Below are 72,089 nucleotides of genomic sequence, written 5' to 3'. Positions count from 1 at the left end.
TCCCTTTAAGTGAAGAAACATCTGTGAGTTTCTATACCTATGAATTAAAGGGGCAGGAAACCCCAACATTTTATTTCATGATTTGGATAGAACATACAATTTTAAACACCTTTCCAATTTACTTCTATTATCAAATGTGCTCCATTATCTTGTTATCATTTGCTGAAGGAACAACATTACACTACTGGCAGCTACTTGAACACATACAGTTAGCCAATCACAAGAGACAAATGTGTGCAGACACCAATCAGCAGCTAACTCCCACTAGTGTAGGATATGTGCGTATTTATTTTCAACAAGGGATATCAAGAGAACAAAGCACATTTTTAAATAGAAGTGAATTTAAAAGTGTCTTAAAATTGCATGCTCTAACTGAATCATGCAAGTTTAATTTTGACTTTCCTATCACTTTAAATTAAAAATGATAAAGGAGAAAAACCTTGCATTACCTCAAATTGTAGTGAGAGGCCATATTGTTCATTACAGCAAGAACTTAAACCCAAGGTTCAAATTTTTTGTTTTCAGAATACAAAATAATATAAGTGTATGGCATCAAAGCATTACAGGCTGTTAAACACTGCCATGGAGAACATTACACCTTATTTTTGTGCACTGGCGTACATCACTTGCTCACCACTTCAAAGGGATTTTTAGTCTTAAAGGTGGAGTAAGGCTTATCTAAAATGGTCTGAAGGCATTGAGATTAAAACCCTTTCAAAAATCTATGGACAACTTTACTTTTTCACCACTTGATGTGTACCCCTGTCAAACACTTATGTTTAAGTGTTTGTGCAGGCAGAACTTGAAGTTGCACAGTCTATATTAAGCTTTGATGTTCACAAAAAGTAAAGAAAATTTTATTTTTCAAATTCTCTCACATAAATCTTGCATGGAATGGTAAATAAAAGGTAAAAGAGAAATCCTAAACATTCAGTCTGTTTATTGAAATCTTCTATAAAGAATGTAAGGATGCACTTTTTATAAATTGAAGATCCCTTTTATATAAACTATGTATATTATTAATAATAAATTAGTGCTGGATAATATATTTATAGACAAAACAAATGTATGTGTGTGTATAGTGTATGTGTATGTGTATATATATATATTTATGCCTTGATTGATACAATTGTTTTTCAATAGCCAAACTCTAAATACCACTTGCCTTATTTGGAGGTACCAATGTTACTTGTGTAGATATAGTTTGCCACTGTCATTTCGTTTTGATAGCAAAATCTCCATTGCTTTATAGTTCAATGTTACATCAACCCTGTTAAAACCAATTAAAGGGACACTGAACCCAATTTTTTTTTCTTTCATGATTCAGATAGAGAATGACATTTTAAGCAACTTACTAATTTACACCTATGATCAATTTTTCTTCATTCTCTTGCTATATTTATTTAAAAAGCAGGAATGTAATGCATATGAGCCGGCCCATTTTTGGTTGAGAACCTGGGTTATGCTTGCTTATTGGTGGGTAAATGTAAGCCTCCAATAATCAAGCACTATCCATGGTTCTGAACCTAAAATGGACTGGCTGTTAAGATTTACATTCCTGCTTTTAAAATAAAGAGAGCAAGAGAATGAAGAAAAATTGATCATTGGGTTCAGAGTCCCTTTAAGGACAGATATGTGTCAGGGTTATGCTTCTGAACCTGCCATGGGCACTTTAAAATTACACAGCTGAAAAACTCAAGGCTTTTAGACTTAAAGGGACAGTCAACTCCAAAATCTTTATTGTTTAAAAAAATTGATTATACCTTTATTACCCATTCCCCAGTTTTGCACAACCAACACATTTTACCTCTGTGATTACCTTGTATCTAAGAATCTGCAGACTGCCTCCTTATCTCAGTTCTATTTACAGACCGTCATTTTAGCTAATTATTGCTGACTCTTGAATAACTCCATAGGAGTGAGCACAATGTTATTTATATGGCACACATGAATGAGCATTGTCTTGCTGTGAAAAGCTATATAAATGCCCTGAGATAAAGGCAATCTGCATGGGCTTAAAAATGTAGATGTTTAAAGGTTATAAAATATATTAATATAACAATGTTGCTTGTGCAAATCTGGGGAATTGGTAGTAAAGGTTTTACCTATCTTAAAAAAAAAAAAAATAGTAGACTGTCCCTTTAAAATACAGGAAATGGTGCAAAATAAATAATTCAACTTTATTGCAGTTTTTTTTCTTTATATGATTAAACATTTTATAACAGAATATCAAAATGTTTACTAGTTCTTTAAAGGGACAGTCAACTAAAAAATGTTTATTGTTTAAAAAGATAGATAATCCCTTTATTACCGATTCTCCAGTTCTGCACAGAAAACATGGTTATATTAATACACTTTTGACCTCTGTGATTACCTTGAATCTAAGCATCTTCTAACAGCCCCCTGATCACATGACTTTTTGTATTTATTATCTATTGACTTGCTTTTAAGCCAATTAGTGCTGTGTTGTGCACAACCCACGGACATGAGCACAATGTTATCTGAACTAGCACTCCAGTGTTGTGAAAAGCTTATAAAAAAGCATTTGATCAGGGGTCTGTCTTTAGTGGCTTAGAAATAGACAGAAATTTAGATGTGGTAAGGTTATAAAGTATATTAATATAACAATGTTGGTTGTTCAAAGCTGGGAAATGGGTAGTGAAGGCATTATCTATCTTTTTAAACATTAAAAAAAATGTTTTGACTGTCCCTGTAAGTGTAAGTGAATTTTGAGACATAAATCTTTTTAAAAACCTTTTCTAAAGGTTTTAAATATATTTCTTAGTTACTCAGAAAATTTGCACTCTTAGAGAAAAAATAATAATATTGTAAAAATAAATTAAGAGATCTGTTTAAAAAAAAGGGCAAGCATTAGCTTACAAACTTATAACGATATAAATAAATGTACTCAACTGAAAACACATAATTATACACATATGCCTACCTATACATAAAACAAACATGTAAAAAAAAATATGCACACAATTATGTATATACTGCAATACATACAAACATAAAATTAAAATAATTCCATTATGACTGATACTTTGGGTTCCGTCTCCTTTCTTTTGTCTCATTTAATATGTTCTTCCTAGAGCAGCAAGTACATATGTATTATAAAGAAAGTGATAGCCAAACTGGGGAAAATGATCCCAAACCCAGTTTTTAGAAATTACCTACTATGGGTCAGATAACGAGTGGAGCGCTTACGGGAGATCAATAAGGCGTATATTAATTAGGGTGTTTGCATGCATTGGGTTTTCTACTCGTATTACAAGTTGAAAATAAACACAATCACTTGAGCTCAATTGAAGTTGACGTTCATCAGGTAAGCGCATCCTCAGAGTTAACTGTTTTGTGAAACAAAAAAGTGTCACAAAACACATCAATAATACATTACAAAGTACAGTTACATTCATAATAACACCATCTAATAAATATTATTAAAAAAAACAAAAACATAATGCACAAAAAGTTATAAGGGCTCAAAGATATGAGGTTTCAGGTGTTTGACAAAAGGCAGGCAAAAGGCTTTAACATAGAGATAAATACATACAGTATACTTGTATAAACATGTACAGCGTATGTACTGTATGTATGTGTGTGTGTGTGTGTATATATATATATATATATATATATATATATATATATACCTGTATATATGTTTATATCTAGTTATGTTTATATATGTTTATACATGTGTACATATGTATTTATGTATTTATATGTATGCATGCATGTATTTATAGACATATATATATACATATAAACAAATAAATGCATATGTACACACACACACACACACATATATATACCTGTATATATGTTTATATCTAGTTATGTTTATATATGTTTATACATGTGTACATATGTATTTATGTATTTATATGTGTGCATGCATCTATTTATAGACATATATATATACATATAAACAAATAAATGCATATTTACACACACACACACACACATATATATACCTGTATATATGTTTATATCTAGTTATGTTTATATATGTTTATACATGTGTACATATGTATTTATGTATTTATATGTCTGTATGCATGTATTTATAGACATATATATATATATATATATATACATACACATATAAACAAATAAATGCATATGTACACACACATATATATATATATATATATATATATAAAACACATAATAATCTTGTTTTAAAAAGAGGGAATATTCAAAATGAATGCAGCACGAAATTTAAAGAAAACGAAGGAATAATACTGAATTTGACATTATTTGTTTTCTTTTAAATGTTAAAAATACGTAGGTAAGCGTACTGCAGAGCAGAGCTAACCCATTCCTCTTCTTTACAGAGCATGGCAGCGCTAACAGGAGGCTTAGGGTGGCAACTTCCAGGGCCTGCACAAAAAGGACCATCTCCTTTAGTGCAGGCCCTGGAAGCTGCCACATTAAGGGGTCGATTTTTCAAAGCCTTTCGACTCCCTACGACTGCAGGGGTGGTGAAATTTAATCTCCCCGGTCTCGTCTGACCAGGGAGATTGACAGCTCCTGCCTGCACGTGATTGGCTGTGTGCAGGCAGGGTGCGGGATTGCATGTGAGCATAAAATAGCGCTCGTGTGCAATGCTGAATTCCGCCAGGGGAATTCAGCCCACCAGAGACGAATTGCAGCGACAGAAGCACTTATATGTGCCCCTGTCCACCTCAGCTTGATAAATCTCCCCCTAAGCCTCCTTTTAGCACTGCCGGGCTCTGTGAAGAAGAGGAGTGGGTTTGTGCGGCTCTCCAGTGCACTTAGGTAAGTATTTTAGTCGCTACAGGTGAACTATTTCACCTTTAGCAGTGGAACATATAGATTTGTTTAACGAAAACAACTATAAATGTGTCCACAAACGGTTAGTATTTGTTTTGTTGAAGACCAAATATTTAAAATACAAAGGAGTTTGAATATAAGGATTGAAAAATTTGGCCGTAAGGAAAATTTTGCCCATGCACATGTTTAATAAAGACAATAATGAAAGTAGGTGTTTGACATGGATCCCAATTTTTTTTATAAACTGTATTGTTGATATCAGAACTAAAAAGTAATTCTTTAGGATTGCTAAAATAATGATAAAATATGAGTGACAAACATCCAAACAATGTGAAGGATAAGACAAGGTGCTGCAATATATTCTTTGCTTGGCGTTTTTAAAAATAATATATTAATAGTATTACTAGGGGGCATCCAAAGTAACTGTATTTAAGAATGTAATGAAAACATTGGAGTAAGGTTTAAACATTACTGAGGTAAAGCTAAAAAAATAACAAAAAACAATGGACAGCTGTTTAAAGTTTAACAGTTCAAAGGCCAGAATTAAGCATTTAAAATCAAAACGTGGAGATTAAATATTACCAATGGCAACAGTAGAATGAACTTTGCAGTTACTGTTTCAATTTTAAAGTGGAGAAATATTTTGCCATAGCAACAGAAAACAAACATGAATAGAATGTTTTGTTTTATAGGGAACAGTAGGAGAAAAAGAGAGACTCTAATTCAGATTAGACTTCAAATTTATATTGACCACAGCTTGCAGAAGAGTAGGAAAGTTAAAAACCAATTCTATTCAAGATAAAAGGAATTTACAGATATATAAAAATGTTAGAATAAAAGTTACCAAACTGAAATTAAATATATCTTGATAGCAGTGAGGAGATGCTTCGTTTGATTCTGTTCAATAAGTGGCCTCGTGTAAAAAAATATTTGCCATAGTATACATGCCATTTTTTCCATTTTATATTATCAATTCGGTGGGTTAAACATTTTTCATTTTAAATCATAAAGTTTAGACGATCCTGTGATCTGTCATTTGTGGGGGTTTTTAAATTTAGGCAGATATGACTTTAGGATTTTAACCCCCTCCCCCATTTAGGGCTTGTTTCCATTGAGCCGTAATTAGGTTTGGGCACACTCGCAAACCGATAAATATGCTGTCGGAAGCAATATCGTTCACCGACTGCTTCCAATGGCCCATTATACTTTAATTTTGACAACCGGACTCCGGCTGCCGAAAACATTTTCGTGTCCCATAGAAAGTATCAGAAGTCACTAATTTATAAATAATACCAGGTTTCCGATGACCGTGCAAACCGTTAATACACTGTCGGAGGCTGCCGATACATTAACAAAAATTACAACCAGTTCAACTAGGTGTAAAAGAGAAAAAAGGAGCTTATTGAAACCTATTTCCCATTGAAATCTAACCTGCCTCCCAAAAATAAATCCCGACAAGTCAAAAACCCCTCTATCCGCCATCCCCCACATCACAACTAATAATAAATGTATTAACCACTAAACCGCCATCCCCTCACATCGCAAATTACATATTTAAACTAGTAACCCCTAATCCGCCATACCCCTACAATGCAATCTACCTATTTAAACTATTAACACCTAAACCGCCATCCCCCTACAATGCAAAGTACCTATTTAATCTATTAACTCCTAAACCACCATTCTCCCCACAATCCAAAGTATTAATCTAATCACTAAGCCCCCTAACCTAACACCCCCCTAAATTAATCCCATTACATAAAATAAAAAAGACTATTAAACTAATAAATTAATACCAAAATTAAAAATCCTAATCAAAAATTAAAGTCAACAATCCTAACATTACATAAAAAAACCTAAGATTTTATTTACATAGAAAATCTAAGATTACATAAAATAAAAAAAAATCTAAAATCACAAAATAAAAAAATCTAAGATTACATAAAAAATAAACTAAATTATCCAAAATAATAATATGTCATATTTTATCTAATACTAAACTACCAATAGCCCTTAAAAGGGCATTTTGTATGGCATTGCCCTGAAGCAATCAGCTCTCTTACCTAAAAAGAAATACAAATTAACCGCTAACAGTAAACCCCCCACCCACACAACCCCCCAAAATAAAAAAAAAACACTAAGTCTAAAAAAACCTACCCAAGCTACCTAAGCTGATTTGAACAGCCAATAGGATTTAAGCAGCTCTCATCCTATTGGTCTGATATGAATATTTATAGGAATGCAAGGTACCCAAAATATAAAATGGGTACCTTGCATTCAAGCTTCAGTGTGCAATGGACGATCGCATGAAGAGGAGCTTCCACATCCAATGACTGCGCCTCCGCTGAAGACCGCTTCAAGCATTGTAAGACTGCTCCGCACCTCCAGGTAGAAGATAGAAGATGCCCCCACGATGGATGAAGATGTCTCGGCCTGGATGAAGAATTGTCGCCGCCTGGATGAAGATAGATGTCCGGACTTCAGGAACGGTGAGTACATTTTTTGGGCTTAGTGTTAGGTTTTTTATTTTATTTTTTGGGGTGTTTTTTTTAGACTTAGGTTTTTTATTTTGTGGGCGGGGGGTTTTACCGTTAGGCATTAATTTGTATTTTTTTTAAATAATAGAGCTGATTGCTTCAGGGCAATGCCCTACAAAAGGCCCTTTTAAGGGCTATTGGTAGTTTAGTGCTAGATTAGGGGGGTATTTTGGGGTGGCTTTTTTGTTTTTATACGGGTATTAGATTAGGTTTAAATTTTATTATTTTGCATAATTTCGTTTAGTTTTTATGTAATCTTAGATTTTTTTTATTTTTTTTTTTTAGATTTTTTTTATTTTATGTAAACTTAGGCCTAGATTTGGAGTTTTGTCGGTAAGGACCCGCGTAGCTAACGCCGGCTTTTTTCTGGCCGCACCATAAAAATAACTCTGGTATTGAGAGTCCACATAAAGGCTGCGTTAGGCTCCAAAAAAGGAGCGTAGAGCATTTTTAACGCAACTTCAACTCTCGATACCAGAGTTGCTTACGGACGTGGCCAGCCTCAAAAACGTGCTCGTGCACGATTCCCCCATAGGAAACAATGGGGCTGTTTGAGCTGAAAAAAAACCTAACACCTGCAAAAAAGCTGCGTTCAGCTCCTAACGCAGCCCCATTGTTTGCTATGCGTAAACACTTCCTACGTCTGCATCTAACACTCTAACATGTACCCCGAGTCTAAACACCCCTAACCTTACACTTATTAACCCCTATTCTGCCACTCCCGCTATCGCTGACCCCTGCATATTTTTTTTAACCCCTAATCTGCCGCTCCGTAAACCGCTGCTACTTACATTATCCCTATGTACCCCTAATCTGCTGCCCCTAACACCGCCGACCCCTATATTATATTTATTAACCCCTAATCTGCTCCCCACAACGTCACCTCCACCTGCCTACACTTATTAACCCCTAATCTGCCGACCGACTCACCGCTATTCTAATAAATGTATTAACCCCTAAAGCTAAGTCTAACCCTAACACTAACACCCCCCTAAATTAAATATAATTTTAATCTAACGAAATTAATTAACTCTTATTAAATAAATTATTCCTATTTAAAGCTAAATACTTACCTGTAAAATAAATCCTAATATAGCTACAAAATAAATTATAATTATATTGTAGCTATTTTAGGATTAATATTTATTTTACAGGTAACTTTGTATTTATTTTAACCAGGTACAATAGCTATTAAATAGTTAAGAACTATTTAATAGTTACCTAGTTAAAATAATTACAACATTACCTGTAAAATAAATCCTAACCTAAGTTACAATTAAACCTAACACTATACTATCATTAAATTAATTAAATAAAATACCTACAATTACCTACAATTAAACCTAACACTACACTATCAATAAATTAATTAAATACAATATCTACAAATAACTACAATGAAATAAACTAACTAAAGTACAAAAAATAAAAAATAACTAAGTTACAAAAAATAAAAAAATATCTACAAACATAAGAAAAATATTACAACAATTTTAAACTAATTACACCTACTCTAAGCCCCCTAATAAAATAACAAAGACCCCCAAAATAAAAAATGCCCTACCCTATTCTAAATTAATAAAGTTCAAAGCTCTTTTACCTTACCAGCCCTGAACAGGGCCCTTTGCGGGGCATGCCCCAAGAAGTTCAGCTCTTTTGCCTGTAAAAAAAAACATACAATACCCCCCCAACATTAACACCCACCACCCACATACCCCTAATCTAACCCAAACCCCCCTTAAATAAACCGGATCGGACCAGCCAATAGAATGCGAGCTCAATCTGATTGGCTGATTGGATCAGCCAATCGGATTGAACTTGATTCTGATTGGCTGATTCCATCAGCCAATCAGAATATTCCTACCTTAATTCCGATTGGCTGATAGAATCCTATCAGCCAATCAGAATTCGAGGGACGCCATCTTGGATGACGTCCCTTAAAGGAACCGTCATTCTTCAGTTGGACGTCGCCGGATGAAGATGGGTCCACGGTGGAGGTCTTCAGGATGGAGCCGGTCGTCATCGGATGAAGATAGAAGATGCCGCTTGGATCAAGATGGTTGCCGGTCCGGATCGCCTCTTCTTCCCGGATAGGATGAAGACTTTGCAGCCTCTTCTGGACCTCTTCAGCCACCGGATGATGGATCGCCAGCCCCCGCTTGGGTTGGATGAAGATTTTGGAGCCAGGACGGATCGGTGATACCTGGTGAGGTGAAGACAAGGTAGGATGATCTTCATGGGCTTAGTGTTAGGTTTATTTAAGGGGGGTTTGGGTTAGATTAGGGGTATGTGGGTGGTGGGTTGTAATGTTGGGGGGGGGTATTGTATGTTTTTTTTTTACAGGCAAAAGAGCTGAACTTCTTGGGTCATGCCCCGCAAAGGGCCCTGTTCAGGGCTGGTAAGGTAAAAGAGCTTTGAACTTTATTAATTTAGAATAGGGTAGGGCATTTTTTATTTTGGGGGTCTTTGTTATTTTATTAGGGGGCTTAGAGTAGGTGTAATTAGTTTAAAATTGTTGTAATATTTTTCTTATGTTTGTAAATATTTTTTTATTTTTTGTAACTTAGTTCTTTTTTATTTTTTGTACTTTAGTTAGTTTATTTCATTGTAGTTATTTGTAGATATTGTATTTAATTAATGTATTGATAGTTTAGTGTTAGGTTTAATTGTAGGTAATTATAGGTATTTTATTTAATTAATTTAATGATAGTATAGTGTTAGGTTTAATTGTAACTTAGGTTACGATTTATTTTACAGGTAATTTTGTAATTATTTTAACTAGGTAGCTATTAAATAGTTCTTAACTATTTAATAGCTATTGTACATGGTTAAAATAATTACAAAGTTGCCTGTAAAATAAATATTAATCCTAAAATAGCTACAATGTAATTATAATTTATATTGTAGCTATATTAGGATTTATTTTACAGGTAAGTATTTAGCTTTAAATAGGAATAATTTATTTAATAAGAGTTAATTAATTTCGTTAGATTAAAATTATATTTAATTTAGGGGGGGTGTTAGTGTTAGGGTTAGATTTAACTTTAGGGGTTAATACATTTATTAGAATAGCGGTGAGCTCCAGTCGGCAGATTAGGGGTTAATAATTGAAGTTAGGTGTCGGCGATGTTAGGGAGGGCAGATTAGGGGTTAATACTATTTATTATAGTGTTAGTGAGGCGGATTAGGAGTTAATAACTTTATTATAGTAGCGGTGCGGTCCGCTCGGCAGATTAGGGGTTAATAAGTGTAGGTAGCTGGCGGCGACGTTGTGGGGGACAGATTAGGGGTTAATAAATATAATATAGGGGTCGGCGGTGTTAGGGGCAGCAGATTAGGGGTACATAGCTATAATGTAGGTGGCGGCGCTTTGCGGTCGGCAGATTAGGGGTTAATTATTGTAGGTAGCTGGCGGTGATGTTGTGGGGGGCAGATTAGGGGTTAATAAATATAATAAAGGGGTCGGCAGTGTTAGGGGCAGCAGATTAGGGGTACATAAGTATAACGTAGGTGGCGGTCGGCAGATTAGGTAAAAAATTTTTATCGAGTGGCGGCGATGTGGGGGGACCTCAGTTTAGGGGTACATAGGTAGTTTATGGCTGTTAGTGTACTTTAGAGTACAGTAGTTAAGAGCTTTATGAACCGGCGTTAGCCCAGAAAGCTCTTAACTACTGACTTTTTTCCTGCGGCTGGAGTTTTGTCGTTAGATTTCTAACGCTCACTTCAGCCACGACTCTAAATACCGGAGTTAGAAAAATCCCATTGAAAAGATAGGATACGCAATTTACGTAAGGGGATCTGCGGTATGGAAAAGTCGCGGCTGAAAAGTGAGCGTTAGACCCTATTTTGAGTGACTCCAAATACCGGAGTTAGCCTAAAACCAGCGTTAGGAGCCTCTAACGCTGGTTTTCATGGCTACCTCCAAACTCCAAATCTAGGCCTTAGATTTTATATTTAAATTAAATCTTAGGTTTTATTTTTTATGTAATGTTAGGATTTTGATTTTAATTTTAGGTTAGGATTTTTAATTTTGATATTAATTAATTTATTAGTTTAATAATCTTTTTTATTTTATGTAATGGGGTTAACTTAGGGGGTGTTAGGTCAGGGGGCTTAGTGATTAGATTAATTCTTTGTGTTGTGGGGGGATGGCGGTTTAGGAGTTAATAGGTTAAATAGGTACATTGCTTTGTTGGGGATGGCGGTTTAGGGGTTAATAGTTTAAATAGGTGATTTGCATTGTGGGGAGATGGTGGATTAGGGGTTAATAGGTTAAATATGTACTTTGCGATGTTGGGGGATGGCGGTTTAATGGTTAATACATTTATTAGTTATTGCGGTGGGGGGATGGTGGTTGAGAGGTAGATATTGCTCATGTGTTTGGTGTTTGTTTTTATCATAACAGTGAGCGACAGGTCAAATATACACGCCGCACTTTTATGCAGCGCCATATATGTGTTCGAGTGTAAGTGTAGAGTAAGGTCGGGTTACCATAGTAACCAATTTATTTTCAAGAAATCCGGCATCAGGTGGAAGATTTAACACAACACTAACTTACACCTACACGAAAAGGGCGACTGCATACAATGCGCTAAATATTTTAATGAAAACCTGGTACTAAAATGGAGCTGTAAATTACTTTTAACTGCCGGCAACTTCGGTAGCTTACGGCTCCATTTTTAACGGCTCAATGGAAACGAGCCCTTTATTCGTTTACACTATCAATTGTATCTGGTATTTCCAGTAATTTACATTTTTACATTCATCTGTTTATATTTAAAACATTTTACAACTATTTATTTAAGACTTAAAAACATTTTTTTCCAAAGAGAAGGAGTTTCTGTTGGGTGGATTAAATTAAGTTATTTATTTTATTATTATTATTAGTATTATTTTCCGAACTCAGGCATTTGTTACATTTGTCCACTCCTTCAGACCTTGCTGCAGACATTTAGTTGAATGAGGGATTACCCTCTTTACTTTATCTAGGAATTTTAATGTTTAGAGAAATATTAAACAGCAATCCTTCAGTAAAAACAAATATATTAAAGTAAACATAAAAAACAGATTATGCTAAAAGCATCTTGTTTTTGTCTTGTTAAATGAGCACTTAGAAATTATCAGTGAAACCACTGCCTACAGCTAGAACGACCATTACAGAACTTAAGTTCTACTGTTATACGATTTTGACAGCAAAAGTCTTCTATGGAGCATGGACAATAAACTGACTATAGCAAAAGCAAATGTCTCCTATACTTCAAAGGAAAAGTTGCTCCTTTACATTCCAATAGAGACCACAGTCTCCTTGTGAGGTTGTGAAAGGAAGTAATGGACCATTCACAAAATAAGTTAAAAAATATCAGGTAAAATGATTAATAATACATATTGCAATGATTTCTATTAATTATAACCCACTGCATGTTTAGTGCATTGTTTATTACAACAATGAAACAGATAAATTGCTGTATTTGTTGATATGGTGCAAAATTAAGTAGGAACCAAAAGGATCAAAATTGGTACCACATTCTCTATAATTACCTAAATGATGTTGGAATTAGAGCCAACAATCTCACAGTCTGATTAAAATAGAAATGTAGCGGCAGGGTTGCCCTTTGTCCCCACTCATCTTCGCGTGCTTTATAGAGACATTGGCCATAACTATAAGAAATAATGAAGACATCTCCGGGATCCAAATACATAATACCACACATAAATTACTTTTGTATGCGGACGACGTTCTGTTTTTCTTATCAGACCCTATCTCTTCGGTTCCCCGACTTATGAGTGAATTCGACACATTTTTTCACGCTTCAAACGTTCTCATTAACAACACTAAGGCCTAGATTTGGAGTTTTGTCGGTAACGACCCGCGTAGCTAACGCCGGCTTTTTTCTGGCCGCACCATAAAAATAACTCTGGTATTGAGAGTCCACATAAAGGCTGCGTTAGGCTCCAAAAAAGGAGCGTAGAGCATTTTTAACGCAGCTTCAACTCTCGATACCAGAACTGCTTACGCAAGCGGCCAGCCTCAAAAACGTGCTCGTGCACGATTCCCCCATAGAAAACAATGGGGCTGTTTGAGCTGAAAAAAAACCTAACACCTGCAAAAAAGCCGCGTTCAGCTCTTAACGCAGCCCCATTGTTTGCTATGCGGAAACACCTCCTAAGTCTGCACCTAACACCCTAACATGTACCCCGAGTCTAAACTCCCCTAACCTTATACTTATTAACCCCTAATCTGCCGCCCCCGCTATCGCTGACACCTGCATTTTATTTTTAACCCCTAATCTGCCGCTCCGTAAACCGCCGCTACTTACATTATCCTTATGTACCCCTAATCTGCTGCCCCTAACACCGCCGACCCCTATATTATATTTATTAACCCCTAATCTGCCCCCCACAACGTCGCCTCCACCTGCCTACACTTATTAACCCCTAATCTGCCAAGCGGACCGCACCGCTACTATTATAAAGTTATTAACCCCTAATCCGCCTCACTAACCCTATAATAAATAGTATTAACCCCTAATCTGCCCTCCCTAACATCGCCGACACCTAACTTCAATTATTAACCCCTAATCTGCCGACCGGAGCTCACCGCTATTCTAATAAATGGATTAACCCCTAAAGCTAAGTCTAACCCTAACACTAACACCCCCCTAAATTAAATATAATTTTAATCTAACTAAATTAATTAACTCTTATTAAATAAATTATTCCTATTTAAAGCTAAATACTTACCTGTAAAATAAACCCTAATATAGCTACAATATAAATTATAATTACATTGTAGCTATTTTAGGATTAATATTTATTTTACAGGCAACTTTGTAATTATTTTAACCAGGTACAATAGCTATTAAATAGTTAAGAACTATTTAATAGTTACCTAGTTAAAATAATTACAAAATTACCTGTAAAATAAATCCTAACCTAAGTTACAATTAAACCTAACACTATACTATCATTAAATTAATTAAATAAAATACCTACAATTACCTACAATTAAACCTAACACTACACTATCAATGCATTAATTAAATACAATATCTACAAATAACTACAATGAAATAAACTAACTAAAGTACAAAAAATAAAAAATAACTAAGTTACAAAAAATAAAAAAAAATCTACAAACATAAGAAAAATATTACAACAATTTTAAACTAATTACACCTACTCTAAGCCCCCTAATAAAACAACAAAGCCCCCCAAAATAAAAAATGCCCTACCCTATTCTAAATTACTAAAGTTAAAAGCTCTTTTACCTTACCAGCCCTGAACAGGGCCCTTTGCGGGGCATGCCCAAGAAGTTCAGCTCTTTTGCCTGTAAAAAAAAACATACAATACCCCCCCCAACATTACAACCCACCACCCACATACCCCTAATCTAACCCAAACCCCCCTTAAATAAACCTAACACTAAGCCCATGAAGATCATCCTACCTTGTCTTCACCTCACCAGGTAATAGTATAGTGTTAGGTTTAATTGTAACCTAAGTTACAATTAAACCTAACACTATACTATCATTAAATTAATTAAATAAAATACCTACAATTACCTACAATTAAACCTAACACTACACTATCAATGCATTAATTAAATACAATATCTACAAATAACTACAATGAAATAAACTAACTAAAGTACAAAAAATAAAAAAGAACTAAGTTACAAAAAATAAAAAAAAATCTACAAACATAAGAAAAATATTACAACAATTTTAAACTAATTACACCTACTCTAAGCCCCCTAATAAAACAACAAAGCCCCCCAAAATAAAAAATGCCCTACCCTATTCTAAATTACTAAAGTTAAAAGCTCTTTTACCTTACCAGCCCTGAACAGGGCCCTTTGCGGGGCATGCCCAAGAAGTTCAGCTCTTTTGCCTGTAAAAAAAAACATACAATACCCCCCCCCAACATTACAACCCACCACCCACATACCCCTAATCTAACCCAAACCCCCCTTAAATAAACCTAACACTAAGCCCATGAAGATCATCCTACCTTGTCTTCACCTCACCAGGTAATAGTATAGTGTTAGGTTTAATTGTAACCTAAGTTACAATTAAACCTAACACTATACTATCATTAAATTAATTAAATAAAATACCTACAATTACCTACAATTAAACCTAACACTACACTATCAATGCATTAATTAAATACAATATCTACAAATAACTACAATGAAATAAACTAACTAAAGTACAAAAAATAAAAAAGAACTAAGTTACAAAAAATAAAAAAAAATCTACAAACATAAGAAAAATATTACAACAATTTTAAACTAATTACACCTACTCTAAGCCCCCTAATAAAACAACAAAGCCCCCCAAAATAAAAAATGCCCTACCCTATTCTAAATTACTAAAGTTAAAAGCTCTTTTACCTTACCAGCCCTGAACAGGGCCCTTTGCGGGGCATGCCCAAGAAGTTCAGCTCTTTTGCCTGTAAAAAAAAAACATACAATACCCCCCCCCCCAACATTACAACCCACCACCCACATACCCCTAATCTAACCCAAACCCCCCTTAAATAAACCTAACACTAAGCCCATGAAGATCATCCTACCTTGTCTTCACCTCACCAGGTATCACCGATCCGTCCTGGCTCCAAAATCTTCATCCAACCCAAGCGGGGGTTGGCGATCCATCATCCAGTGGCTGAAGAGGTCCAGAAGAGGCTCCAAAGTCTTCATCCTATCCGGGAAGAAGAGGCGATCCGGACCGGCAACCATCTTGATCCAAGCGGCATCTTCTATTTTCATCCGATGACGACCGGCTCCATCCTGAAGACCTCCACCGCGGACCCATCTTCTTCCGGCGACGTCCAACTGAAGAATGACAGTTCCTTTAAGGGACGTCATCCAAGATGGCGTCCCTCGAATTCCGATTGGCTGATAGGATTCTATCAGCCAATCAGAATTAAGGTAGGAATATTCTGATTGGCTGATGGAATCAGCCAATGAGAATCAAGTTCAATCCGATTGGCTGATCCAATCAGCCAATCAGATTGAGCTTGCATTCTATTGGCTGATCAGAACAGCCAATAGAATACGAGCTCAATCTGATTGGCTGATTGGATCAGCCAATCGGATTGAACTTGATTCTGATTGGCTGATTCCATCAGCCAATCAGAATATTCCTACCTTAATTCCGATTGGCTGATAGAATCCTATCAGCCAATCGGAATTCGAGGGACGCCATCTTGGATGACGTCCCTTAAAGGAATCGTCATTCTTCAGTTGGACGTCGCTGGAAGAAGATGGGTCCGCGGTGGAGGTCTTCAGGATGGAGCCGGTCGTCATCGGATGAAGATAGAAGATGCCGCTTGGATCAAGATGGTTGCCGGTCTGGATCGCCTCTTCTTCCCGGATAGGATGAAGACTTTGGAGCCTCTTCAGGACCTCTTCAGCCACCGGATGATGGATCGCCAACCCTCGCTTGGGTTGGATGAAGATTTTGGAGCCAGGACGGATCGGTGATACCTGGTGAGGTGAAGACAAGGTAGGATGATCTTCAGGGGCTTAGTGTTAGGTTTATTTAAGGGGGGTTTGGGTTAGATTAGGGGTATGTGGGTGGTGGGTTGTAATGTTGGGGGGGGTATTGTATGTTTTTTTTTACAGGCAAAAGAGCTGAACTTCTTGGGGCATGCCCCGCAAAGGGCCCTGTTCAGGGCTGGTAAGGTAAAAGAGCTTTTAACTTTAGTAATTTAGAATAGGGTAGGGCATTTTTTATTTTGGGGGGCTTTGTTGTTTTATTAGGGGGCTTAGAGTAGGTGTAATTAGTTTAAAATTGTTGTAATATTTTTCTTATGTTTGTAGATTTTTTTTTATTTTTTGTAACTTAGTTCTTTTTTATTTTTTGTACTTTAGTTAGTTTATTTCATTGTAGTTATTTGTAGATATTGTATTTAATTAATGTATTGATAGTTTAGTGTTAGGTTTAATTGTAGGTAATTATAGGTATTTTATTTAATTAATTTAATGATAGTATAGTGTTAGGTTTAATTGTAACTTAGGTTAGGATTTATTTTACAGGTAATTTTTTAATTATTTTAACTAGGTAACTATTAAATAGTTCTTAACTATTTAATAGCTATTGTACCTGGTTAAAATAATTACAAAGTTGCCTGTAAAATAAATATTAATCCTAAAATAGCTACAATGTAATTATAATTTATATTGTAGCTATATTAGGGTTTATTTTACAGGTAAGTATTTAGCTTTAAATAGGAATAATTTATTTAATAAGAGTTAATTAATTTCGTTAGATTAAAATTATATTTAATTTAGGGGGGTGTTAGTGTTAGGGTTAGACTTAGCTTTAGGGGTTAATCCATTTATTAGAATAGCGGTGAGCTTCGGTCAGCAGATTAGGGGTTAATAATTGAAGTTAGGTGTCGGCGATGTTAGGGAGGGCAGATTAGGGGTTAATACTATTTATTATAGGGTTAGTGAGGCGGATTAGGGGTTAATAACTTTATAATAGTAGCGGTGCGGTCTGCTCGGCAGATTAGGGGTTAATAAGTGTAGGCAGGTGGAGGCGACGTTGAGGGGGGCAGATTAGGGGTTAATAAATATAATATAGGGGTCGGCGGTGTTAGGGGCAGCAGATTAGGGGTAAATAGCTATAATGTAGGTGGCGGCGCTTTGCGGTCGGCAGATTAGGGGTTAATTATTGTAGGTAGCTGGTGGCGACGTTGTGAGGGGCAGATTAGGGGTTAATAAATATAATACAGGGGTCGGCGGTGTTAGGGGCAGCAGATTAGGGGTACATAAGTATAACGTAGGTGGCGGTCGGCAGATTAGGGGTTAAAAATATGTAATCGAGTGGCGGCAATGTGGGGGGGCCTCGGTTTAGGGGTACATAGGTAGTTTATGGGTGTTAGTGTACTTTAGAGTACGGTAGTTAAGAGCTTTATGAACCGGCGTTAGCCCAAAAAGCTCTTAACTACTGACTTTTTTCCTGTGGCTGGAGTTTTGTCGTTAGATGTCTAACGCTCACTTCAGACATGACTCTAAATACCGGAGTTAGAAAGATCCCATTGAAAAGATAGGATACGCAATTGACGTAAGGGGATCTGCGGTATGGAAAAGTCGCGGCTGAAAAGTGAGCGTTAGACCCTATTTTGAGTGACTCCAAATACCGGAGTTAGCCTAAAACCAGCGTTAGGAGCCTCTAACGCTGGTTTTCACGGCTAACGCCAAACTCCAAATCTAGGCCTAAGTCTGAGATGCTCACTGTCCACTGTGACGCTGACTACCTTTGTCGCTTATCACAGTAGTACCCCTTCCGCATACAAACAAAAAATCTAAAATACTTAGGTATCTTTATAGCAACATCCAATCAGGAGCTGTTTAAAGCTAACTATGATGCTCTGCAGAGGACTATCAAGGCTGACCTCTCCTCCTGGAGATCTAAGGGTATTTCCTGGTTGGGCCAGATAAACTCGATCAAAATGAATATACTTCCCAGGATATTATACCTGTTGCAAACACTTCCCATCCCCCTACCTAAGGGCTTTATACCGTCCTTACAGAATAATTTTTTTATTTTATATGGGACAAAAAGAAAGCGAGAATTAATAAAACCTTAATGTGTTTACGTGTAGTTGAGGGTGGACTGTGGGTCCCTAAGTTAAAAAAGTATAGACAGGCTGTTTTTTTACAGAGAATTGTGGACTGGTTTAAGAACTATGGGACTAAGAGGTGGGTGGCATTGGAACATGACATAGCAGGAAAATCCCATCAAGGAACGATATGCTGGCAATTAACACCACATTTATCTACAGACTTTAAACAGAACACTATATTAACGGAAACCCTATCAGTATGGAAGGAGGTATTAAGGGAATACCTAAATATCACGTCGCAATTCTCCCTGCTCACACCCCTCACAGAAAATACTGAACTCCCCATAGGCCTTCTACAAAAAATTCAACACATAGAAAATCCTCTTAGAGCGTTATTGTTGTTACACTTAGGCAACGAGACAAGACTTTTTAACCTAGATGAGTTGTTGGAGAGGGCCTGACCTTCTTTAATAACTGGTTTTCTCTCCATCAATGACATTCCTACATATTTAAACATCCCGAGAGACGTAATCTGCTTAGACCCCTTACACCCTTTGAGACCCTGTGTCAGTCTAGTTCCCCCACTAGAAAGACTTTATCCTTAATGTATACATTGTTACAAAAAAACCCTATGGGTTACACTCCATACTATATAGATAGGTGGAACGAGGAGCTAGATAATGATTTGACTATAATTGACATTTCAAAAATGTTCACTAATGTTACTAAGGTTTCTATATCGAGTAGTCTCATAGAATTAAACTTGAAGCTAATATAAAGATGGTATCTTACCCCAGCTAGGATTAATAAATTTTTTCCTTAGGCCTCTCGCAAGTGTTGGAGATGCGGAGGGGAACTGGGCTCCATGACTCACATATGGTGGACATGTCCACTGATAGTTCCGATTTGGTCTTCTGTAGTTAAAGCGACAAATACAATGACGGAACTGAACTTACCCTCAGATCCTCGTATCTGGTTACTTAATGTTTTACCTAACAAACTACCAACACATAAGAAAAAGTTGATTTTTATTGCTAGCAATAGTTTAAAAAATTGATCGCAAAAAATTGGAAGTCTCAATATATCCCGAGCATGGCCATCTGGTACTCTCAATTTCAATTCATCATGTCTCTTGAAGAGTATGCCTACATGAAAAATAATAGGAGGGACACATTTTTGCTGATGAAGGTCATGTGGGAATCACTTATTGACAGTATTTAATTGATGTGATGCTTGATAAAGGTGGGTTGGGTCTGGTTATGAACATATTGGACTTACTGGTGGTTGAACTACTGTTACAATGGGTGGGAACTAAGCCATACAGGTATGGTACTAGACATTTGCAGGGATAATTTGTGGAACACTGTTACACTAAGTTATGTTGTATTGTTCATTGTTGGTTTAATCAAAATCTGTGCAAGTTTCCGCTTTGTATAAATGGATACATTTCTGCATTTTGTATTGTGAAACGGAAGCTTCAATAAAAATTGTTTACAAAAAAAAAAAAAAAAAAAGAAATGTAGCTGCTACAAATATTTCCATGTAGCTGCTACAAAGTAGCACCATGGGAACATATTGACTAGTGCCATTTAATAGTAGTAACATTTTCCCAGAACCTCTACTGTATTATTATAGAATCTAAAATCAAGATTTTAGTGTAGTGTTTTCCCATTATCCCTGGTGACTCAATTGAGCAGTCGTAGAAACATTTTACCCGTGAATACTGTGAGCTCACATTTTTACAGAAAATAAGAGTATAAACAATGAAAAATGACTCCATTTTGATAATCATTTTAGCTTAAAATTTGAATTAATATTGTTAAGAGTTACAAGAGTGACCAGGGTTTTATAGATTTTGCTGCCAATTATTTTTGCCCTTTAAAATGACTAACATTATTCCAAACTAAGATGGCCCTGCAAGATATATATAAAATATCAATATGATCGAAGCATTCATGCATTGTTTTTGAACTCAGGGAAATACTTACTTATACTACATTTTAAACAAGTTCACCTGAATCATGATACAGTAGTTCAACTCATTATTCTTTGATGTATTTTGAATGTGGAATGATTTAAAGGACTACTAAATACAGTAGGATTGCATAATTAGCATGTGCATAATAAAAAGACAATGCAATAATACTCTGAATTTCAGCTAAGCAGTAGATTTTTTATTTTCAAATATATTTATTTCCCCATTTGCTGGCCCCCTGTATCATGTGACAGCCATCAGCCAATCAAAGACTAGTATACGTATTCCCTATGAACTTGTACACATGCTCAGTAGGAGCTGGGGCCTCAAAAATAGTATATATAAAAAGATTGTGCGAAATTTGATAATAAAAGTTTAATTTTGAATTTAGTGTCCCTTTAATTAAAAGCTGTATGCTGCATCCATAAGTATAATAAGTTTTACCCATGCTACCTCCAGTGCAGTCTCTGTCACCTCTCCATTATGAATATTGTATGTGTCTGTACCGGTAAAGAAGTTTTAAATATTTTAATACTCTGTTCACTTTATATTCAGTAGTATTTGCCATGAGAAAATTATGGGGTCGATTTAGTTTGCCTGCTATGACTGCAGGTTCTCTCAAGAGATTGACAGCTCCTGCCTGCATGTAATTGGCTGTGTACGGGCAGGGGGCGGAGTTGCATACAAGCGCAAAATAGTGCTTGTGTGCAATTCTGAATTCCGGCAGCAGAATTCAGCCCGCCAGAGGCAAGCTATAGTGGACAGGGGCATTTATGTGCGCCCCTGTCCGCCTCAGCTTGATAAATCAACACCATAGTATTCAACTTGCTTTTTTTTTTATATTTGTATAATTTCTTTCTCAGCCATTAAAAGCAAACCATTCCCATCCATTAAAAACATACACTTTGAAACATGTTAAGCAACCTTTTATTAGCACTATGCCAGAGTAATACTATGATGTGACTATGGGGTATATGTATCAAGCTCCGATTGGAGCTTGATGTCCCGTGTTTCTGGAGAGCCTGCAGGCTTGCCAGAAACAGCAGTTATGAAGCAGCGGTCACAAAGACCGCTGCTCCATAACCTGTCTGCCTGCTCTGAGCAGGTGGACAGACATCGCCACAATATAACCTGATCAAGTACGATCGGGTTGATTGGCACCCACCTGCTGGCGGCCTATTGGCACATAGCAAGAGAAGGAAGCAAATTAGATAATAGAAGTAAATTGGAAAGTTGTTAAAATTGTATTCTTTATCTAAATACTAATAGACAAAAATTGGGTTTCACATCCCTTTTAGTTTGAAAATAAATTACAAGTCCTCCAAGTGCCGTTAAAAATTACTCCATGAGCCCTGTAATAGACCCTTTTAATAAGAATATTCCTCTTTAAGCCTAAAATGTTTCTTGATCTATATGTATAAAGAAATAGTTAAGTCTAGCACTGTGAAAAATAATATGGTAGGAAAAAGGGATATGGTATTCCCTGGTGCTAACCCTTGATATAATTACTTAAATAAGGATAGGGGGAAGAGACTGGACAAGAAGGGGTTAAATAGCACTCATTCCTATAATTATTAGTAAATATGTTGATGTATTCAACTATTCCAAAGTATAAAGTTAAGTTAAAACTTAATATTTATTTAACCACGATTAAAAAGAGTGTAAAAGAACAAGACACTCTCACCAATTGCTAAATTCCCACAATTACCTCTACACTCACACCAGTAATTATCACCCTGCAATATACCCAGACAGTGAACACAGATTCCACCACCCCCCTGTATTCCTGGCCAGTAACAGGATACGCTGGCTTCAGGTGACAGGGATGGCTTCTATTCTGTGTACACACGTCCCTTGCAGAGGATTTGGTGTGAGTAATAAAATTAAAAACACTTATGCTTGAATAAGCATACTGTTATGTTAGGCACAAATGCGTTTCGGCCCAGTAGCGGCCTTTCTCAATGTGCTATCTGAATTTGACAAGACGAGTGACTCGTTCACAGCACCTTATAAACCAAACCCCTCTTCATTCCACCCAATCGTAGCGTGCGTTTACATCACGCCCACCTATCAGCGAATCACAAATGATTCAGAGTAGCGTGCTATGGGGTTGGAAGTCAGTGACCGATTGGTTGTTATTAGCTTACTACAGGTCCAATCAGAGATAGCCTTAAGTTATCTACGGTCATAACAGAATGGGATATAACTTTTACTGTTGCTGTGATCACTCTGAAAATGCAGATTCTATGTGCACCCAAAATGATTCCATGAGCTTATGGTTACTTAGGTACAATAGTTATTGCAGTAAGTAATTATCCTATACCTAGTATAACAATGAGTCCGGATTATGAACTGTGGCTCAATTGTTTATTATGACTGAGGGCATTGACGGTTCGTGTGTAGAAGACATATGCTGTTTAATAAGTTATAATGAATTGGATATATTAGGTCCAAATATAAACCAACTTAGACATTTATATAATCATTTGAGAATTCCAAACTTATAAAGTAGCATATCCATTATATCATTATATTACCGTAAGCAAGATAGTACAGTGATCCGTTAAGCACATAAAAAAGTTTCCTCTACGGAAATTATTCTGGGTGCACATCAGAATTCGGTTTACTAATGATCATCAAATATAGCTGATATATTTGCAAGAGATAAATATGAAATGTTCAGTTAAAATTTAGAGGAATGCCCAAAAATTATTATTCTCATTCATGCCATTAGGCATGACAGCATTTAAGTTATAAATCCATTTCGCCTCTTTTTTCAAAAGGGCTTGTTCCATATCCCTTCCACGTATTCCTGGGCGTATTGTTTCCAGTCCCCAGAACTTAAATGTGTTGGTTTTTCCTTCATGACAGTGTAGAAAATGCCTGGCAACACTGGTGATTTGCTGCATTCCTAATGTTGCTTAGGTGCTCAGTGATTCTAACCCCCATTGATCTAGTGGTCATACCTACGTAAAAACAATTGCAGCTGCACAATAAATAACATTAGATGTTTTACATGTGATATGATTTTGAATCATCCATTTTTTGTTAAATCTATCTAACATATATTTCTTTTTAACCATATATGTGCAGTTTTTACAATTACCACATGCTATAGATCCTTTGTAGATCGGAGATTTTTTGGCATTTCTGTCAAAATGGCTGGAGGTTAGTTGATCACTTAGGTTGTTTGCACGTCTATAGGTGCACAAAGGATTCTGTGGGATAATGGAGTTAAGCTGTTCATCTAATTGTAAGATATGCCAGTGTTTGGATAGTAGATTGGATACCTGTTGGCTTTGGTTACAATATGTAGATATGAATCTTAACGGATTGGAATTGGATTGTATCCTTTTGGGTCTTAAAAGTTCCTCCCTGTTTTTATGTAGTGCTGCAATTGTTTTTACGTAGGTATGACCACTAGGTCAATGGGGGTTAGAATCACTGAGCACCTAAGCAACATTAGGAATGCAGCAAAGGATGTAGAGAAGGGCAAACAAATCACCAGTGTTGCCAGGCATTTTCTACACTGTCATGAAGGAAAAACCAACACATTTAAGTTCTGGGGACTGGAAACAATACGCCCAGGAATACGTGGAAGGGATATGGAACAAGCCCTTTTGAAAAAAGAGGCGAAATGGATTTATAACTTAAATGCTGTCATGCCTAATGGCATGAATGAGAATAATAATTTGTGGGCATTCCTCTAAATTTTAACTGAACATTTCATATTTATCTCTTGCAAATATATCAGCTATATTTGATGATCATTAGTAAACCGAATTCTGATGTGCACCCAGAATAATTTCCGTAGAGGAAACTTTTTTATGTGCTTAACGGATCACTGTACTATCTTGCTTACGGTAATATAATGATATAATGGATATGCTACTTTATAAGTTTGGAATTCTCGAATGATTATATAAATGTCTAAGTTGGTTTATATTTGGACCTAATATATCCAATTCATTATAACTTATTAAACAGCATATGTCTTCTACACACAAACCATCAATGCCCTCAGTCATAATAAACAATTGAGCCACAGTTCATAATCCGGACTCATTGTTATACTAGGTATAGGATAATTACTTACTGCAATAACTATTGTACCTAAGTAACCCTAAGCTCATGGAATCATTTTGGGTGCACATAGAATCGGCATTTTCAGAGTGATCACAGCAACAGTAAAAGTTATAGCCCATTCTGTTATGACCGTAGATAACTTAAGGCTATCTCTGATTGGACCTGTAGTAAGCTAATAACAACCAATCGGTCACTGACTTCCAACCCCATAGCACGCTACTCTGAATCATTTGTGATTCGCTGATAGGTGGGCGTGATGTAAACGCACGCTACGATTGGGTGGAATGAAGAGGGGTTTGGTTTATAAGGTGCTGTGAACGAGTCACTCGTCTTGTCAAATTCAGATAGCACATTGAGAAAGGCCGCTAGTCGGCCGAAACGCGTTTGTGCCTAACATAACAGTATGCTTATTCAAGCATAAGTGTTTTTAACTTTATTACTCACACCAAATCCTCTGCAAGGGACGTGTGTACACAGAATAGAAGCCATCCCTGTCACCTGAAGCCAGCGTATCCTGTTACTGGCCAGGAATACAGGGGGGTGGTGGAATCTGTGTTCACTGTCTGGGTATATTGCAGGGTGATAATTACTGGTGTGAGTGTAGAGGTAATTGTGGGAATTTAGCAATTGGTGAGAGTGTCTTGTTCTTTTACACTCTTTTTAATCGTGGTTAAATAAATATTAAGTATTAAGTTTTAACTTAACTTTATACTTTGGAATAGTTGAATACATCAACATATTTACTAATAATTATAGGAATGAGTGCTATTTAACCCCTTCTTGTCCAGTCTCTTCCCCCTATCCTTGATCTATATGTAAACAGCAGACAAGAAATTTAAAATGAATGTCAATTTTGATGCTAAAGTGCCCGGCTTTTAAAATTTGATTAAAAACAGGGGCACTTTAATTCATCAAAATTTGCATTTTACTTCTGTTGTGAAAAAAACTTACCTTTTAAACTTGACAGCAGCTCCAGCTTCCTCCGGTCGTCGCAAGCCATTTCTGACATCAGAAATGATGGATAGGTCATCCTTCAATCACGGCTTCCCCCCAGGGGTAATCAGTGTCTGATTCAACGCCGTGATTGGAGGAAGCCGGATTCCTCATTTTAGACCCAGGAAGAGGCTTTGCGATGGATGGAGGAATCAGGAGCGGCTGTCAAGTTTAATAGGTAAGTTTTTTTTTCACAACGTGAAATGTAAATTTTGATTAATTAAAGTGCCCCTGTTTTTAATCAAATTTTTAAAAACCGGGCACTTTAGCGCCAAAATTGACATTCACTTTAAGAAAAGGGTTGAATGTGTATTTGTCTTAATTTGTACAATGGCACAGTTACATCTCTGTATCACTTGTATCCCTAACCAGTCAATAATAAAAGCCTACACACAATGTAATACCCCTCAAAGCATTAGATCTATAAGTATACAGCTTCTACATATATAAATAATTAATCAAGCTTTGAGAAGTAAAAGAGACATCTAGGTAACCATTGCTCCTTTCAAGTTTATGCATAAATATTTTTGTCTTGATAAGAATTTTTAAAATTGCTCACTGGCTCTCCCGGTGGAGGAAAAATGTTGTGCAGTAGAGAATGTAAAAAACATAATTTATGTAAGAATTTACCTGATAAATTAATTTCTTTCAAATTGGCAAGAGTCCATGAGCTAGTGACATATGGGATATACAATCCTACCAGGAGGGGCAAAGTTTTCCAAACCTCAAAATGCCTATAAAAACACCCCTCACCACACCCACAATTCAATTTACCGAATAGCCAAGTAGTGGGGTGATAAAGAAAGGAGTAAAAAGCATCAACAAAGGAATTTGAATAAGTGTGCTTTATACAAAAAAAATTATAACCACCATAAAAAGGGTGGGCCTCATGGACTCTTGCCAATATGAAAGAAATGAATTTATCAGGTAAATTCTTACATAAATTATGCTTTCTTTCATGTAATTGGCAAGAGTCCATGAGCTAGTGACGTATGGGATAGCAAATACCCAAGATGTGGAACTCCACTCAAGAGTCACTAGAGAGGGAGGGACAAAAATAAAGACAGCCTATTCCGCTGAAAAAAATTAATCCACAACCCAAATCATAAATTTTAATCTTACAAAGAAAAAGAAAAAAACTGAAATTATAAGCAGAAGAATCAAACTGAAACAGCTGCCTGGAGAACTTTTCTACCAAAAACTGCTTCTGAAGAAGAAAAAACATCAAAATGGTAGAATTTAGTAAATGTATGCAAAGAAGACCAAGTTGCTGCTTTGCAAATCTGATCAACTGAAGCTTCATTCTTAAAAGCCCAGGAAGTTGAAACAGACCTAGTAGAATGAGCTGTAATCCTCTGAGGCGACGAGTTACCCGACTCCAAATAAGCGTGATGAATCAAAAGCTTTAACCATGAAGCCAAGGAAACAGCAGAAGCCTTCTGACCTTTCCTAGAACCAGAAAAGATAACAAATAGACTAGAAGCCTTCCTGAAATCTTTAGTAGCTTTAACATAATATTTCAAAGCTCTCACCACATCCAAAGAATGTAAGGATCTTTCCAAAGTATTCCTAGGATTAAGACACAAGGAAGGGACAACAATTTCTCTACTAATATTGTTGGAATTCACAACCTTAGGTAAGAATTTAAATGAAGTCCGCAAAACCGCCTTATCCTGATGAAAAATCAGAAAAGGAGACTCACAAGAAAGAGCAGATAATTCAGAAACTCTTCTAGCAGAAGAGATGGCTAAAAGAAGCAACACTTTCTAAGAAAGCAATTTAATGTCAAAAGAATGCATAGGCTCAAACGGAGGAGCCTGTAAAGCCTTTAAAACCAAATTAAGACTCCAGGGAGGAGAGATTGATTTAATGACAGGCTTGATACGGACCAACGCCTGTACAAAACAATGAGTATCAGGAAGTTTAGCAATTTTTTTGTGGAATAAAACAGAAAGAGAAGATATTTGTCCTTTCAAAGAACTTGCAGACAAACCCTTATCCAAACCATCCTGAAGAAACTGTAAAATTCTAGGAATTCTAAAAGAATGCCAAGTGGATTTATGAAAAGAACACCATGAAATGTAGGTCTTCCAAACTCAATAATAAATCTTTCTAGAAACAGATTTACAAGCCTGCAACATAGTTTTAATTACTGAGTCAGAGAAACCTCGATGACTAAGCACTAAGTGTTCATTTTCTATACCTTCAAATTTAATGATTTGAGATCCTGATGGAAAAACGGACCTTGAGATAGAAGGTCTGGTCTTAACAGAAGTGGCCAAGGTTGGCAACTAGACATCTGAACAAGATCTGCATACCAAAACCTGTGTGACCATGCTGGAGCCACCAACAGCACAAATGATTGCTCCATGATGATTTTGGAAATCACTCTTGGGAGAAGAACTAGAGGCGGAAAAATATAGGCAAGTTGATAACTCCAAGGAAGTGTCAATGCATCCTCTGCCTCTGCCTGAGGATCCCTGGACCTGGACAGGTACCTGGGAAGTTTCTTGTTTAGACGAGATGCCATCAGATCTATTTCTGGAAGCCCCCACATCTGAAAAACTTGAGAAAACACATCTGGGTGGAGAGACAACTCTCCTGGATGTAAAGTCTGATGACTGAGATAATCTGCTTCCCAATTGTCTATACCTGGGATATGGACTGCAGAAATTAGACAGAAGCTGGATTCCGCCCAGGTTAGTATCAGAGATACTTCTCTCATAGCTTGGGGACTGTGAGTCCCACCCTGATGATTGACATATGCCACAGTTGTGATATTGTCTGTCTGAAAACAAATGAATGGTTCTCTCTTCAAGAGAGGCCAAATCTGAAGAGCCCTGAAAATCACATGGAGATCCAAAATATTGATTGGTAATCTTGTCTCCTGAGATTTCCAAACCCCTTGTGCTGTCAGAGATCCCCAGACAGCTCCGCAACCTGAAAGACTCACATCTGTTGTGATCATGGTCCAGGTTGGATGAACAAAAGAGGCCCCTTGAACTATACGATGGTGATCTAACCACCAAGTCAGAGATAGTCGAACTTTGGGATTTAAGGATATTAATTGTGATATCCTTGTATAATCCCTGCACCATTGGTTCAGCATACAAAGCTGAAGAGGTCTCATGTGAAAACGAGCCAAAGGGGATCGCGTCCGATGCTGCAGTCATGAAACCTAAAACCTCCATGCACATAGCTACTGAAGGGAATGACTGAGACTTAAGGTTCTAACAGGCTGCAACTAATTTCAGACGTCCCTTGTCTGTTAGAGACAAAGTCATGGATACTGAATCTATCTGGAAACCTAAAAAGGTTACCCTTGTCTGAGGAATCAAAGAACTTTTTGGTAAATTGATCCTCCAACCATTACTTTGAAGAAACAACACTAGTTGATTTGTGTGAGATTCAGCAGAACGTAAAGTCTGAGCAAGTACCGAGATATCGTCCAAATATGGAAACACCGCAATGCCCCGCTCTTTGATTACAGAGAGAAGGGTACCGAGAACCTTTGAAAAGATCATTGGAGCTGTTGCTAGGCCAAATGGAAGAGCAACAAATTGGTAATGCTTGTCTAGAAAAGAGAATCTCAGGAACTTATAGTGATCTGGATGAATAGGAATATGAAGATATGCATCCTGTAAGTCTATTGTGGACATATAATGCCCTTGCTGAACAAAAGGCAGAATAGTCCTTATAGTCACCATTTTGAATGTTGGTATTCTTAAATAAAGATTCAAGATTTTTAGATCCAGAACTGATCTGAATGAATTTTCTTTCTTTAGGACAATGAACAGATTTGAATAAAACCCCAGACCCTGTTCCTGAAAAGGAACTGGGATGATTACCCCAGAAGACTCCAGGTCTGAAACAAAATTCAGGAAAGCCTGTACTTTCTTGGGGTTCACTAGAATGCATGAGAGAAAGAAACTTCTCACAGGCGGTCTTACTCTGAAACCTATTCTGTACCCTTGAGAGACAATGTTCTGAATCCAATGATTTTGGATTGTATTTATCCAAACATCCTTGAATAATTTTAGTCTGCCCCCTACCAGCTGAGCTGGAATGAGGGCCACACCTTCATGCTGACTTGGGGGCTGGTTTAGATCTCTTAAATGGCTTGGATTTATTCCAGACTGAGGAAGGCATCCAATTGGAGACAGATTCCTTAGGAACAAAAACGGAACAAAAACGGTTAGAAGCTCTAAATTTACCCTTAGATTTTTTATCCTGAGGTAAAAAAGCCCCCTTCCCCCCAGTAACAGTTGAAATTATAGAATCCAACTGAGAACCAAATAATTTATTACCTTGGAAAGAGATAGCAATGTTTATTTAGAAGTCATATCAGCATTCTAAGATTTAAGCCATAAAGCTCTTCTAGCTAAAATAGCTAAAGACATATATCTAACATCAATTCTGATGATATAAAAAATGGCATCACAAACAAAATTATTAGCATGTTGAATTAACTTAACAATGCTATACATATTATGGTCTGATACTTGTTGCGCTTAAGTTTCCAACCAAAAAGTTGAAGCAGCTGCAACATCAGCCAAATAAATAGCAGGCCTAAGAAGATGACTTGAACATAAATAAGCCTCCTTAGATAGGATTCAAGTTTCCTATCTAAAGGATCTTTAAAAGAAGTACTGTTTTCCATAGGAATAGTAGTATGCTTATCAAGAGTAGAGATGGCCCCATCAACTTTGGGGATTTTCTCCCAAAACTCCAATCTATCAGTAGGCAAAGGATACAATTTTTTAAACCTTGAAGAAGGAGTAAAAGAAGTACCCACTCTATTCCATTCATTTTAAATCATATCTGAAATAGCATCAAGAACTGGAAAAACATCTGGAATAACTACATGAGGTTTATAAACCGAATTTAAACGTTTACTAGTTTTAGTATCAAGAGGACTAGACTCCTCTATATCTAATGCAATCAACACTTCCTTCAATTAAGAAAGAATATACTCCATTTTAAATAAATAAGAGGATTTGTCAGTGTCAATATCTGAGGCAGGATCCTATGAATCAGACAGATCCTCATCAGAGATGGATAAATCAGTATGTTGTTGGTCATTTGAAAATTCATCAACTGTATGAGAAGTTTTAAAAGACCTTTTATGTTTATTAGAAGGTGGAATGGCAGACAAAACCTTCTGAATGGAATCAGAAATAAATTCTCTCAAATTGACAGGAATATCCTGAACATTAGATGTTGATGGACCAGCAAAAGGTAATGCAACACTACTGATGGAAATATTATCTGCATGTAAAAGTTTATCATGACAACTATTACAAACTACAGTCGGAGGAACAGTTACTACAAGTTTACAACAAATGCACTTAGCTTTGGTAGAACCGATATCAGGCTACAGGATTCCAGTAGTTGATTCTGAAACAGGATCAGATTGAGACATCTTGCAATATGTAAGAGAAAAAACAACCACCGGAAATAACAAATTTGCGTTAACAAATGTAATTCTTGCGCCAAAAAAGTCTCACACCAAGATTGACGCAATAAATTATAGCATTTTGCGCTCACGCGAGCCTAATACATCCCGCAATTTAGAAAAAAGAATCAATTTGAAAACTTTAGGTAAATTTTTTTTTTATTCATTTCCAAAAAGGAAATATACTGATAAACCTGAATCATGGCAAATATAAGTATAAACATATATTTAGAACGTTATCTACAAAGTGCGAAACCATAGCTGAGAGTGTCTTAAATGAAACAAACTTACCAAAAGACACTCATCCCCATATAGCAGATAGCCAAACCAGTACTGAAACGAGAATCAGTAGAGGTAATGGTATATAAGAGTATATCGTCGATCTGAAAAGGGAGGTAGGAGATGAATCTCTACGACTGATAACAGAGAACCTATGAAATAGATCCCTGTTAGGATGACCATTGTATTCAATAGGTGATATTCCCTTCACATCCCTCTGACATTCACTGTACTCTGAGAAGAATCAGGCTTCAAAATGCTGAGAAGCGCATGTCAACGTAGAAATCTTAGCACAAACTTACTTCACCACCTCCATAGGAGGCAAAGTTTGTAAAACTGAATTGTGGGTGTGATGAGAGGTGTATTTATAGGCATTTTGAGGTTTGGGAAACTTTGCCCCTCCTGGTAGGATTGTATATCCCATACGTCACTAGCTCATGGACTCTTGCCAATTACATGAAAGAAAGTTTAATGTTTGAGCTAGGGATGGGCGAATGTTTTGCAAAAGTCGAAAAATGAAACAGAACACATTTGTTCATTTGTTTTGATTTTCTAATGTTTGCACAACAATCTAACATTTGTTTAATGTAATTATATTTCAAATGCTTCCTTTAAATTTAATATGCAATTCAAATGTTTCTAATTCAAATATTGCATATTTAAATCAAATTATGCAATATTCAAATTAGAAAAATTCAAATTGATATATTTCTTATAGTATTTCTAATGCTCTCTTTAAATGTAATACTGAATTGTGCAATATTAGAAATAGAAACAATACATTTGAATCAATATGTGTTTCTAATATGTATCAATTTACTAAATTCTCTTCCACATTAAAGGGACAGTCTACACTAAAATTGTTATTGTTTAAAAGATAGATAATGCATTTACTACCCATTCCCCAGCTTTGGACAACCACCATTTATATATTAATATACTTTATAACATTTAAACTTCTACATTTCTGCCTGTTTCTAAGCCACTATAGACAGCCTCTTATAACATGCTATTTTATTTGCTTTTCACAACAGGAAACTGCTAGTTCATGTGGACCATATAGATAACATTGTGTTTAAGTCCGAGAAGTTATTTAAGATTTAGCACAACACAGTACTAAATGCAAGTCAATAGATTTAAAATAGTCACAGTCATGTGATGAGGGAGCTGTCAGAAGATGCTTAGATAAAAGGTAATTACAGAGGTAAAAAGTATATTGTTGGTTATGCAAAACTGGGGAAAGGGTAATAAAGGGATTATCTTCTATCTTTTAAAACAATAACATTTGTATTGATTACTGTCCCTTTAACTATTGAACTTCTGAATAGTATTTCTAATTTGAATGTTACGTTCTAAATTTCGAATGTGTATAGTTGATCTAATTATGAACATTTGAAAATGAAAGTAACATTTGAAAACTGGAAATAACATTTGATTACCAAATATTTTATCAACATTAAATAGTCTTAAATAAATGTCCACAGGACTATTCATTCTACCAAGCGAACTGCATTTTCACCACATTCGTCCATCCCAAGTTTGCTTCTGGAAGAAAGCCAAATATATCAATTAGCACTGAAAAAAAGGAGGATATTGAAACACTTTGAAATGATATCACTTTTTTGTCGAAGACAAAGCAATGATTATATGTTCAGCAGTACTTAGTTTTGATTATATACTGTTAATATCATACATTGTCAGGTAGGTAGGTCATAGTGAATGCAGCAATTACACTCTGAAGGAACATCAAGTGACAAACATTGTGCAAGATGTTTCAGCAATATTTCATCCCAACAGGAAAAGGACACAAGTATATTTCCACAGAGACTGTCCGCACAACTTGATGTTGAACACAATCAGTTCAGCTTCACTAAGAAATTCAATTGCTCTATTGTTCTTATAATAATTAATCTTCTCTCAGTTTTGCTCACTTTCTCTGCAAACAAAATCTGCTAACAGTTCACTAATAACCAACCTGCTTTGTTCTGCTCACCAAATCACTCTACTTTGCACACAATTCATTTAGCTTCAGTTACGGAAGACATCAAAATGTACACTCTTTCAAAAAAATTTGAGGTAGCTGCTTCCCGGCACATTTTATTAAAACTCATATAAAAGCCAACGTGTATTAGTAATAACAAGGATTAGTTCTCATAATGAGGGTATTTTTAAAAAAAAGCAAAGAAGTCAACTGATTAAGGGCTAGATTATGAGTTGTGTCACGCTAACAGTTAGGTGCGAGCAAAAAGGGGTTTATTGCAGGTGTTTGCATGCATTGGGTTTAGCGCTTGTGTTACAAGTTGAAAATAAACAAGAACGCATGAGCACAATCACAATTGGTGCTAGAATGATTACTGTGTCCTCAGAGCTATGGTAAACTGTTTCACAAATAAAAAAAAGTTGCACAAAACACATAAAAAATACATTACCAAGTGCATTTACACTAATAATAACACTGTCTGATAAAAATTGCACACAAAAAAAATATAAGATATGAGGTCTCAGGTGTTAAAAAATGGACTGCAAAGGCTTTTACATAGAAATATTCAAAGTTCGAGGAAGGCGCCCCGCCGATCCTCTGGCATGAGTTTTACAAGGGGGACATATGTATTTATGTATTTATATGTGTATATATGTATTTACAGACATATATACACATATACATTACTCACATAAATACATATTTATACATATATAAACATATATAGAAGTGTTTTGGAGCCCTTTGCAGTCAAGTTGATAAAAACATGAAAAAGCATATTTATGCAATATTCATCTATACTATAATCGCGTTTGTAATGCGTCTGTCGCCATCGTCTGTTGTGCGCGCAGCCAAACGAAGCATTTAACCAAAAAATAACTAAACCACCGCACACAATATAAACAAAAAAACGAACCGCTGAAAACAAAGTATTAACAAAAATAAAACTGCCTGCACAAAGCATTTAACCAGGGATACTGTGAATTGTGCTTTGCCCTCATTGACAGTCTGTACAGTCTAAGAGGCTTAGACCTGAAGGGGGACGCTCCGGTTCCTGAATCTTCAGTGACGTCAGATGCCGGCTTGTGTTCGGCGGCCCTACAGATCTGCCTGATGATTGGGACTTATATTGCTACTGCCACTGCCTTTGAACTTTCATTTGGTGATCGATTGTGCTTACTTTGATGTAAGTGTTTATGTTATTTTATTTATGTGCTTTAACATTAAATAATTCAAGTCTTTTTGCGCTTCTCGCACCTTTTTGTCCTAACCAAAAAAACCTAACCGCTCGCATAAAATATTAACAAAAAACCTAACCGCTGAAAATGAAGTTTTAACAAAAAACTCCTAACCGCCCGCACAAAGTATTAACAAAAAATAACTATACATCCGCACAAAGTATTAAAAAAAAACCCCACCCACACAAGGTACTAACAAAAAAAACACTAACCACCCACCCGAAGTATTAAAAAAAAAAAAACAACTCCCAAATAGGTACTCACAGTTCCTGAAGTCTGGCGGTAAAGGTCTCATTCCAGGTGGCCCCAACTTCATCCAGCGCTGGGACATCTTCTATCGTCATCCGGAGAGAAGGCGGTACGGAGCAGAGGTGACCGCAGAGCATGACCAGCGATTTCGGAACAGGGCTGGCGATCGTGGAGCAGGACCAGCGTGGAGGTTCCTCTTCATGCGGTTGCTGCCGCACACTGAAGATTGAATGCAAGGTACCCCATTTATATTGGGGTACCTTGCATTCCTATTGGCTTAAACTTTGAAATCAGCCAATAGGATGAGAGCTATTGAAATCCTATTGGCAAATTTGAACAGCCAATAGAATTTCTGTAGCTCTCATCCTATTGGCTGATTTCAAAATTTCAGCCAATAGGAATGCAAGGTACCTAAATGGGGTACCTTGCATTCAATATTCAGTATGCAGTGGCGACCGCATGAAGAGGATCCTCCACACCGGTCCTGCTCCGCAACCCCCGGTCCTGCGCCGCGATCACTGGTCCAGCTCTGCGGTCAACTCCCTTCACTCTGAATGAAAATAGAAAATGTCCCCACGCTGGATGAAGATGTTGCCACCTGGAAGAAGACCTTCCCATGGACTTCAGGAACTGTGTGTACCTATTTGGGGGTAAGACTTAGTTTATTATTTTTTTTTGGGAGGGTTTTTTTTTAGATTAGGGATTTTTTATTTTTTAATGGGCAGCAAAAGAGCTGATTGCCCTTTTAAGGGCAATGCCCCTTTAGGGGAAATAGGTATCTTAGGTTTACGAACACTAGCCGACGCATGTAAAAAACCTTATTATCTAATTTGCTTCATTCCCTTAGTATCCTTTGTTGAAGGAGCAGTAATGCACTTCTGTTCGCTGTCTGAAAGCCAATGACAAGAGGCATATATGTACAACCACCAATCAGCAACTTCTGAACCTACCTAGGTATACTTTTCAACAAAGGATACAAAGAAAACAACACAAATTAGGTAATAGAAAGTTACTTAAATTTGCATGCTCTATCGGAATCATGAAAGAAAAAAATAGGTTTTATGTCCCTTTAATTATTTCTGTGTGGTATCATGATAATTTTCTATCACTTTGAATAAGACTGATCTGCAGCAATTCAGACCGTTAAAATGAGGCTTACATATGAGTATATACTGGTGGTAGTTCAAAGTGCACAAGAATTCTCACAACCAATCATACAAGGGCAACGTTTTTAAATCACCAATGTCAGATTAGTCTGGGGGGGATGATAATCTGCAACCTCATAGGGGAAGAAAGATTAGGATCACTGCTTCTTAATTTCTGGATGCAGGCTTGCATGAGTGAGTTTGCTCCACAAGAGCTCAGAGGTTTCATCCACAGGTTTATATATGGAGCTAATAGTATTTTGTATAATTATGTTGGCTGGAGAGAAATTCCAGTTTTGTTAATGTCTAATTAACAATGAAATACAAGTAATAACAATTGATAACAATTCCATCCATACCTACTAGCTACAAGACTCCCACACTTTTAACCATATCTTTAATAAAATTGATGGCTGCATGGTTAGCATGAGTGAATTTAATATGTAAAACAATCATCTGTATTTATATACAATGTGCTCATTTGCTTTCTTAAAGAGACACTAAAGTCATATTTTATATATGCATCAGCAATAATGCTTTACAAAAGATTTGCCTACAAAATAAAGGTTTATAAACATTTAAAACAGTAGATTTATAAGCCATAGTTGAGTGTTATCTCCTTTGCTGTGGGTAATGGGAACATGCATAAATAAGTTCCTGCACATATTATGCTATCATTGTACAGCACGCAGGGGTGTCAAGGTTCGGAATTCTACAGACTTCCAGGGTCCTAGGAGGCTGTGGAAAAGCTATAGCTTTCCATATTTCAATTATAATAAAAGCATGCAAAATAAATAATAAAGTTGCAATGCTAAAGTGGTTTAGTCATGCAGAATTTAAAATTTTACAAGGGGTTTAATTTTGATTTTGATGTCCCCTTAAAGGAATCATTACCACTGTCCAGCAATAATTATTCACACTCTTTGTGTAGTGGAAACAAATTGTCATTAGCAACAGTTTTACTATGTAGGATCAACAAATGGCAAAGAGCAAGTTTTGCTCTATAATTATCCATGAAGAGGATTGGCAAATATACAATTAAGTGAGTGTAGCAAGCTTTTGTCAGTTACTGATAGCTTTTTTGTGCTTCAGATTCACTTTTCTAATGCTACTTTGTAACAAGTTACTTTTGAGAGACTCTCAATGACTAGAAGGTTAATTAGCGGTGTAATGTCTTATATTAACATATAGATATCATTACATCCAGTTCTCATAAAAACCTCAGTGACTTCAGTTACCTACTCATCCAATATTCATTTTTAAATGTATCAATAATACTAGTGTATAGCCTTTTGCCATTTCATTTCTACTACCTGTCTTATACTGTGGAGATTCCATCCTCACATAACTGAGATATGATTACAGACAGGTTCAAATCTGATCAAGTATTATTATTAATAATAATATTTAGTGACAATTTACAGCATAAAGCCACTCAATAATAGCGGTGGATTTATATGACCAGTCATAGAGCTCTTTAATTATGCTACCTGTATTACATGGTACCACTGTTATAAATCTTTAACCTCAATTACAAAAAAATATCTCCCCTTTATTATTGACTATGATTTGTTCCCCACCACAGTTTAAAATTAAAAACTGCTTGCTCTATCTCACTCAGTGTTCTCTCTAAGGTCAAAGTTTTTGAGCAGCCCAGCAGTGAAACAGTTAATTAGGGAACTACACCCTGCAGTTAGAAAACACAACACTATGTAGGCCACAAGGTATGGCTCTCTTATTAACTGCTTCACTGCTGGGCCAGTCCCAATATGTGGCCATAGAGGGAACACTGCCCACCATGACTGCTTTACTGTTATCACTATTGACTCAGTCCAACTAATGTTGTTTAATTGTAACAACAGTCACAACTATTTAACTATAAGAAAATTTCTGGTTTCCACCATAAATCACCTTACCTGCAACTTTTCCCCACCATAATTGTTGGCCTCACCACATACAAACAACTAATATCCTAGTTATGATCTCCCACCACAATGGCTCCCTGACAATCAAGGGACCCCCATATGATCTTCTCCATAGCAAACTACTACTTCCATTGCAAATGCCACACTTATCCCCCTCTTTAGTAATTCCCCACATAATAAATATGCACACAGTCAGTCCTTCATGACCATTAGCCACAGTTACTGCCTCATTTGGGGATCTCCATTACATTAAATTATATGATATAAATAGTAATAAATCTGATTGTTTAATTATATTAATCAATTAGAATTGATTTTACTTTAGAGAATAGGAAAAGCACCAACAATGTTTTTTTCCACTTTCCACCAGTCTTGCATTATATTGTACATCTCAATACATATCTCTTGTTTTGCCTCTGAGCTGGTGTCATATCTGTCATCTATTACATCACAATGCATCATTATGCAATTCATAATTTGTATCCCTTACATTCTTGTGATTAGTTTTAGCAAATTGCTCTGAATACAGCCTAATATTTTGCAGCAATAATAAAAACACACCTAACTGAATAAATATTACATCAAAAATTGTTATACCCATTTTTGGTTTCAAGGCAAATGAAGAAGCAGCAGTTGTGGGACCGCAGCATAAAACAATCCAAACTAGAATGATATGCCGTGCACTTGCACTATTGGTCATGCAAGAGCAGATGGCATCATTGCACAAAGATTTCATTCAACAGGGGCAGGGCCGTCTTTAATATTGACTAGACCCTGGGCAAAAATTTTCTTGGGCCCCCCATGCAATTTCGCTCTCCACCCCAACATCACAAAAAACAACTAAATCAATTTATTTTTAATTATTAGCCCAGCAGTGGATCATCCACTGCTGGGCTAATCATTTAAAAAAATGAAATAAATTGCAATATGTGAAACTGGACCTAAGCAGTACTAATAAGTAAATAAATGTATAAATTCCTCCACTGTGGATTAATTTAATATTCTTTTGAATGTGAATCTGGTCTGAGGTTAGCTGGTTAAAAAGATTTAGGGCAGCCAACAGGAGCAAAGCAAGGTAAAGACTGAGGAGGAAGCATAGAGGTGCAGACAAATATAAGTTTAGTGACTGGAACAGCAGAACTACTATGGGAAGCTGTAAAATCTGAGACAGAGAGAAAACAAAAACTATAAAAATAAACCTTACATTAATGTGTGAACTATCAGCATGACACTATACATCAGCCACAGCAGTACATGTCACTTCTTTGCTAGGAACAAGTTCCCTCTCACCCTGCACTAGACCATGCTGCATGGGTAGAAGTGTGTGTGCACTCACTTATTCTTCCCACTGACACCTTTCTACAAAGCACTGTTCCCCTAACAAACTTCAGTTAGTTGATCTTAGGGCCACAGCAGAAAGAGCAGGGCTAAGGGGACCAGCAGACTGGATGCTGTCTGTCCAAGGCTGCATGGATACAGTGTGAGATGAGTCACACAGCCTCAAGACTGAAGAGAGCAGTGTATGCAGCTGCACAGATGCTCAAATCCTCATGTCCTTGCCACTCCAGATTTCTGCTGCATGCGCCTACAGTCAGCCCTACCCAGAAAAAATCCCCACCACCAGAGCAGTGACCTGATAACAGTGATAACCCCAGTAGGACCTTTTCTGATGCAGTGGGAATGGCTGGATGCCGAGTTAGGGCTTTGCATTCAGTGCTGCACAGTGCACATCTAAAACAGCACATGGCAATAGCTTGGCATGTCACATGACACCGGCGCGGTCTGGCACAGTTTTTAAAAAAAATAAATATAAACATAGTACTTTTGACTGTGACAGTATTAGGACTGAATGTGTGTGTTCCCCATGTCACATGGTATGAACCATAAAAAAAAAAAAATTTTTTTTTTTTTTTTTTTTTTTTTTTTTTAGGACTCTCGGGCCCCTGAACAGAAACTGGGCCCTGGGTAGCTGCCCCTTTTGCCCTGTGTTAAAGACGGCCCTGAGCAGGGGATTGGCTGTACCAGAGGGTTTCACAATAGGAATCATGGCTAGCCTTGATATGACATTTGCAGCAAACACAGTGTTAATTTGCTTTCAAAATGTTTACTTTGCATATATATTATTTTATAGCATGACAAACTAAATGCCTTATAGTTACAAGATGTTTTGTATCCCTTTAAAGCTCAACTGTACAATAAACAGCTTGACATGTGTGTGTATATATACAGGTGGCCCTCGTTTTACAACGGTTCAATTTACACCCTTTCAGAATAACAATCTTTTTTCCAGTCATGTGACTGCTATTGAAAAGCATTGAGAAGCAGTGCATTTACTAGAATTAGCCAGTAGGTGGAGCTGTCCGCTTGTGTTGCAGCAAAGCCAACCAAGCTGAAATTAATCAGTTTAACCAGACCGGAGCTATCGAGCAGATTTCAAAGGAACAAGATCTTCCTGTCTATAAATCAGTCCAGATTGGAATGCATAGAAATAACTGTTTGCTGAAAAATGCAAGTGAAGTCTGTGTTGTGTGATTATTTTATTAGGTTTATAATGCTGTTTAGCAAATGTTTTTGTTAATTTAACTTAGTTTAATTATATATTCTGTGTTGTGTGATTATGTTATTAGGTTTATAATGCTGTTTAGCATTTAAAGTCTTCATTTCAAAGCTTTAAAAATAATGTATTAGGTGTCACTTATGGCAATTTTGAGAGGGGTCTGGAACCTATCTCCCTCACTTTCCATTGACTTACATTATAAACTGTGTTTCAATTTACAACAGTTTTGATTTACAACCATTCCTTCTGGAACCTAACCCCGGTGTAAACTGAGGGCTACCAGTATATATATATATATATATATATATATATATACAGTATATATATATATATATATATATATATATATATATATATATGTGTGTGTGTATATATACAGTATATATATATATATATATGTGTGTGTGTATATATATTTATATGTGTGTGTGTATATATACAGTATATATATATATATATATGTGTGTGTGTATATATATATATATATATATTGTATTTATATATGTGTTTTTGTGTGTGTACATCTTTTTATCATCATTGTAACCAGACGTCTACAAGGCAAAGAAACAAAAAAGTATTGTAAGCAATGAGAAAAAAAATGAAAAGAGAAAGTACATACACTATATAATAATAGTAATTAAAAAGGACAAATGAAGAAGAGATAACAGTGACAAGAAAATAGTGGGTTAGATCTAGTCATGAAACTGACAATATATGAATCAAATTCTGTCAGCGTGCAGGTGTTTCTCAGGTTACACTAAATATGCTGTTTGTGTAACCTTCGATAGCCTAGAGGGTGGAATCTGCAACTCTGTCCTCTTTTGCAGAAATTGCTTGAAAAAAATGTAGCAAGCAAAATACAATAATACATCAGCAAACAGATGTAATGCTTGTAGGGAATTTCACAAGTTGAGAAGTGGTGGTAGGTGAATGGCCTTCAGCTTCTCAGTTAAAAGGTGGGGCAGAATTTTCTAGAATTCATTTGTACATTTTTATGACAATGGCAATTAAAAGAGATTTAGGAACTGCCCGGGAGACAATTCTCAGATGTCCAGTTGCCCTGGGCATTTAAAATAAACCTTTTCATACAGTTTTTTTATTATTATTATTGTTGCTAGGGCTCTTCATGACAAAGTAACCAAATGTTCTGCATTCCCAGAGGGATTTCCACAAAATTTACACAATTTTAAGGTTTATTTATTTATTTATGTAAAACTAAGACATTTTAATTGAAAAAAGTAAAATACTGTAATAAATATTAACATTTTAAAATATGATAAATGCGACACTAAGCACTAAGGGCCAGATTGCAAATGGTGTGCTATTTAGTGCTTTCACAATCACAGCATAATACAAGTTGAAAGTAAAATGTCTGATAACGAGCAAAAGCTGGCACTCGCTAACCTCAGGACCTCGGATATCATGACTGTGCTAACTTATTTGGCCTGTAGACTTTAATTGAGAGTGCAAACTGGAAAAAATGAACACATCGCTTGCGTGCTAAGCTGACACCGTGTTCAACCTACAACGCTAACTCAAAGGTATTAATGAATATTTTACATTCCAATATCCTTCACATAGAAGAACATATATATCTGATCTATTTTGTGTAATATATATATTTATACCTATGTATAGGTATATATATATATATATATATATATATATATATATGAATAACTATTTAAAAATACATACAACATTTTACTGTATGTAAAACACAGTAAAACACATTATTACATATTACAATTGAATGTAAATGATTTTTCTTGTTTTCAGGTATTTAAATGGAAAGGGCTCCAAAGTATGTATATATATATATATATATATATATATACACACACACACATACACATATTTAGACATGTATATGTATGTATAAATACAAAATATCTCTTTCCATCCAAATACTTTCACATAAAAAATATTCAATTCTGCTAAAATACTCATAAATAGCACAAACAAAACCTACAACTCCTATACCCAAAGGGAGTAATCGAGTATCAGGAACAAATATAGGATGTGCTAAAAAGCTTAAAGGGACATAAACAGGTTGAGATCTGTGCATATCCTAAAAGGGCTAATTAATTAATTAATTAATTAATTAATTAATTAAAAATAGTTTGAATAAAATAAAAAAAAATAAAAAATTGCTGGCAATTATTTTAAAATAATTTTCGAATATAAGCAAAATGAATTACATAGCTAAGCTGCCTGGAACAGCCAACTCCACCCCCCCCCCCCTTATGTGTGTTTAGACACAGGCATTATATTTCAACTGAGTTCACAGCTTCTAGGCATGCTCCAGCAGATAATCCCTATGCATTTTTGTATTTTACCAAAGCTACAATAGATATAAATACAGCCATAAAAGGAATTGTGTGGGGGGAGTTAGAGCTTTACAATTCAGAAACTAAAAAGAAAGGGTTAATGGCGAGGCACTGCAGTATAAATTTGCAGGTAAAGTAATTAAAATGCATATCATTATATTTTTTCTCTATCCCAACTTGTTTTATGTCCCTTTAAGTACTATTATTTAATCACAATTCAATTTAGACAGAAATTTAAAAATAAAAAATAAGTAAAAATGAGGAACCTTAAACTAATACAAATAATTCCAAACTATTAAACGTCCCAAACCCAAATACTAGTGCCTTCACTATAAAGACAGGGTTAAATAATCCTACAGGGCTCAGATTTGCAACAATGTTATGTCCAAAATAAGTTGCTCCATTCTCTTGGTATTCTTTGTTGAAGAACCAGCAATGCACTACTGAGATACCAAGAGAACAAAACAAATTAGATAATAGAAGCTAAATGGAAAATTGTCCAATATCACATTCTCTACCTAAATCATGAAAGAAAAATATATGGGTTTCATGTCCCTTTAAAAACATTCACAAGCTCATAGTCCAGTCCATTTGATGTTACCATGCATAAATATTGTAAACATACATTTTTTTTTTATTTTTTTAAAGCCTTTCCAATCCATATGAATGAGCTAAACTGTGTAGGTTGTATATACTGTATAATATCCCTGGATTATGAGTACTTGTTTGTGTTAAAAGCATCATAACTGGATTTACATTATCTCCATTGTGCTTTGTCGGCTATTATAAGACATTCACATAAAGTGAATAAGTAATGAATAGAGCAGGGATGAGAAGAGGATGACAGAGAGGGGCAGAGGAAATAATAAGGGGGGGGTGAGTCCAAGGGTGAAAGAGAAGGTAGATGATAGAGGGAGAAAAGAGATAATTATAAAAGGTACTCAAACAGGAAGACTGTGAGATAAACGGAAGGTGATAGAATGTGAAACAGGAGAAAAATAAAGGTAGTGATAAAGACGAAAAAGGAGTGAAAGGTTATTAGAGAAATAGATCTGTGGATAGTGTGAGGAGAGAAATAATTGTGTAAGGAGCATGTTTGAGAGAGTGGTGAGATTAATGAGTAAGTCTCAGGAAATGGGTAAAAATGCTAAATCAATAATATGAAAAAGTCCCATTATGGTGGTGTTATGGACAGATGATAAACCAGAGCTAATGCAGTTCCAAAACCAGGATTCAAGTACTCTCCACAAGTACCCTGACAAAGGGCTCCATATTTTTTTCTAATTATGTAAAGTGTGTTATCAAACAAAAAAACTGTCTGCTGGAGGTGTAAAACATATGTTTTACTATTGTAAATCGACCATCAAAAGAAAAATGTAGTCAAGTTATCAAAAAGAATGGGTGATGGTTCTAGATGAAGAATTTGCTTCATTGAGTGGGAAGAGATGTTATGCAAAATGTCTGTCATCTGTAAATTAGATCGTCACCATAGATGTTTGATTAAAATAAAAAATAAAAAAAAATATTGAATATAATAAAAATTCAATACTATGTAACAGGTTACACAAACCTAACTAAAGCCAGTTAACTTGCAATAAAATGAATTACAACAGAATACCGAAGTTTTACTTAGCTTTTTAGAACACCATTTAACCTAGTGAACAGGAGAGGTCATTGTGACATTACCTTGACCCCATGATAGTTGGTTCACTTTAAAATACCACACCCAATATACTAGATTAATAGACACTTGCCAAGGGACCTAGCTGTAAATTTAAGATCATGTTCAAACTATATTAAGCCTTGCTTTCCCTATCGTTATAGTATATCGCTAATTAGCATTCTTGCCAAAATATAGTAATAATCATATCGATGCCCCGTTCAAATACTTGTTGTAGACTTCAAGAGTTAATTGGGCTGGGGTGAGAGGCTGCATAGTAAATAGGAAATAGTGCACATGAATATCACAAGTATGTATTTCACTTGTGGAGAAATTAAATAGCATAAACCAGCGTCAATAACTTTGTTATGATGAACACGATCACTTGCTACTACCCCAGAGGAGTACCAAGAACGAGTGAACACTACTTTTCCTATGCAAATTATGGACTCCCAGGACACAGGGAGTAATTATTCACAACTCTGTAATGTTTTTGTGGAATAATTCAACCCCTCTAGTCAATATTTTGAAGCTGGATGCTCTGTGTAGTAGAAACAAACTGTCAAATGAGTATAGTTCCAAATCACACCCATCTGATAACATGAAAGTCTTGATGCTAAAAGGCAAGTGTTCATGGAATTTGGAGTCACTGCACCCCAAGGGTATAAAGAAAACTAATACATCTATTGATGATGTAATTCAATAGTATAAAACTAGAAAACAGCTTTATTATTCAAATACATCTAACAAATAGCTAACAAATAAGATGGTGGTTAATGTAGGGAAATAAATTGAGCATTCTTGCTGCTGACATCTATAGTTGTCTTAAATGCTAAATGCATGAAATTTCATAATTAAAATGAGAACTTATTCCAAAAAGGTTAAACCAATTTCAAACTCAACAACTTGAGAAACACACACGAAACATAGTAAGGTGTCTTGTTTTTATTTTTTGTTAAAGTGGACTGTTTCATAGAGATTTGTATGTTCTGTAAGGTTTTGAAGGTGTTTTTGTGATGCTGGTATCCATTATAGTGAACAGTTATGAGATAGATGTGGCTCCTTTGACTTAAAAGGCACTAAACGCACAGATAATGCCTTTGTCGAGTGGTAGATACAAATTTATTTGAATTGTGTGAAATTATGTCAAGCATTTTTATCTCATGTTTTATCAAATCTAGGCCATTATCTGTTTATTTAGCCATTTGATTATCACAAGCCAAATAAAGCCTATAAAGCACCTCTTGACATGCTGGTGCCCAGACACATGGGTACATTCTGTGACTTACAGGACATTACTCCTCACGCAGACTATTATATCACTCAGGCTATTGGGTTATGGATCAATCTGTGAAAATCTACATCTCTTGCCACTCTGCACTGGCCCAGCTTTTATCTTTTTAACCCCTCTCTCTCACCTCTGCCCCCAATCTGGCAGTCACCAAATCTGCCTCTCATTGATCATCCTCAATATTAGTGTGAATGATGTTCACTTCTTTTGTTGCCTTGACTCAACCACTGCCAATGGCTGTGCTTTTCACAGTTGATGTTGTGCTTTCCACAGTTGATATTTTTCTGGCTCACTTTTCTGTCACCCTGTCCCAGCCTTCCACAAAGCATTATATTATAAGTCCTTTCTTAATTCATCTTGGAACTGAAAGGCCTGTACATTGGTTGATGGTTTTTATAGAGTCCTAACTTTCAAATTTGTTGACAAAAATGTAGTTAGCTCATTAAATATCATAATGCTGCATTGTACCATGACACAACATTTTTCGAAATGGTAAAACATGTTGGAATCTAACATTTTTTATGCAGTTAAAGTATGTTTGGTATGTTAAAAGCAATTTTTTTTTATTGTACCATTTCATTACCACCCAGAAAGTGTTTGTGTTTATTAAGAACATTAATAGATGTTATTCAAAGAACAATAAAAGAACACAAAAAATTGTAAGCATTTGTTTTTTTGTTCAAAAACAAAAGTGAATTAGTACTGCAAAATCTGTCGGCATGCTACAAATAAATAATAATAATGCGCAAAAATGCTATCAAAATTAAAAAGATTATAAATAACATCAATCAAGTTTTTAAATTTTTGAAATAAAAAACGTTAGCACTTGAAAAACCTGTGCAAATTGCTATGCTATGATTTGTCAGAAGCTAAAATGTGTTTAAGGTTAAGGTTGTTGAAATAGAAAAGTTTAAAATACTGCGAAAATGTCCTCAAAAAAGGTTTACTGATGATTTGGAATACCACAGTTGGATTGTTCTACTGCTATGTTTTGGTGGTGTTAGCACATTGTGATGGAAATAAAAAGTTATGATATAACTGGGGTTTTTTTTCAAATGGATTGAAATAGCCTTGAAATTAAAGCACCACTCAATTCAGTAGAATTGTATAATCAATAAGTACATAATAAAAAGACAATGATTTAACGCCTACTCAGAATTTCAAATAAGCAGTAGATTTATATTGTGACAAATTTATTTTAACTCCCATTTTCTGGCCCCCTGTATCATGTGACAGATACTGTATCAGCCAATCATAGATTAGTATATGTATACCCTGGGAGCTTATGCATATGCTAATAGGATCTTGTTCCCCAGAAAGTGTGTATATATTAAAATTTGGGAAAAATTTGATAATGGAAGTAAATTGGAAAGTGTCTTAAAACTGCATCTTCTTTCTGAATCATAAAAGTTTATTTTTGCTTGAGTATCCCTTTAATAACCTAGTGAAAAGTCAAGCAAAGCAAATGGTATGGATCTGCTGATGTATTTAAAGTGATCCAAGAGTGGAGTTGATCACAATCTTGCTTGTTGGCAGCTAACAATTTCTGAACATCTGACAGGAATTGTTACCTCATGAAAACAACATTAAATAATAATCTTCCTCATTATTATCTTCAGGTTTTGTTATACAATAATCAAATGTGCACCATTAATAACAAACAAAATGGCAATTTCAGGGGCTTTGTGGTTACATTACAGGTAGAAGAGCCTGTATGTTAATTAATCCCTTTTAATAGTGTGTAGTGATGCTATAGATTACATGTTTATAATAAGTGCTACAAAACCATATAGATATGTTTGTATATCTCTCTAGGGGATTAGAGCATGGGCATTATGTGTATAGTGGATGTGTGTTGCGTTATTGATTGTGCTAATTTTTAGTAGTAGTAAATTCTTATTTTTTATTTTCTTATCACTAATTGATTGAGCAGGTAGTTACTGTACCTGTTTGGTGACATTACTTTCTAATGTCATCAGATACTATAGGAATAATGTCAATGTATTTTGTACATTTTTTAAATTAATTTAAAACTAATGCTCCATTCTAAAACTTTTGGGGTAATTAGGAATACATTGAAAAGTGCTGTCTGGGGTTTTATCAAGTACTGTGGAATTTGAAAAGTCAAAAATGTCCCTGAAAATATGTTCATAATTATCGAGCATTTGGATTGTGATCAGAACAAACAGGACGGGCACAAGTTTAGTATCGGTCAATTTAAAAAAAAAATGGTAGTGAAAAAAGTGCTTCCAATATCAATAAAAATGTCCACTCCCTTGTTATCTCCCGACTTGACTACTGCAATAACCTACTCGCTGGCCTTCCTCTTTCCCACCTCTCCCCCCTTCAATCCATCCTAAATGCCTCTGCCAGGCTGATCCACCTTTCCTGTCGATCTGTATCTGCTGCACCTCTCTGTGAGTCCCTTCATTGGCTCCCCATTCACAGCAGAATCAATTCAAAATTCTCACCCTTACATACAAACTCTCACCAACGCCGCTCCCCTCTACCTATCCTCTCTAATACACAAGTATACTCCAGCCCGTCCACTAAGATCCAACAATGACCTGCTCCTTGTATCTGCAACTATCACCTCCTCTCATGCTAGACTGCAGCACCTACCCTCCGGAACACTCTCCCTCATGCTGTCAGGCTTTGCCCTAATCTTTCTTCCTTTAAATGTTCCCTGAAGACTTTTCTGTTCAGGGAAAACTACCACCCAACTCAATAATAAATTAATTTCACTTACCTAACATTTTCCTCATCTAACTCTGTATTAACATCCTTCTCAATCTTGCAGTCCTCACCTCCTGTTTCTCAACCTCCTACCCTTCTAGATTGTGATTTCCCACGTGAATAGGGCCCTTAATCCCTCCTTTATGTGTTTGTAAATTTTGTCCTGTCTCTTACAAGTCTTGCATTGTTTTATTTAAAAGAATTGTATCCATGGACAGCGCTGCGGAATATGTTGGCGCTTAATAAATAAAGTATAATAATAATCATAATAATAATAAAATGTCTAATTGTGTGGAAGTCTTACTTATCACTCACTGATCTTGTATCCCACTAACTAGTATTGTACTTTCAATTTATTTAAAAATCAAAATAAACATCTTTAAGTTAAATGGCAACTTAAGTCAAAGTTAATGGTTCTTGATTTAAATAAAACATGCAATTAAAAAAATATTGCAATGGACGTCTATTATCAAAACTTGTACATTATTTTTATATGCACACTTTCTGAGGTTCCAGCTCCTACTGAGCATGTGCAAAAGAGCATTTTGTGATTGGCTGATGTCTGTCACATGATACAGGGAGGGATATTGGATTAACTTTTGACAGAAAATATTCTACTTATTATTTCAAATAGAAAGTAAGATGAAGTGCTACTGTATTATATTGTTTAATGTATTTGTCAATTATTCAATTCATCTGTATTTAGTGGTCATTTAATCTTTCCTACATGCTTAAATAGTGCATCTTCATATTTAAAGTATTTTTCAAATTCTACTTTAATGTCAACAGTGAAAATGTGTTCTGTTCTCTGCTGTTTCTTTGTAAAACTCAGACTATTATGATACCTTAGGGGTAGAATCTAATCCAAACTGAACATTCTTAAATTGTATCTACTTTTATAGCAACACTCTAATTTCAATAATTAGCTTTGGACAAGCAAAGACACCCAGAAGGTGAAAAAGGCAGTAGATAGCTATGCATAATACATTGTAAACTTTTTTTTGATGAAGTGAGCTCTATCCTGAAAGAATCCTGCAAAGTAAGTGATTGATCTCATAATTTTAAAGTCCTATGAATCTGACAACCAATTACAAGGTTCTTAATAACTGGTTTTGATGTGCACACAGGGTGTGTTCAGACCTTTTCAAAGCTATAATTATCTTGTCTCATTATCTGACAGTATATTGTGCAAAGCCCGCACTGTGGGAATTAGTACACAAAACTAACCAGCTTCCTTGCTGGTCTAGAAAACAAACTGTAAGTATGTTTTCCTAATTAAAATAACAAGCGCTATAATCACTTACATTAGTACCTGGACTAAATTAAACAGAACAATTTGTGTTTAATATGTTCAGGCTATAACTAAGATTGATGATTAAAATGTTTAAAAGGTTGTCAGGATTAGAAAAAAAAATATGTAACTAAAAATAACACTATCAGATTTAAAAAAAAAAAAAAGAATATTAGTTTACCTCTGTGCTATGGAATGCTTGGCAACCTGCAATTAAGTAATAAGTTCAGCCCACCCTTCCTGATTGCCTGTAGGGAAGCAGCTGTGGAGCAGTAGAAACCTAGTACATAGAGTGTTTGTGTGTGCATATCTATGTATGATGTCATATAACAAAGCAAAAGGGGGAACAGAATTTAATTATTAAGATTTCCAGACGTTTTTAATTTCAACTGAGCTTATTTCTGGATATATTTATTTATTTAGTTTCTGAAACTAAATTTATTTCTGGTAACTTAAATGACCATTAACTACAAAAGAATTTCAAAAGCAATTGCTTTATAAAAATACAATGCAACAACACTTAGGACCTGAATCAAAACTTTTCTATCATGGATAGAAATCACACACAATCTTTGGGATTTATTTTTGAACCTGTATTGTAACGTAGGAGTCTCTGTTACAATTACAGAGTATAGTGTTATCCTCAATTGACAGCCCAGTTCAGTTTTACATTTAAAAATGCATAGGTCCAGGAAATGTATCTTCTGGTCATTACTTTCACTTTTCCGTTTGACGAAAGCTTCTGATCCATTCAGGTACTTAATCCATTTGGTCAATTCTTCTGGGGTGCCTCCCCACACCACAAAAAGATCATCTATGTTCCTCAGGTACAGGAGGACATTAGGATAAAAAAAGAACACTACATAGCAACATAAACATCTCAAGATAAAATTTGTGTTTCTACATTTTTTTAAGGGCCTTGTCGTACCGATAAAACTTCTGAGCAGCGAGGGTTGGAATATCAGATCCTTGCTTTGAAATTAAGTGATTTTTTTCTGACAAAGGTCAACATTTCCTTCAGTTTGCCAGCCTCCTGTATTATGTAACATCCATCGACCAATCAAAGACTCATATATTTATACACTTTAAACTCTTCAACATGCTCAGTAGGAGCTGGTGTCTCAGAAAGTGTGTATATAAAAATACTGTGCAAAATTTAATAATGAAAGTAAACTTTAAAGTCTCTTAAAACTGCATCCTCTATTTGAACCCTGAAAGTTTAATTTTGACTTTAGTATCCCTTTAAAAAAAAAAAAATCTTAGTATTTTATTGTTTTTTTAATGCTTAAATTAACAGATATTTTTATTTGAATAAACCAAATTTTGCACATCCATAAAACAAGAAGTCTATATAATAATAGGCAATATATATACGCATCTCATCTGCATCTGGTCGTTTTGTACTCCAGTCCTGAATGGTGTAACTGTTCCTAGCAGACAGGAAGTAGCAGAAATCTAATTAGGATTTGTTCACAAACATGCCTTTCCTGTACGTTTCATCTAAATGTAAACATGTACTTAAACTTTGTCAAAACTAAATAAATAAAAACAAGAATGCTGCTGTTTCATATCCATGCAAAACATTTGTTGAATACTATGTCATGTCTCATGTCTCATATTTGATGCTTTTGGTTACAAAACTGCATTCAAATTTATGGCTTCTAAAGCCCAACAACAGTAAACATATTAAATTTAAAGGGTCACTGAACCCGATTTTTTTTCTTTTGTGATTCAGATAGAGCATGTACTGTATTTTTAAACAACTTTATAAATTACTCCTGTTATCATTTTTCTTCATTCTCTTGGTATCTTTATTTGAAATGCAAGAATGTAAGTTTAGATGCCGGCCCATTTTTGGTGAATAACCTGGGTTGTTCTTGCTGATTGGTGGATATAATCATCCACCAATAAAAAAGTGCTGTCCAGAGTCTAAACAAAAAAAAAAAAACTTAGATGCCTTCTTTTTCAAATAAAGATAGCAAGAGAAAGAAGAAAATTGATAATAGGAGTAAAGAAAGTTGCTTAAAATTGCATGAACTATCTGAATCACGAATGAAAAAAATTGGGTTCAGTGTCCCTTTAAGTGATACATATAACAAATTTATATGCACCAATTTTATTATAAAGATTCATTTCATGCTTCTTTTCTCATGAATCTAAACTTGATGTTTAGAAATCTATTGAACGTCTAATTATAGATAATTATATAATTTTACCACAATTAGTCATTATGAGTAACAACCTGAGGTTTTCACTATATTTTTTTTCTAATAATCTACATCAAAAGCTTTGGATATATGAAACTAATCTGTCTCTAGGCTAGAACATATGTATTCCCACTCTGAATTTTATTACAAGACTTATATTTAATATTAAAGGACATGAAACCCAAAAACTTTATTTCATGATTCAAATAGAGAATACAATTTTAAACAACTTTCTAATTTACTTCTATTATCTAATCTCTTTCATTCTCTTGGTATCATTTGTCGAAGGAGTATCAATGCAGCCAACAAACAACAGCTAGAACCTAGGTTCTCTGCTGCCCCTGAGCTTGCCTAGATAAACATTTCAGCAAAGGATAACAAGAGAAGGAAGCAAGTTAAATAATAGAAGTAAATTGAAAAGTTGTTTAAAATTGTATTCTCTATCTGAATCATGAAATAAAAATTTGGGGTTTATGTCCCTTTAATGTTCCTTACTGCTTGTATTTATTTTCTTTACTGCTCAAAATACAGACCTTCAAAGCCACCAAAACGGTTTTAAAATATAACATAACTAACAAAGTGGTCAATTACAATCATTTAGAAAAAATAATCTAATTATTATCACCATAAAAACTCAGTTAAAGTCTATGGGGATATTAGTAGATGCATAATTTTAGTCTAGAAAAAATAACCTTTTCTTGTATGAGTGTAATATTTTCTATATATATTGAGATATATTTACATTCACTTATTTTGATTTTATTAAATTACTTGTTCTTTAAAGGGACAGTCAAAACTAAAATTTCAGGATTCAGATAGAGCATGCAATTTTAAAAACTTTCCAATTTACTAGTGCTTAATTTTCGTTGCATCCTTTTGTTGAAAATAATCCATAAATAGGCTCAGGAGTAGCAATGCACTACTGGGAGCTAGCTGGTGATTAGTAGCTGCATGTAAGTTCTTCTTGTCTTTGGCTCACCAGCTAACAATGAGCAGTAGATTGTTTCTAGGCTTACTCTCCAACAAAGGATACCAAGATAATATAGAAAATGTGATAATATAAATAAGTCTAAAGGTTGTTTAAAACAACAGGGTCAATATGAGTCATAAACGTTTAATTTTGATTTTACTGTCACTTTAACTTTTGAACATTTTATTTGCAGCCTTTTGATATGTATTTTACTAAAAAGATCAATGATTATGGGAATACATTTTCTGCTATAAATAACTCTTCTGTAAACATATTTTACCCCAAAGTTAAAGCCATGTCCTTGGCTAATGAAACTACTAAGTTTAAACATACTTACCAAGGCTGATTTACCATAAGCTTCTTTCTATACAGGACCATTAAATACAATAGAATTGCAGAATCAACATGTCCATCCAAGGCAGACTCAAGAAATAAAGTCCTGATCTCAGTCTAAACCTCTTTAAAAAAAAAAAAAAATGGCAACCATTTAGCCACATGCTATAACAATAACACTTTCATAACATTGGACCCAATCAATTTCCTTTGAGAACTTTTGCTCTGATGTCATCTTTGATCAATATAATTTTCCTAACTCGATTTCTATAAACCTCCAGTTTACTGAAGGGATCCTCTTATTCTTACCAAATAGAATCATCATCAGAATCCAGAGAATATATCTCCTAGTGGTTCACTCGTAACTAGGCTTGCAAAGCTCACAATATATTTATATAATCTAATGTGATCTGGTTGGGATAAAGTGTAAAATCAGGAGCTTTTAAATTCTACAAATAATGTTATGTTATGTTTGGACAAAAGCATTGCTGTAAAGGTGGAATACCTGTTGGCTTTTTCTAACATAGCAGTGGACCATGAATCTCATCACTTGAAAGATTTGAACAATTGGAAGTTGAACAGATATTAGTTTTGTTAGCCGTCTGTCCTTAGAAGTGTTTTATTCTTGATCTATTTGTACCTAATTTGACTTTAAAGATTTGTCTGTTGTTCGAATGGCATCCAAATCCAGAATAATCAGTGACAGATGCCTTACTCAAAATATGTCTTTAGAACAAAACTCTAATTACAGGAATTAAATATCTATTCTATCAATCATTATATTGTGGCAATCCTAGATGTTGTTCCCATCTCTTGTAAAAATATCTGAAATATCTTAATACTAATTGGCTGATATGTACTTCTTGCTAATGTTTATTGACTGGTAGATGAAAAGAAACATTACAATCAGTCTCACACATGAAATAAAAAACAACCACAACCACAATGACTTCAGAAACATGTTTAATGCAGATATCTGTAAAAAAAAAAATTATATATATATATATATATATATACATATATATACATGTTTTTTTGGTGGGAATATTATGGGGCATACATCAAAAGGCTCTCAGACACAAACATGGGATTGGCAGAGGGTATTCTGAGGTGTTTTAAGGGCATAGTCAGGATTGTTTGCCTACACTAAAGCTAATCATGTGGAATTATTACAAAAATCTACCACAAATCACTATATATATATATATATATATATATATATATATATATATATATATATACAGTATACAGTGAAAAATCCATATATATATATATATATATATATATATATATATATATATATATATATATATATTAAAGCAATGTTTTTTTAATGTACTAATGTATAGCAGTGAATCAGCTTCTCCATACGCCTGTATAAAGTAAATAACATCTATTGCATGAGTATAATTATCTGTTGTAATATAAATATTTATGTATGCATTCTAATGAATACATGTGCAAATGTATGTTTAATTAATATATAAATCATACAATGCAGCTGTGCTGCTATGCTATGAATGTAATCATTTACCTGGTATCAGAAAGGCATGTAATTAAAAACTGGGTGCAGCCAATAATGTAAGTGCTAATTTTCATTATAATAGCTATATGCTGTATTACACCTTAACCAGTAAGTACCAGCTACTTGGTTACAATTTTACATATTTATTTTGCTTTATGAAGATAATTATTATAGCAATATCATGAGAAAGGGAGGCATCATTTCTGTTTGAGTAGTGATTTTTATTCAATTTTTTTGTAACAAAACACTCAAAAATTGTTTTTTTTTCATCAAATATTTCTAAAAAAAAAATAGCATCTATATGCTTGCAAAAAGAAATTAATTCTATATTAAAAAATAATTTCCATATTGAATATGGCAATATTTGTGAACTGCATTATTTACTATCTCTTTAAAAATAAAAAAATATTATATACATAATAGTCCCAAGTGAACTCTGCACTCACTTTATTAAGCAGCTGCCTCGGGGTGCATCCAATATACACACAAAATTCCAAAAAAGAGCACTCACCAGGGCTTGATATATACAGCATTCAGAGCTTTTATTGAAAAAATAAAAGCTTTGAATGATGTATATATCAAGCCCTGGTGAGTGCTCTTTATTTTTGGAATTTTATATATATACATATATATACACTGTATGTATGTATGTATATATATTTATATATATATATATATATATGTATATACAGTATATATATGTGTGTGTGTGTGTGTTATGGGTAAAGTCAGATATTGGGTAATCCAAGAATTACCCGGGTAAAACGGACATTATTCAAGCGGCTGTGTGTAAAGCTCGATGTAACATCATAAATTCCCTCAGAGTCATTGAGTCACCGCATCAAACATATATACGATGCATTGTAATTACCCCCCATCTTCCCTATCTTTTTTGCCTCCTACTGGCGGGTTCAATGGGAGCAAAGCTCCCCTTATTAATCTCATTCCCCAAGGTTCACTTGGGGTGGATGCCAGAGGATCGGCGGAACTCCTTTCTTGAACTCCCCCAGATGGAGGCAAAAAAATTGTGTAGATGGGGGTATTACAGTACATCAGGCTTTACCCACAGCTGCTTGTAATTTCTGTTCAAAAGAGTAGTTTGCAACAGTGAGGAAGCCTTGGCACATGCACAGCTGCTAGAAATGAAAGAAAGATTCATACAAGGCATCACAAATAGAACAGCATTTATCGAAATTCTGGGAGATGGACCAAGAAATGGCCTTACAGAGTACAAAGTCAAAAGAAATGGTGTAGAAAATGACTTTCACCACTACTTATACAGCTGACAAAAATGAGTTGACTTCTATATTAAAAAAAGATTAGCATATTGTTGGGACTGATATGGCTCTACCCTTCAGGGGTATGAATCACCTAAAGGAGGGATATAGAAGGCCTAGGTCAATGAGGGATATCCTAGTTAAAGTAGTCCCTATCCAAAGCTATAAACCATCAGCATGGCTGGAACAGGTGAAACCTGGATGTTACAGATGCTCTGGATGCACTACATGTAACAGTCTGTTCAACACCAGATACTTTACTCATCCCTGGACTAATAAGAAATTTGAGATCTGACATAGAGTAACCTGCACTACTAAATACATTGTGTGCTTATTACACTTTCCGTGTGGGCTATTCTATGTCAGTAAAACAGTTGAGAACCTTCGGACCCATATGGCCAACCATCGGGCTTCAATTAGAACTGCTATCAAGAACCAGAATTCTGAAGAGCCTGTAGCAAGGCACTTTGCAGCATCTGGTCATTATGTTTCTGAATTAAGATATGCAAAAGGTAGGGAACTCTCACTTGCCAACAATAACTCCAGACCAGGGTGCTCAAAAAATATTCATCAATGTCCCATAATAAGCACTCACTGGGTTTAAGCACAGCAAATTTATTAATGAGCAGTCATTAATAAATTTGCTGTGCTTAAACCCAGTGATTGCTTATTATGGGAAATTGATATATATATATATATATATATACAAAACACGAAAGGTGAACTGCACTCTCATACCGGACCGGGTACACGTCCTATGACCCTGCAACATGCTCAGCCCTGGGTGCTACTGACACTCACAGGAAGCTGTGCTGTCCCCAGAGTCACAGGCAGTTAACCCCAGACAGGTCTGGATGCAAGAACCATAGGGAAAATTACAAAACAAATTAATACAACACACAGAGAAAACCCAGCACTCACTTACAAGCTCTCAGCTAAGATTTAAAAGCAAAAATGGAAAGGTTAGTCACCGCATCTGGCCAAATGGGACAAGCTCAGGTACCACGTCAAGGTCCTCTCCAATACCTGAGACCCTAAAACAGCCACACAATGCAAGCTTTCAAATCCAAACAAACTGAAAACAAAAAAAGGGTGCACAGGAATATGTAATCACACTAGACATATACAAAACACGGAAGGGAACTGCACTCTCATACCGGACCGGGTACACATCCTATGACCCTGCAACATGCTCAGCCCTGGGTGCCACTGGCACTCACAGGAAGCTGTGCTGTCCCCAGAGCCACAAGCAGTTAACCCCAGACAGGTCTGGGTGCAAGAACCATAGGGAAAATTACAAAACAAATTAATACAACACACAGAGAAAACCCAGCACTCACTTACAAGCTCTCAGCTAAGATTTAAAAGCAAAAATGGAAAGGTTAGTCACCGCATCTGGCCAAATTGGACAAGCTCAGGTACCACGTCAAGGTCCTCTCCAATACCTGAGACCCTAAAACAGCCACACAATGCAAGCTTTCAAATCCAAACAAACTGAAAACAAAAAAAGGGTGCACAGGAATATGTAATCACCCTAGACATATACAAAACACGGAAGGGAACTGCACTCTCATACCGGACCGGGTACACGTCCTATGACCCTGCAACATGCTCAGCCCTGGGTGCCACTGGCACTCACAGGAAGCTGTGCTGTCCCCAGAGCCACAAGCAGTTAACCCCAGACAGGTCTGGGTGCAAGAACCATAGGGAAAATTACAAAACAAATTAATACAACACACAGAGAAAACCCAGCACTCACTTACAAGCTCTCAGCTAAGATTTAAAAGCAAAAATGGAAAGGTTAGTCACCGCATCTGGCCAAATGGGACAAGCTCAGGTACCACGTCAAGGTCCTCTCCAATACCTGAGACCCTAAAACAGCCACACAATGCAAGCTTTCAAATCCAAACAAACTGAAAACAAAAAAAGGGTGCACAAGCAGTTAACCCCAGACAGGTCTGGGTGCAAGAACCATAGGGAAAATTACAAAACAAATTAATACAACACACAGAGAAAACCCAGCAACCCAGGGTCATAGGACGTGTACCCGTTCCGGTATGAGAGTGCAGTTCCCTTCCGTGTTTTGTATTAATTTGTTTTGTAATTTTCCCTATGGTTCTTGCACCCAGACCTGTCTGGGGTTAACTGCTTGTGGCTCTGGGGACAGCACAGCTTCCTGTGAGTGCCAGTGGCACCCAGGGCTGAGCATGTTGCAGGGTCATAGGACGTGTACCCGGTCCGGTATGAGAGTGCAGTTCCCTTCCGTGTTTTGTATATGTCTAGGGTGATTACATATTCCTGTGCACCCTTTTTTTGTTTTCAGTTTGTTTGGATTTGAAAGCTTGCATTGTGTGGCTGTTTTAGGGTCTCAGGTATTGCTTTTAAATCTTTTAAATCTTAGCTGAGAGCTTGTAAGTGAGTGCTGGGTTTTCTCTGTGTGTGATATATATATATATATATATATATATATATTCATTAAAATTATGGTGGAGATAAAAGCATGAGATTAAAATCCTCCATATTGCAAAAGTAAATCAATAGAAATTATTGCACAGACAATTAGCACATCTAGGCAAGTATCACCACTTGTCTTTACTCAGTAAAACTCCATATACATTGTTGCCAATGCACAAGAGGATTCTTGGTAAGATATGCAAATTAGATTAACATCAGGCTTTTTGCTTCAAATACTGTTTTAACACACAATGGTCCCCTAATGGGGAAAGTGCAGCAAATACAAAAATAACTACTGGACAGCTGTTTCGTTCTTTAGAACTCATCAGCAGTAGATAGAGTTCTAAAAAACAAAACAAAAAAAAAATCTGTGAATTTTGTATTGTTTTCCTCATTGTGAAATAAGTTTCCATGCCACTGCTAGTAAGCTGAACAGTGGCAGCCCATAGACGCAACTGAAATTTTTCTTTCAGATCTGGCATATTATCTAAACATTTTCCTCCTGCAGATCTTGTTGTTCTTTTTTGGTGGTGGTAAGATTGTGTTATAATATTTAAAACACTTAGGACTAGATTACTAGTGGAGCGATATTTGACGCTCCCACTCGAGGGTTGACTGCGCTAGAAGTAAGCTTTTTGTGCTCGTTGGGTTGCGCTCATATATTCTATCATATTATTATTAAGTAAACTGTTTTCACTTTTGCGCTAACCTGCGAACACGAAAAGCCAAATGTAGAATATTGTGTGCACGTTCATATACTCCCCCATAGAAGTCAATGGAGCAAAAAAAAGTGGGGAAAAAAAATCCTATTTGCATGCAAACCTGATCGCACATTCTCATGTGCACTAACCCGACATGAAAATAGCAGAATATGTTATATTTCTTCATAAATACATATTTCTACATGTATATGATGGTATTTTGGTACAATATATATTTATATATATATATATATATATATATATATATATATATATATATATATATATATATGTGTGTGTGTAAGAGACTGCACTTGTTTTTCCATAAAAATAACTTTTATTAATCAAAGCTTAAAAAAAAGGGAAAAACATGACATTTCGATTCCCTACTGGCATCTTTTTCAAATGTCTCCAAATCTCAGTGTAGCAACATCACCAGCATGATGTCCCAAAGGAAGTGACATCTTGGTGACTATGGATGTAGACAATCTATATACTGTTATTCCCCAGAATGATGGGTTGGAGACTGTCAGGTCCATAGTCACTGATAATCATGATTATGAGGCCCGCCATTAGAGTTTCTTCTGGAACTCATAGAACATTGTTTGCCGAAAAATTATTTCAGTTTTGAGAATAGCTATTATCTCCAGATGTCAAGAACTGCTATTGGGGCCCCAGTATACACTAACATCTTCATGCTGTGGTATGAGCTTAAAGTGATGAAACCTCTACAACACACAAATATAACATTCTACACAAGGTATATCGATGACTTGTTTCTTATCTGGAGAGGGAGTTCTGAGACTCTTTTAGATTGGGTACAGGAATTTAACAATATAGATTCTCCAGTAACGTGCGGTGAGGTCAGAGGTAAGTGAGGCACTTTCTATGATAGGCCTGAGAAGAAGCCAATATATGAACCACTCACTCTGCAGTTCCATGAGTACCGGTCTGGTTAATAATTATGGTAAGGGCCTTATGGGACATAAACCACCTATAAATTGTAATATAAAAAATTATAAAAAAATAAATAAAAATTGCAATATACTTTATTTATTTTGCCCCCTTTTTCAAGAACAGAAAGAGACCATTGTACTATGGGTTAATAAGAAATGTGACTTGATTTGACCAATTTACACAATGATTGCCACAGGCGGAGCTCTATTCAAATTTCATCCTAAAGATATTTAGCTGCTAATCACATATTAATCCTAAATTCCTAACAGTAAACTGCCAAAACATTCCCAAGATGGCTGCTCATTCTGTAAAATTAATTTAGTAAGCAGAGAATATTTCAGTAGCAATAGCAACATTGAATAATGAGCAGCCATCTTGTGATTTTGTGCACATTAAATTTTATAGGCAGAGAAGTGGCTGCCCCCTCTGATGTTAAACTTTGTGTCTCACCTGGTCAGTGTTGTAACTTGCTATGCTATCTTCTCCTCTTACTAAATACATTTTACAGAAGTGATTTTGTGCACATTAAATATTATAGGCAGAGAAGTGGCTGCCCCCTCTGATGTTAAACTTTAAGTGTCTGACTGTCACGGTCAGACACTTAAAGTTTAACATCAGAGGGGGCAACCACTTCTCTGCCTTGATATATTTTACTGCAGTGTGTTCACAAAATCACAAGATGGCTAAACATTCTGTAAAATGTATTTAGTAAGCAGAGAAGATAGCATAGCAACTAGCAAGATACAACACTGACCAGGTCAGACACAAAGTTTAACATCAGAGGGGACAGCCACTTCTCTGCCTATAATATATTAATGTGCACAAAATCACAAGATGGCTGCTCATTCTGTAAAATATATTTAGTAAGCAGCAAGAGAACAAGAACATAGCCTAGCAACTTAGCAAGTTACAACACTGACCAGACACAAAGTTTTACATCAGAGGGGGAGGCCACTACTCTGCCTAATGCCTATAATATATTAATGTGCACAAAATCACAAGATGGCTGCTCATTCTGTAAAATATATTTATTAAGCAGTTAGAGAATATAGCATAGCAGCAAGTTACAACACTGACCAGACACAAAGTTTTACATCAGAGGGGGAGGCCACTACTCTGCCTAATCATATGTCTAGTATAATATATTATTAATGTGCACTCTAAATCACAAGATGGCTGCTCATTAAAATATATTTATTAAGCAATGGCAGCCAGAGAACATACCATATCAACTTGCAAGTTTTGCTTAATAAATGTATTTTGTGTATGACCCAGTCAGTGTTGTAACTTACAACAATGACCGGGTCATACACAAAATACATTTATTAAGCAAATAAGCAGAGAAGAGGATGTCAGAGTCAGACTGAGTCACAACACATTGACTGTCACGGTCACACAGGCACTTCAAAATTTCAAATTTAACATCAGAGCAGCAGAGGGGGGGGGGGGGGGGGCGCCCACTACCCGTATTAACTCACAACCACAAGCGTAATATAACAGCAGCACGATCATCACACAATCACACAATGGCATGGCTTGTCATTCCGATTACTTACTTGTGTGACAGTGTGATGGACTGTGTGCTGACTCTGCGATGATGGCTCCTTCCTTCAGGTGACAGGTCAGGCAGGACCAGGGGGCAGCAGCTGCGATATGCAGTGCTGGTTAGATCAGGCAGGCTCCTCCACTCCACTCGCTAGTTACTTGGCTCACACTCCGGCAGCCGGCTCACAATGACGTGACAGTGACACTGACAGTCAGACTCCCAAACAGGCAGGAATGAGTGGCACTGACTGTTGTTCCCATGCCGCCAGACTGCTCCTTCCTTGCGCATGCGCAGTAGACACCGGGCCCGGCATAGACAGTCACAGTAGTGTAAGCAGAGCCAGGGAGAAAAGTTAAACACCGGTGTTGATTGGATGAGCCGGTCTCCCAGGGAACCGTCGAGGCCTCATTAGAGATGCCTCATATAACACTTTTCTCAGCCGCCGGTGATGCTGCAGAGCAGCTAGATATAAAAATACATTTAAAATATTGCGCAATAGAGAAACACCAGAACCCAGTGCCTCTCTATTGCGCAATATTATAGTTTGAAATGTAAAAAAAAAAAAAAACATTTTGCTTTTTTTTTTTTTAATAAAATTCTATATTTGTTTTTCTTTTGCCCCAAATGGCAGGTGTGGCACTGCCTCACCTGCCTCCTATGAGTGCACGTCACTGAGATTCTCCCATTAGATTTAAGATCAAATTTGATCAGAATTAAATACATTTTCTTGATCTCAATTTCTTAAAAGTTAGCCATGACAAGGGAGTTAGATTTGGTACTTCCTTATACTAAAAGGCAACTTATTGAAACTCATTCCTACTAGCATCAAGCTATCATCACCCTGCACACCAGAAAATGGGGGTAATCTCCTCACAGCTCACGAGCGTGGTTAGAAACAACTCAGAACCAGTGTTACTAACTACGCAACTTGATTTAATGTGTGATAAACTCAAACAGAGAGACCATGACAAATATGACATTAAAGGGACAGTATACACTCATTTTCATATAACTGCATGTTATAGACACTACTATAAAGAATAAGATGCACAGATACTGATATAAAAATACAGTATAAAACTGTTTAAAAACTTACTTAGAAGCTTTCAGTTTAGCTCTGTTGAAAAGGTAAAAGGGAAATAAGACACTCCCCCCTCCCCCTTCTTTTGCATATGAAAAGACCCTTTACACAAACAGGAGCAAGCTGGAGAAGATAGCTGACAGTATTCAAATAAAACTTTGGGGCTTGGTTAGGAGTCTGAAAATCAGAGCAATGTTATTTAAAAATAAGCAAAATTATACATTTTTAAAAAAAACAAACTTTATGGGCTTTATAAATAGATCATCTACAAACATTTATGCAAAGAAAAAATGAGTGTATAATGGCCCTTTAAGGCTGCAAGAAACAAATTGGACATGTTACTGACACCTAAAACTAAAGAACCGACACAGATAATCAACTCAATTTTGTGACAACATATACACCTGTACATTCCACTCTACAGAGATCTATACATGGAAGATGGGACATTTTGGAGACTGACAAAAGTCTTGCCACTTGGAAAAACAAACCACCAAGGATGGTATACCGCAGAGCAAGGAATGTTCGTGACCTGTTAGTCAAAACAGACCCAAAGAAATGTTACCAGAAGGAAACATGGCTTAAATCTACAAGCGTGGGGTGTTTCAGTTGTGGAGACTGTGTCACATGTAACAGTATGCATGTGGGGAATTCTTTCCAACATCCACACAAAAATAAGTGATACTCTATTCGTTATCGCCTTACATGCAGCAGTACCTTTGTTATTTACATACTATTTTGCCCATATTCTTTTTTTTACCTGAGTAAAACTACAACTACCTTCAAAGAAAGAATGACCAACCATGGATGCTTTATTAGGGAGGAGTTCAAAAAGGGAGAATCAGACTTCCCAGTGGCACGTCACTTTGTCACACATAAACTCAATATTTCAAGCTTGCGCACCATGGTGATTGACCATGTTCCTCCACAAAAGAGAGGTAGGGACACTGCAACTGGAGTACAGATTAATTTTCATGCTGGACACAGTGTCCCCTATGGGACTTAACATAAAATTGGACTTTGGACCTTTCATAGCCTAAGAACAGCGGTAATGCACTCATCATGACATTTACTACTTAATCGTTAATGGATTATTGCCATTAAGGTTAAACTCTTTGCCTTAATTAATAGGGCTTCCTCTGGAAATGCAGGTGATATCCTATTGTGTGCAATGTGAGAGTAATTGTTTTTAACGTTTTTTTACCCTTGTTTGATGTTTCATTCAATGTGTGTTGTACCCTTACTGTGAGCAATCAATCCATAAAATGAATTAAGTAACTTCTCATCAGCATATGTTAATGAATACTTCAAACGGCTATATATGAAGAGATGGATGTCTTTGATTGAACACTATAGGAGGAACCACTCAGGAATTGTGGGGTATGAATATGGAGATTAATATCTCAAAGAGGAGGTTATGTTACAAGAAATCCAATCATGTGTATCATCTGATCGTTATATGATTCAATTCTCAAAGACCGTCTTGTTATACAGCACAGTGGCATACGTCATAGGGGTGTGTTTGTATTGCCGTGAAGTGAATATGCTAATTAGCCATGTGGTTCTTTATACCTACTGCGCATTGGAATACACAAAAGTTCACAGGTATTTGTAGTCCCAAAAATTCAAGTAGATTCATGTAAAATAAACAACGTGGAATAGATGGTAGTTCTATATCTAATCCTTATGTTGTAAATAAATGCCCACTTACTAGATATGACCTCAGTCCTATGAGGTAAGTGGGAAGCGTCTTAAATAAATACAGTTGTCCCCCAGCAATCTGGAAACGCTGCTTCTCTGCCTCTTTGGTGTTGTTAGAAACACTGCTTTCCTGCTTCCTTAGGCCTAGATTTGGAGTTCGGCGGTAAAAGGGCTGTTAACGCTCCGCTGGTTTTTTTCTGGCCGCACCATAAATTTAACTCTGGTATCGAGAGTTCAAACAAATGCTGCGTTAGGCTCCAAAAAAGGAGCGTAGAGCATATTTACCGCAAATGCAACTCTCGATACCAGAGTTGCTTACGGACGCGGCCGGCATCAAAAACGTGCTCGTGCACGATTCTCCCATAGGAAACAATGGGGCAGTTTGAGCTGAAAAAAAAACCTAACACCTGCAAAAAAGCAGCGTTCAGCTCTTAACGCAGCCCCATTGTTTCCTATGGGGAAACACTTCCTACGTCTGCACCTAACACTCTAACATGTACCCCGAGTCTAAACACCCCTACCCTTACACTTATTAACCCCTAATCTGCCGCCCCCCGCTATCGCTGACCCCTGCATTACACTTTTAACCCCTAATCTGCCGCTCCGTAAACCGCCGCCACCTACGTTATCCCTATGTACCCCTAATCTGCTGCCCTAACATCGCCGACCCCTATGTTATATTTATTAACCCCTAATCTGCCCCCCACAACGTCGCCGACACCTGCCTACACTTATTAACCCCTAATCTGCCGAGCGGACCTGAGCGCTACTATAATAAAGTTATTAACCCCTAATCCGCCTCACTAACCCTATCATAAATAGTATTAACCCCTAATCTGCCCTCCCTAACATCGCCGACACCTACCTTCAATTATTAACCCCTAATCTGCCGACCGGAGCTCACCGCTATTCTAATAAATGTATTAACCCCTAAAGCTAAGTCTAACCCTAACACTAACACCCCCTAAGTTAAATATAATTTTTATCTAACGAAATAAATTAACTCTTATTAAATAAATAATTCCTATTTAAAGCTAAATACTTACCTGTAAAATACATCCTAATATAGCTACAATATAAATTATAATTATATTATAGCTATTTTAGGATTAATATTTATTTTACAGGCAACTTTGTAATTATTTTAACCAGGTACAATAGCTATTAAATAGTTAAGAACTATTTAATAGTTACCTAGTTAAAATAATAACAAATTTACCTGTAAAATAAATCCTAACCTAAGATATAATTAAACCTAACACTACCCTATCAATAAAATAATTAAATAAACTACCTACAATTACCTACAATTAACCTAACACTACACTATCAATAAATTAATTAAACACAATTGCTACAAATAAATACAATTAAATAAACTATCTAAAGTACAAAAAATAAAAAAGAACTAAGTTACAGAAAATAATAAAATATTTACAAACATAAGAAAAATATTACAACAATTTTAAACTAATTACACCTACTCTAAGCCCCCTAATAAAATAACAAAGCCCCCCAAAATAAAAAATTCCCTACCCTATTCTAAAATACAAATATTACAAGCTCTTTTACCTTACCAGCCCTGAACAGGGCCCTTTGCGGGGCATGCCCCAAGAATTTCAGCTCTTTTGCCTGTAAAAAAAAACATACAATACCCCCCCCCCCCAACATTACAACCCACCACCCACATACCCCTAATCTAACCCAAACCCCCCTTAAATAAACCTAACACTACCCCCCTGATGATCTTCCTACCTTGTCTTCACCATGCCAGGTTCACCGATCCGTCCTGGCTCCAAGATCTTCATCCAACCCAAGCGGGGGCTAGACATCCACTGAAGAAGTCCAGAAGAGGGTCCAAAGTCTTCCTCCTATCCGGCAAGAAGAGGACATCCGGACCGGCAAACATCTTCTCCAAGCGGCATCTTCTATCTTCTTCCATCCGATGACGACCGGCTCCATCTTGAAGACCTCCAGCGCGGATCCATCCTCTTCTTCCGACGACTAGACGACGAATGACGGTTCCTTTAAGGGACGTCATCCAAGATGGCGTCCCTCGAATTCCGATTGGCTGATAGGATTCTATCAGCCAATCGGAATTAAGGTAGGAATTTTCTGATTGGCTGATGGAATCAGCCAATCAGAATATAGTTCAATCCGATTGGCTGATCCAATCAGCCAATCAGATTGAGCTCGCATTCTATTGGCTGTTCCGATCAGCCAATAGAATGCGAGCTCAATCTGATTGGCTGATTGGATCAGCCAATCGGATTGAACTATATTCTGATTGGCTGATTCCATCAGCCAATCAGAAAATTCCTACCTTAATTCCGATTGGCTGATAGAATCCTATCAGCCAATCGGAATTCGAGGGACGCCATCTTGGATGACGTCCCTTAAAGGAACCATCATTCGTCGTCTAGTCGTCGGAAGAAGAGGATGGATCCGCGCTGGAGGTCTTCAAGATGGAGCCGGTCGTCATCGGATGGAAGAAGATAGAAGATGCCGCTTGGAGAAGATGTTTGCCGGTCCGGATGTCCTCTTCTTGCCGGATAGGAGGAAGACTTTGGACCCTCTTCTGGACTTCTTCAGTGGATGTCTAGCCCCCGCTTGGGTTGGATGAAGATCTTGGAGCCAGGACGGATCGGTGAACCTGGCATGGTGAAGACAAGGTAGGAAGATCATCAGGGGGGTAGTGTTAGGTTTATTTAAGGGGGGTTTGGGTTAGATTAGGGGTATGTGGGTGGTGGGTTGTAATGTTGGGGGGGGGGGTATTGTATGTTTTTTTTTACAGGCAAAAGAGCTGAAATTCTTGGGGCATGCCCCGCAAAGGGCCCTGTTCAGGGCTGGTAACGTAAAAGAGCTTGTAATATTTGTATTTTAGAATAGGGTAGGGAATTTTTTATTTTGGGGGGCTTTGTTATTTTATTAGGGGGCTTAGAGTAGGTGTAATTAGTTTAAAATTGTTGTAATATTTTTCTTATGTTTGTAAATATTTTATTATTTTCTGTAACTTAGTTCTTTTTTATTTTTTGTACTTTAGATAGTTTATTTAATTGTATTTATTTGTAGCAATTGTGTTTAATTAATTTATTGATAGTGTAGTGTTAGGTTAATTGTAGGTAATTGTAGGTAGTTTATTTAATTATTTTATTGATAGGGTAGTGTTAGGTTTAATTATATCTTAGGTTAGGATTTATTTTACAGGTAAATTTGTTATTATTTTAACTAGGTAACTATTAAATAGTTCTTAACTATTTAATAGCTATTGTACCTGGTTAAAATAATTACAAAGTTGCCTGTAAAATAAATATTAATCCTAAAATAGCTATAATATAATTATAATTTATATTGTAGCTATATTAGGATGTATTTTACAGGTAAGTATTTAGCTTTAAATAGGAATCATTTATTTAATAAGAGTTAATTTATTTCGTTAGATAAAAATTATATTTAACTTAGGGGGGTGTTAGTGTTAGGGTTAGACTTAGCTTTAGGGGTTAATACATTTATTAGAATAGCGGTGAGCTCCGGTCGGCAGATTAGGGGTTAATAATTGAAGGTAGTTGTCGGCGATGTTAGGGAGGGCAGATTAGGGGTTAATACTATTTATGATAGGGTTAGTGAGGCGGATTAGGGGTTAATAACTTTATTATAGTAGCGCTCAGGTCCGCTCGGCAGATTAGGGGTTAATAAGTGTAGGTAGGTGTCGGCGACGTTGAGGGGGGCAGATTAGGGGTTAATAAATATAACATAGGGGTCGGCGATGTTAGGGGTAGCAGATTAGGGGTACATAGGGATAACGTAGGTGGCGGCGATTTGCGGTCGGAAGATTAGGGGTTAATTATTTTAAGTTGCTTGCGGCGACGTTGTGGGGGGCAAGTTAGGGGTTAATAGATATAATACAGGGGTCGGCGGTGTTAGGGGCAGCAGATTAGGGGTACATAAGTATAACGTAGGTGGCGGTCGGCAGATTAGGGGTTAAAAATTTTAATCGAGTGGTGGCGATGTGGGGGGACCTCGGTTTAGGGGTACATAGGTAGTTTATGGGTGTTAGTGTACTTTAGGGTACAGTAGTTAAGAGCTTTATAAACCGGCGTTAGCCAGAAAGCTCTTAACTCCTGCTATTTTCAGGCGGCTGGAATCTTGTCATTAGAGCTCTAACGCTCACTGCAGAAACGACTCTAAATACCGGCGTTAGGAAGATCCCATTGAAAAGATAGGCTACGCAAATGGCGTAGGGGGATCTGCGGTATGGAAAAGTCGCGGCTGTAAAGTGAGCGTTAGACCCTTTAATCACTGACTCCAAATACCAGCGGGCGGCCAAAACCAGCGTTAGGAGCCTCTAACGCTGGTTTTGACGGCTACCGCCGAACTCTAAATCTAGGCCTCAGTATGGTAGAGATTTCTTTCTCCCTCCTTTTGGATTTGCTTAATTATTCCCTCAGCCCCCAGTAATTCGTGATGTGGAATATATAGATAAGGGAACAAAAAATATAGAAAGGATAGTGCAACACTGTTGTACAAGCTTAAAACATATATTTATTTCATATGTAAAAAATGCTCACATTCTTCCACCTCAATCCAATATGAGATATCAGTTAGACATGGTGTTGCATTATAACAGGTACAAAATTCCAAGGTGAATAGTCAGAAGTGCAGAAAAACGGCATACAAGCAGTTTGTAAAATGCAGTTCAATATTTTTGTTCAAATCTCTCCTTACGCATTTCAAAGGTTTAAAATAATGGGTTACATTCTTCTTCAGAGGAAAATTTTAGAGTGTGATTGCTGGTGTTCAGGTAGGGACTTAAATAGGGTAAACCTGTGTGATTACGATATTCTAGAGCTCTGATTGGCTCTTTCTAGTCATGTGATTAAAAGGTGTGTGGGCTAGTTTGCCAATCACTGGTCTCATCGATCGTATTTAGTTGATCTTGATTTACAAGATGTTTCTAGGTTTAGGAGATACAGGATTTTAAACATCCGTTTAACATATCTCTAAAATGTATTAATTACCTATTTTGTTAGTTTGTTTTTTCTTGAAAAACGGCAGCGTTAAAAAGCTCGAGTGGGAATTAGTGCGCATGCGTGATACTACCGGTTCGGTGTGTTCAGCTGGTGCGGCGGGGGTGTGAGCGAATGAACCAATCAAATTAGAGGTTCAGAAGATATTCGCATAACATCCCCGATCGCTGGGGATCTTTGCTCCTAAGTGTATGTTTATAAAGAGGTTTGTGTGTGCTAAAAAGGAAGTACTGCTAAAAGATGAAATAATAAATATAATTATAATACGGAATATGTAGTCATAAAATGAATGCCCTAACTTATGATTAGTTTTAGCGCATGTGTATGTGCAGCCTTCTGTCATTGACAGATAATTAGGGATAAAACGTAAATGTTAAAATGGCTGAGTATTATATTTATGTTTTATTTTTTTCCCTTTCCCCAGTGTGTAAGACAATGGGATGGAGATATTTTGTTGAAATGAAATCTCAAATCAATCTAAGAATACCGTATTTTCCTAAAAGTGGATTAGTAATAGGGTTGGTATGATTTTCAGTAAGGAATGATTTGAACTACATTCATATTTCAAGTCATTCTGATGAGTATATTCTTTGCTATCTCCTCTTAGTTATGTAAAACATTATATGTGCATTAAAAGGTTTAAAACAAGGTAGGTTTTGATAACGATTCAAAACTTAATATAAAAAAATTGAATTTAAAAAAAATGAGACAGTTATACATACCAAAATGGAACACTTCGAACAGGAAGCAGCCTTATTGAAGAAAAGGTTTATGGAAAGAGGTTACAAAGAAACAGAACGAAACAAAGTTTACAAAAAAGTAAAATGTATTGATAGAAACTCACTTCTACAAAAGAAACATAAGAAAAAACAAAATGTAGAAAAAACTCAACAAGACTCAGTTAACTTCATCACCACATACAATGAAGGTTCAAAAGAAATTAGAATGATTCTGAGAAAACATTGGCATCTATTAGAAAAAGATGACCTTTTAAAAACAATTATTCCAAAGGAACCCAAATTGATTTTCTGAAAAAACAGAAATTTGAAAAATACTCTTGCACCAAGCAAATTGAAACAGCCAAAAAAACAAAATTGGCTGGGTAAACTTTCTACAGGCTTTTTCAAATGCAACCGCCTAAATTGTGTTGCATGTGAGCATCACTATAGCGGACAAAAATCCACCAGAGAAGTTAGATCTAGTAGTAATGGAAAATTATGTAAAATCAATGCCGCCTGTAATTGCAAAACAGATCATGTTGTCTACTTGATCGAATGCACATGTGGTCTTCAATACATAGGATGCAGCACACGACCCTTTAAGAAAAGGGTAGCAGAACATCTGACAAATATAAAAGTAGGAGAAAAATCTCACAATCTATCACTTCACTATAGAAACCATCACAATAAAGACTCAGAAGGTCTAAAAGCCACTATTCTAGAATGTATATCTATCAATGAGAGATGTGAGGATAGAGAATTACATCTGAGACGAAGGGAAACCTTCTGGATACATACCTTACATTCACAAACACCTTTTGGCTTGAACAAAGATATAGATCTGGCAGCCTTTTTGGTGGATAAATAGAAGAAATAAAGAAGAATATATCTATTCATTTATCAACTTATCCTCACTAGTACCAGTTGAAACGCGTAAGGAGAGATTTGAACAAAAATATTGAACTGTATTTTACAAACTGCTTGTATGCCGTTTTTCTGCACTTCTGACTATTCACCTTGGAATTTTGTACCTGTTATAATGCAACACCATGTCTAACTGATACCTCATATTGGATTGAGGTGGAAGAATGTGAGCATTTTTTTACATATGAAATAAATATATGTTTTAAGCTTGTACAACAGTGTTGCACTATCCTTTCTATATTTTTTGTTCCCTTATCTATATATTCCACATCACGAATTACTGGGAGCTGAGGGAATAATTAAGCAAATCCAAAAGGAGGGAGAAAGAAATCTCTACCATACTAAGGCCTAGATTTAGAGTTCGGCGGTATCCGTGAAAACCAGCGTTAGAGGCTCCTAACGCTGGTTTTGGCCGCCCGCTGGTATTTGGAGTCAGTGATTAAAGGGTCTAACGCTCACTTTTCAGCCGCGACTTTTCCATACCGCAGATCCCCCTACGCCAATTGCGTATCCTATCTTTTCAATGGGATCTTCCTAACGCCGGTATTTAGAGTCGTTT

The sequence above is a fragment of the Bombina bombina genome, chromosome 5, assembly GCF_027579735.1.
Source record: "Bombina bombina isolate aBomBom1 chromosome 5, aBomBom1.pri, whole genome shotgun sequence".
Classification (NCBI taxonomy): domain Eukaryota; kingdom Metazoa; phylum Chordata; class Amphibia; order Anura; family Bombinatoridae; genus Bombina; species Bombina bombina.
Note: the sequence above shows the minus strand (reverse complement) of the source record.